The sequence below is a fragment of the Chanos chanos genome, chromosome 3 (assembly GCF_902362185.1).
Source record: "Chanos chanos chromosome 3, fChaCha1.1, whole genome shotgun sequence".
Lineage (NCBI taxonomy): Eukaryota > Metazoa > Chordata > Actinopteri > Gonorynchiformes > Chanidae > Chanos > Chanos chanos.
The window spans coordinates 30,296,076-30,368,164 of record NC_044497.1 but is presented as its reverse complement, the minus strand read 5'-3'; the positions used below and the strand labels follow the sequence as shown (position 1 = coordinate 30,368,164).

The 72,089-nt window shown below is 38.9% G+C and overlaps 2 protein-coding genes across 2 annotated transcripts; both read right to left on the bottom strand.

Annotated features, from left to right (window-relative positions):
• Positions 1-2,051: 2,051 nt before the first annotated feature.
• Positions 2,052-8,986, bottom strand: snphb (syntaphilin b). The gene is made up of 6 exons (XM_030769780.1): positions 8,943-8,986; positions 7,675-7,749; positions 5,442-5,558; positions 4,429-4,536; positions 3,982-4,131; positions 2,052-3,612 (listed from the first exon to the last, which is right to left on the bottom strand). Exons 1-6 carry the CDS (start codon positions 8,984-8,986, stop codon positions 2,052-2,054), a joined length of 2,055 nt encoding a protein of 684 aa, XP_030625640.1.
• Positions 8,987-42,837: 33,851 nt separating this feature from the next.
• Positions 42,838-65,943, bottom strand: ntsr1 (neurotensin receptor 1 (high affinity)). The gene is made up of 4 exons (XM_030770187.1): positions 65,275-65,943; positions 51,205-51,406; positions 46,137-46,221; positions 42,838-43,087 (listed from the first exon to the last, which is right to left on the bottom strand). The coding sequence occupies exons 1-4, from the start codon at positions 65,941-65,943 to the stop codon at positions 42,838-42,840; spliced, it is 1,206 nt and encodes a 401-aa protein (XP_030626047.1).
• Between the last annotated feature and the right edge of the window lie 6,146 nt (positions 65,944-72,089).

The window sequence follows — 72,089 nt, the reverse complement described above, 5'->3', positions numbered from 1 at the left end:
ATACAGTGTAAAAGAGCAATGCACTGGACAGGTACTGGACAAGAGCAGTTCATTAAACATTTAGTTTAAATACCACAAATGAGCATTTACTCCAGGTTTAAAGCATCCATATATTTTTTCATTACAGAACAAAAATAGGTCTATACCAGGCCAAAGAACCAAAACACACACACACACACACACACACAGAAAAGAAGTGAAATCACTCCCTTATTACTTTTGCCAATCTCAAGTGAGAGCACTTATAAGAGCTCACCAACCGTCAGTGGGGGCCAACAATAACCTGACAGAGCTACGCTGAGGAGAATGTAGATAGGGACTGCCACAACACTGACACACAGAAAAGATTGTCAAGAGTTGAAAACATTCAAATCAGGAAAACCCAATGGACCACACTGTCTCTGTACACTATAGACAGCAGTAAAATATTACACACACACATCAAGAGGACAAGATAACAAAGGCTACAACCTTGCCACACATTACGAAGAGGAAGGAAAACAGACCAAAAGGCAACTGTTAATTATGGTTGAAAGGGAACGAAAATGCTGCAGATTTTAACCACAAAAACTGCTTGTCACTGTACAAACATAGTAGATTATCCAGTGCATTAATGGCTCTACAACTTTAACCATAGTTAGTATTCGTTGATTTAGTTTCTACTGTGATTAAAGTATGATCATTCATGTGTATTCATATATTCATGTGTAAATATTTTGTGATTCTTGTGTTTCAAATTATGCTGATCCACATACCTTTGTGAATGCACTGGCTTCGAACACACGCTTTGAACTTCAAGTAACTGCCGACCTCATAAAGTGAATTATAGTGCAAATAAGTGTAAAAAAAAAAATACACAAGTGATAAGCCACTTCACATTTCCTACATAATGCCGTCTCAGTGAAGCTGAATTTAACACAGATGATAGTAATGAGAGCAAAGTTTTATTTTTTTTTTGAAAATTATGACTACAGTTATGAGAACTTTTCAATAAAAAGTGACAGCTAATGCAAACAGAGTAATCTGGCAGCTGTCTCTCCGGGATTTCATGTTTGAATTAGATGAATGAGTCCTCAAAGTGCAAACTCAACATAACACTTTGGCAGGTGTTAGTCATATCCATGGAGCAATCCTAACCCCAAGTTATCACATAATTTGTTAATTCTTATAAATTATGTGCTCTTAACAATTCTACCTCTTAACTGCAGATGAAAGAGAAAGACGATATTACATCACCAGTCATTCCTGGTCAGTGTTTCTCTTGATACAGACACTATAATCTGTATCAAGAGAGCAATTTTTTTCTATAGCAATAATTAACTAATTTCTAATGGACTTCCGATGGATTAAGTGCTAGGAGTGAGATTATGCAACTAGCAGCGAATGCAAAGCATACATATACTACAGCAGCAGGAGAAGCTAGTCCTGGAGCCTTAAAGGGGGAAAACGGCTGCCATGTATGAAGTGTCATTTACTTGTAATGAGAACACTAATTACTGTACCTACAGCTGCTACAGTCATAATTGCCCCAGTTATCCAGGTGCTTTGGCTATACTGTACAACAACGCAACACAAACACACACACACACAGACACAGACAAACAGAGAGAAAGAAGACAGAAAATATAACTTATAACTCTTACTTTCTCCAACCCTCATCTCAGGACTCGGAAGGTACAATCAGTGTCAATCAAAACAAGTCATTCATCGTCACTAACATACATCATTCAGTGTCAAACATACAAATGCTCTATTCCTCAATCTGTCCAGCAGTTCGAGAGGACAAGGTCAATGTATATTTCTTTCTCTGCCTCTAATTTTTGCCTTTGCTCCTTAACTACAGTCCCTTCTTGGTATGAATGGAGGGGTCTAAAGCAGAACCACCGCCAGGTTGAGCTCAAGGTGATAGGAGCATACCGAAAGAGTGTTTTGTCTTTTTCGGTTTGCTCTCTCTCCCTTCCCTCTTTCCTCTAAGTGCATACGTCTTGTTCTGAGTGTGCACCACTGCTGTCAGGAGCTCCATTGCATATGTGGGACTCAGGGAGCTGTTCTCATATGTATGTTCCTCCCGGACCTCCACCTCCTGCGGGGTAATGCCGAAGCCCTGCCCCCCGGCGTAGTGAGTGCAGGGCCACAGTACAGCAGCCTCGTAGCAAGGAGCCGATATGGTAAATGGGCTGCCCGTCACGCCTTGGACCGCGGCACAGCCACGCTACTGTAGGCACCACTGGTACTGCCACAGCGAGCAGGTCCACCAGAAAATGCCGACTCCAGTAGCTCTTTACTGGTGGCCCGCAGCTTGAGGACGCAGTTTCAAGTTCCTCCTCTACCTCTTCAGCTTTATCTTCCTCCTCTACTTCTACCACAGTCACTTCTGGCTGCTCTACAGCTGAAGGTGACCTCTTGGGCTGTGAGGTATGTGGAAGAGGTGTTTTATCCTCTAGGAGTGAAGATGCTTCAACAGAGCAGGAAGTGGAGACAGGGCTCAGTAATGGGGCAGTAGGTGGAGCCGAGTTAGCAGCAGTTGCAACAGGTTCGGGACTAGTCGCCATAGGGCTGACTGCGGTGGGTAGAGAGGTCGCAGCAGAGACAACCGGGTCGGCAGGCATTGCTGAGGAGTCGGTACCAACTGCCGCGGCTATGAGGGGTGCCGTGGTTGCAGATGTCGTGAGGATGGAAGCAGCAGTGACGGATGCAGTGGTGACAGAGTCCAGGTCCTCACCTTCATCTGAGACCCAGGTGGATGTGGGGCTACAGGCTTGCGAGCGAAACGTGCGCTCAGCAATGGTGTCCAGGTCAGAGTTGAAGGTGGTGGTTGGATGGACGGGAGCAGATGCAGGAGCGTAATCGGTCTGGATAGCCTGCTCACGGAGGTGGTGCAGATATAGATGATGGTGCGACAGGCAGGGGTGACTGATACTGCCTCCGCTTGCTCCACATCTTAGAGGAACCACCCTGTCTCCAGTGCATAGCTTCTCATATGTGGATGAGTGCGGCAGGCGGGAGTAGGTGCTGAGCAGAGAGGCAGTTTCCTCAGAAAGAAGGGCTGCCTCCAGCAGCAAATCAGCCCGGCTAGCTGCGCTCTCTCCACAACACACAAAGCCGCTGTCCTGCGTTCCATCTGCGGAGAGGCAGGGGTAGTCCGAAGGATTCCCATTCCCATTACGATCCACAGGCCCTTGGTCACTAAGTTTGGTGTAGGTAGAACTGCGGGTTAGCGAACGGGCCGGGGAGCCATCGCAGGACCCCGAAAGCCCCTGGCTGACCTCCAGCTCTGCCTCCACCACCCCTGCCCTGCCCCCAGACCCACCCCCCACCCTGCCTCCTGTTACCTCTCCCTCCCTTGGGGTACGGTTCTGAGCCAACTCCATGTTGTGTAGCAGTGTCTCCAGTTTGTGATTCTGAACACTGATATCCTGGAAACACTTCTGCACACCTGTGTCGGTCTCACCGAGGCTGGAATGCACCACATCTACGACCTGCTTCAGTTGCTGGATCTCCCTGCGGGCCTCCTTCAAAGCTAGCTCTGCCTCCACACGGTGGCACTCCTCCTCAATCCAATCCTCCTGCATTCGAGTCAGCTGAGTCCGCAATTCATCAATCTCAGAATCCCTGAGATGGTTCAGGGAGAGAGAGAGAGACAGAGGGAGAGAGAAAGAGAGAGAGTTGTAGAAATCATAAAGCAGCAGTAATTGAACTAGATATTTTATTTATTTACAAACATGCCGATTTGACATAATATTCAATGTTGCTCAGAATATTTTGAAGTGTTCTAAAAGCAATAAATGATATATACAACCAACTACACAACAGAATAGTGTGCACCCAGGAAAATAAAAAAGTAAACACAAACATAAATAATATATCTATAAGCATCATCAAGCAAAGTCATCACAACTGTGATGAATAAAAACAAGCGTACGGCGCCCCGTGCTTTCTGGGTAATGTAGTTTTAACATGGTATGAAACTGTGTGTCTTACCTATCCTGTAGCCTCTCGATGGTCTCCTTAAGCCGTGCTCGGAGGTGTCTGATACACACCTCCTTTTGCTGTAAGGGTGTCAGGTACTGTTCTGGGGGAGGAGGCTTAATTCCGTGGTTATCCGTGCAGGAGGTGTATTTTGTGGGGCGCCTGGGGGAGTGGGCGGGGGAGTGGGCAGGAGAGCGGGGTGGGGTTCTGTAATTCAGACAGGTGAGCACTTGAATAATACTTGGTCACAATGAGCACACTCTAACAAACACACGTCACTATCAGCAACAAACCCGCATAACAATCTTAAAAAGGACTCATTTTAATTAATTAAAGATTTCCATGTTGCAAGGTATTCATACATGTGGCTGACTACAGTGTTCTACAGACTTGATGAAATTCTGGGAGTCTACCAGTCCTAAGTATTCCTTTATGTAAGATAGAAGAGCTGTGTGTTACCTGGGGGTAGGGCTTCCATCGCTGCCCTTGCATGACCCAGAGTTGCTACCGCTGCTGAGAGAGGCATTGCCATAAGGATCCCGATTACTGACAGGTGCAGGAGATCGTCTGTGACACACCATAATGACACCATTAACACAGTGCCACGCACACTCAAGTGCCACAAAAAGTCAGTGTCATGGCTTGGAAAAATCCCCATGTTGACAACAAGTTACCCCTGACACATCATCACAGCACAGAACAAAAAAAGCCCCAGCAATCCTTCTAGGTAAGGAGATAAATCATGCCCACCAACAACTTCACAGACATGCTCACAAAACACACAGACAATGGTGAAACTCTAATGGGAACTGATACCTGCATTTAGCACAAAGCTAAAACCTCCATAATAGTTTATAAAGATTTAAGGAAACTGGCAAGGCACAGATAACAAAGAATGAAATGTAACTGCTTGACAATGCGCAGTGGGAGATGAAACAAAATTGGGATGGACGAAAATAAAAAGTAGACTTCACTCAGATGACTACAGTAAAAAATAAGTAAAAAATCATGAAACTTGCATAAAGCAAAACATATAAAAGATATGAGGGAGCTCCTCTAAGCAACAGTAGAGCCTGTGTTTGATGATCTGATAAATGCCTGGATTCACTCTACATGCTTTCCTCTCAGATCCTCTTTTGACTGATGTCAGGTTTAAGATCATGATCCATCAGAACAGTTCTTCTAATATTTATTTAATACTCATCCAAATTTAGAGAATGAAGAGAATGAATCCATGCCCAGAGAAACGTCCTTGGAACAGAGAGAGAAAGAGAGACAGAGAGAAAAGAGATGGGAGAGAGAGAGAGAGAGAGATAGAGAGGAAGACAGAGAGAAAGAGAGACAGAGAGAGAGAGAGAAAGAAAGAAAGAGACAGACAGCGAAAGAAAGAAAGAAAGAAAGAGAGACAGAAAGAGAGAGAGAGAGAGAGACAGACAGAGACAGAGAGGGAGAGGCAGGAATGGGGTGCTGACCGACAGTGGTGCTCCGGGGACTTGGGTGTCAGAAATCCTCGACTTTGCCTCATTGAAACCATAATGCCTGCCTCCATTGGGATGTAGTCTAGCTCTATAAACCTGCAATAGTCAAAACTGACCAAGACATACAAAGATGTTACAGTTTGGGGAATAGACATTTGCTTAGAATGATACTGTGTCTTGGCTTGTCATAGGGGTTACTCTCAAATTTAAACAAATCTTACTTTGGTTCAGGCATTTTACATGCCACCTCAATCTTCATGGAAATGCTTATATTTGAATTAACAAAACAAACTGGTCTAACAGAAGACAAAATGTATTTTTTTCCTAGATATTCTAGACACCTAATTAATTTAGTGATACTCCCTAACAGAGTAAGCTGATTGTACAGTTAGGCAGAGACAACTACAAATTTCCACATAGTTTCTGCTTTAGATCAGATTCATGTCTATTTAATATAGTGTAGATCTCTAATAGGTATCCCCCTGGCAGATTTTATTTTATTGACTCAAGATACAGAAAACATGAATGATCTCTGCCATATTCTTCCTATGTACCACTAAATCTAAATGCAATTCCATGTAATGCAATAATTTGGCAACTCTGAAAATTCCTGCAAGATATTTTCATACCTTTCCTGTAGAACTTTTGTTTTTCTGTTCAGAAATCAATCTTAAAGGTGAGTGTTTTTCTCCAACAAGATAATGAAAAGATTAAAATAACCCCGATATACCACGTTTCCTCAGCCAACAAAGCACAAACTAACAGCACACTGTTATACATAGCAGTATCTGGGAAACCATTCACCTTAAACAACATTCAATGACACGCAAATTAAATTTGGAAAAGCACAAGTCAAATTCAATGGATCTCCACGGAATGGATTAGAGAAAAAGCTTATAAGGATAAAATTTTAAATCTTTAATCTCCCAAAAACATCTTTCCTGGGGGAAATTAAATGTCAGCGTAAGAGTTGGATGAAATCAATAATCAATTCTAAGGTTCAAAATGGGGGATTGCAACAGATGATGGTAATGGTGGCGTAACACCAGTAATAGTTAAAAACACAATGGATTATTGATCGCTTTAAGATCTTCTCTAGTCACTTTGGAAAGCTTGTTTTTGCTGTGAGGAACGTAACTGAGTGATTGTTTAGCACTGAGGATAAATTCAATTCCATTAAGCTAATTAGAAACCTAACCCACATATTCAGTCATTCAGTAAATGCTGGAGGACTTCACTGAAAGCTCTCAGAACGTTCAGTGATCCAAAGTGTAATTCACTCCTACAATCCAGCTGAGAATCTGGTAAAAGCACATCCTGATACCAATAGAATCATGTTATTGTGAATGACAAGTGATTTTGTCCAAGCACTATCCACCAACAAACTGTGGTGGGTAATACCAAATGGAGTGCATCATCCAAGTTTACTGAGGCTATGAAGGACGCAAAAGAAGCAACAGAAAAACTGGGAAAGCTGGGATAAGGAGTTGAAGCATGCCTTTCACAGAAGAATAATGATCAGATCAATTGAAGTCAGGTATCATAATTGATCACTACAGTAGAGCCAGTCAGAGGGGTTTGACACAGACTAAGCCCATCTTACTGACTCCTTTGTGATGGACGGGGATCTTCTAAAGATCTGACAGTTAGGTGATCTACTATAGTGGTTCTACTGAATTCTACCAAGGTTACGAAAGACGAAAACGTCTAAGACCAAGCATACTTTAGAATCTGATGAGAGGCAGGAACATAAAAAAAAATCTCATATTAATAGACAGATGTTCTTTAAGGTCAAAATCAAGCCTTGTTTGAAAAAAGTTCATTATTTGCCAAAAGCTAACGAATATATAGGCCTGGCAAACGCCTCACAGATTCTAAATTTAAAAGCCACTCTTTGAGCACCAAAGTAGCAGGTGCAAGGTGAAATCTCCCACTGTTTGGTGTTTGGTGCCCTACATGGATTTGTGCGCCTACCACAGTACAAACTATATGCATGCCCCTAATGCAGTGTTTCTCAATTAGTTTCTCAGGGCCTGCCAAACTGTGCCCTGCTTTCTGTGCCCCACTTCTCCTGTACTGGCACACTTGATACAACTAGTTGGGTGATAATTGGTTACAGCATGTTAGCCACTGCTTAGTAATGACCTAAACTTTGTGAAGTTGGCGATCCTTGGGGAAAGGATTGAGAAACACTGACTTAAAAAAGGTTAGCGAAACACAGTCTCACGGTGGGGGCGTGGATGGGGAGGACAGTATTTGCTGCAAGCGCCACTTAGGCTGCAGGGCCTTCAGAGGGTTGAATCTGAGGAAAGAAACAAGACAGAACCAGAGCTCTGCTCCAGTGCTAACATAGCTAATACCACTACCAATAACAACTGTGAGCATATGACATATAACTATTAACCGTACAGCTAACATTACTATTATAATAAACTAATTATACTAGTCAACAAAAACCTGAACACCTGAAAACTGAAGCATCATAGCTGCTCTTCTGGTATTCTGTGGAAGTGTGAGCTATTTCACTATGGGATGAAGTCTTTGCATGGGCAGTTACTGAATTCCTGTTTAACCAAGTACTTAAAGCCATGTTTATCTATGTGGTGGAAAGAAAGTGTCTCCCATAAACTGCAATTTTTTTGCTTGTTATCCTCTTCATTCACAGCCAGGGTCAAACATTTTGCAATTGTTAGCTTACTGAAAGACCACCTCTCTGAATTCTTCCCTTGATTTAATATTACACAAAGATATTACTCCCTTACCAGATGTCAGGATTACTTTTCAAAACTTCATATTTGGTGTTCATAATGTTTAAGGATATATTTCACATACGTTATGTATATAGTTTCAGTGCTACGCTGAATCCCACCAAAGAAAAATTTGTGTTGACTCTGCTAATCAGGAATTAGCTTTTTTGATTCCATACGCAACTGGCTTTCTCGCTGGGGCGGCTTGAGTCAACTGGACACTTTTCGAGTGAAATTAATCTTCGGGAAAAAGAGAAGGGGATGGAGAGAGCAATAGAGCGCTGACGCAGTAATGACTGCAGAACAAATGAAGCATTAGTATTAGCAAAGCACTTGTGGAGCTAAAAAATCAATGAGGCTGAAGCAAATTCACACTCCTCTCTTCTAATGAGAACCTGAGGTCCCTCTCCAGGATAGACAAGCACATTTCCATCACAATCCAAGCATGTAATATGCATTAATGTTAGCAACAGTCAGAAATTATACAGTTTAATGTTATTTGACAGAGTGAGAAAAAGACAAGGATACATCTTGTACAAACTGGTCAGAAAGAAGTAAGGACAAACCAGATCAAAAGAAAAATTACAGAGACAGGGACACAGACCGAGCTGAGATCACACCCTAACCTCAGCCCCAGTTCTCCATCTCTCCAGAAAGCTGTGCACCATTCTTCCCTTTTCAGGGGAAAATCAAACAGATGGATGAGTGACATCATTAAGTTTGGACAGATGTATGAGAAAGTCTTTACCTGCGAGACCCTGCACCAGATTTCTTATTGGCAGAAGCAGACATGGAGTCAGATTGTCTTCTTCTTCCTTCTTGTTCTCTTTCACTGGATCTTTCTTTCACCGTTCCTCTTTCCTCTCTTTCAACAAGGCCCAAAGGCCTCTGCTACAGCCGGCCTGAGAGGAACAACAGACAAATGAATAGTCAGTGCAGCAGGGAGATGTAGACTTACTTAGAAACTCAAAAACAGGGATTTGACCAGACAGTCTGCAAAAAGGTCAAACTACACACAGGAGCAGAACATATGAAGTCTCATAGGACCATGATCAGTACCCTTAGCTCTCTCTTAGCCCTACCCACTGAGGCTTCTCACTGCAGGCTTAGGCAGAACTGTGAGTGTGTCAGCATTGTGCCAGCAGAAATGGGCAAGAGACAAGAACTGGATATGTTCCAATCCCCAGCCATGTCTGAGAGATGAAAGGGACCTGAATGGATCAACACAGTCCAGTATAGACTATTCACTCCACAGTGTTCTGGCCAACATCCACACCCAGACATGATAAAATACATTACACTCCCAGCCAAACAAATCAAGGTAAGTGCCCACAGATAAGAATTAGGTTGCAGGTCTCAGCAGGGTGAACATCTTTCATCTGACACTCAAAAGACTTCTTAGTCTCCTTAAGTTCAGTGTCTTTTAGAGAAACATTAAAAGAAAGCATTATCACCCACTGAAATAAAACACTGAGTTTGTTGCTGTGTTTAATTACCCCAGTACTTTATTGCATGATTATTGACATTCATGCTTATTCATGTTTTTAAATTTTTGCAGTTGTTACTGACAACATGACTTTTTAAAAGAAGAGGGAGAGAGAGAGAGAGAGAGAGAGTCTAATCAACAGGGTTCCCTGACAGACAGCACAGAGAGGGCAAGGAAAAGGGGATTAATGACTGAATAATTAAACATTGGAGTCAGCACAGATTTGCAAACACAGACACACACACACACACACACACTCACACACACACACACACACGCGCGCGCACGTACACAAACAAGTTACAGACCTTTGCTCATTCTGTTGCTACTGGCAACCCAAAATATCTAGCTCCATATCTAGACCACTCTGTTTTTTGCACAGCACTGATGCCTTTGTCTTCCCCCAATCCTCATCATCACTTTATCTCAATAAAAATCTCCTATTCTGCCTTTTCCTTCACTGATTTGACAATCCCTTTCCTTCATATCCCACTCCATCTGTCTGAGCATCATGCCACCCCCACTCACTCCACTTTACCTCTTTCACAGAACACTCCTTCCCTCAATCCTTTAATCTGTTTGCTGCTTGGGGACATTTTATGATAAACTCTGGTCTATGTCAGGACTTTATCTCTTTTTTTTATCATATATCTCTCAAATGACAATCCTCAGGCAATATTATCCATTATTTGGACTGAAAGCATCCGGAAAAATAAGCAGGTTTGTGCGCGTGCACACACACACACACACACACACACACACTGCCTGTTGTATTGTGCAGCTCAGAGATGAGTCTTGGCTGACACAGAGCCCATTCAGTCTATTGAGGCCTCTGCAGAGCTACAGACAAACATCTGCCTGTCACTCTATCACTAGCCATCTTCCTATAGAACATTTCCATAAACTTGCCAAAAATTCTGCTTTGCATTTGGAAGCGTAAAAGTGCAGACAGAGATATGGTCTGATCTCTCTACACTCTCCCTGCACTCTCTCAATGTGTCTCTGTCTGTCTCAGTCCTGACATACGCGTGCACACACACACACACACACACACTCAAAAACTTATCCCAAACCAAACACACACACATACACAGACACAAACACCTAGGCTTAAACATTCTTACACTTTCCCCCAAATCAAACACACACACACCCATATGCACACACACGCGCACACACACACACACACACACACACACACACACACGCACACACGCACACGCACACGCACACACGCACACACACAAGCCCACACGCATTTAGAAGCTTACTCCAAACCACTTTAAGTTCACTGCCATGCAAGCACCTAAGTTACTTGCTATTGGCTAAAAGCAACTGCCTCTTCCTACTTACAGAAATGACCTTTACTGATCTCATTAGCATAACAGAATATTATCAGTCTACAGTGTGTCTTCATGGACACTCTGCATTCTGCGTGTGTACGTGTGTGTGTGAGAGAGAGAGAGAGAGCTAGAGAGTGAATAGAGAGGAAGGAGAGAGAAAAGGCCAGAAAAAGGGAGACGCGCCATTTTTGCAGAGACTGTGAAGTGCAGAGAGGCTCACTGGGACTTCCTCACTCACGACTCAGAGCTTCAGGGCGAATGCATGAGTCACTCCATCTCTCGCAACACACACACACCTCCACACCACACAAACACACACACACACCCCTCACACACAGTACTGTCAGTCACAAAGACACAGTGAGTGAACCCTTACACATATGTAGACAGATCACACACTGACAGACCACCATGTATTATTCTCCTCTCTGCCTCTCTCACTCACTCTCTCTCTCTCTTGCTGCAATACTATTATCAAATATGTATGGGACAGCTCAGTGCTATACTGGTATACTGACTGTCCCTGAATCCACACATAGCCTAAGTGTTTTTTTATAATAATATAATACAATATAATAAAAAAAGAAGAATTATTATCCTTTCTTAATTTAGTCTTTAATTTTCAAGTATCAGGTTTACACATTTCAGTTATGAGCTCTTTCTGTCTTGGTGTCACATAATCATCAGCTTTATGATATTACTGTTGTCTTTAATGTGGTCTAACTCTTCCGTACTGTTATTTCCTTTAGACGTGTAGTATGCTTTGGTCCCAGTGCAGTTAAGTGGTGCTTCACTAAGTTAAATAATGGATGCAGCAGATTCCTGCCTTTCTTCACTGCTTCAGCGATGACTCACACTCTGCCATCAGGACAACCTGCCCTATCAGCTCAGCAGCTCACAATACGACAACCCTGCCTGTGCACAGGCCCCGCCGTGCTGGCGGATTTAGTGCCACATGAAAATGGGTATGTAGCTATACCAGCAGAGGTGGGAGTCTAAAGCAATGCTTTCATTTGAGAAACATAAGCACATAAGCACTGGTGCATGAGAAATGATTAAAAAAACAAAACAAAAACAAAACAAAACCAACCAACCAACCAACCAAACAAATAAACAAAAAAATGTGACTGTTAGAGGCATTTTAAGTTTTTTTTCTTTTACGAAGTTAATTCCTCCAAATTTTCTTACATCCCTGCAGCGAAGACTCTGACTTGATGTTTTTTCCTGATGCTCACACTCTTTACGGAATTGCTCTTTGTCACTATCCCCAAAGCCTAGGTTAAATATAGAGAACAGTGTGACGCAGCATTTTTAAATCAAGTTTCCCAAATGAAGCACACACGGTGTCCTCTGAAACCCCTCTGGAATATGTGTGTGCGCGCGTGTGTGTTTGTTTTCCAGGCAGTAAATGTGATGACAGGAAGCAACGCTATGATGGAAAAAAAAATAGGGGACACCCTGTATTTACATTGGAAAACATTTAATCTAAATTAATCCAGCACAACATCACCTTCACCAGCATCTCCATCCACAGTATCCAGGTATCCATCACTAATCCCTAATAAATGGAACTGACGCGTCACGGTATTCAGCATGAAAAAAAACCCAAAAACTGCTGTGTCATCCTCTCGAAAACAAGAACCACACCATGATTTCTAAGTAATCTGGATGATACTGAAGGTGAAGCAGTGGTAGAGCTGAAGAGGGCTGACAGCAGTGTGATCACTGGCCTTGAGCCAACCTGACTCTTCGTCACAAACTTGTGCATCACTAAAACTGACACATCACATTACAACAAGTGGCCTCAGTCAGACAGCAGGAGTTATACACACTGTTTTCCAAAAAGAGTTCTCAATGTCCATTAAGAGGGAATGTGTCTTCCCTCATTTGACTGATCTGATCCTGTTCTTTTAATTTCATCCTCTTTTCTAAGTCCTCTACAGTAACAGATAACAGAAAGTCTTTATTCCTTATTATGTCATAGTACAAGGTATGACCGGTGCAGAATACTGTAGTACCAATAATGATAATTCCATGGCTTAGAACAGGTACAGTGATAAACGAATCACATACAGGACCGTACCATAAGGAAAAGCCAAGGTAAATCAGCATGGCCAGGGTCACTGTGACCAGTCAGATATCATATTCCTCAATTTTTACCTCTCTTTTTTTAGGACTCCAAAGCCTGTCTGGTTTATGATCGCATGCTGATTTGATACTGGGATGACAGTCAGCATACACAAATATATCCATTTCAAATTCAAACTCACTGTTCTTCTCAAATTCCTCTAGCATCCCTGAGCAGCAAAACCCCATCATCCAATCAGGAGGCTCATGTGACCCATAATGCTCTTGTTAGATTAAGACCAATTTTCTGGTCTTGCCTGCTTGTCTTCACTATTATTTATAGTAAGGCAATGCATACTTAGAGTAAGACAGTGAAAGGAAAAAAAGCATGAAAAAAAATTTGAAAAGGTTTTTCCCAAAACTCTATATATAACTGCATCGACTGATAAAATGACAGATGTAAGAGAAAAAAAAAAATAGTAATTTTATTGGCATAGTGTTTTCCATCATGAAGATGTCATGTAACACCGCGTATACTGCAAACGAATGAATTAAAGCTACTCTGAATGTATGCAGGCAACAATACTGTGAACAAAACTAGTCATAAACACAGACACTGAGTCCAGCGACTGGAGCTACTCCTTAGTGTTGCCAGTTAGAGCAATAGAACTGGTGAGATCACTTTGTCCTGTGGTCATTAATATGTTTCTTAATGATCAGAAGAGAGTAGAAGTCAGATATTAATATTGCCAAATCAAGAAGGACTCTACAAAATGTTATGTCTGCACAAGCACTAGGAGTTTAGAAGCGATGGATGAATTCACTATGCGGATTTTAAATCAAGTACCGACCCAGTGATGCACTACACTCCAGTCACAGTGCTCCTGTTTTAATTGAATTTTGTTCTTATTAGAATTTCTAACTGTTTTAACCTTAACAGTTGAGATGAGTTTAATTTTGTGAATACCTCAAAAGTCAGTTATTGCTAGCACAGAGAGTTACTGATTTAGGATTTAGGGTGTATTTTTTTATTAACTGAGGGAATGCCAAATGGAGACGCACATGATGGTTGGCTTTGCATGCTGAGATCTTGACAGAGGAGTCTCCATGGAGACGGTCATGCAGACACCATATTCCTGAATGTGAACTACACAAGCAAAACTACTGGCTTACACAGGATTTGTTACAGGAAGCTAAAGAGGCCTGATAGCATAACTGAAGAATGCAGAGATTATGGTCTAATGCATCCTAACCTGTGGAACACTGAGGATAAATTTAGGAGAATGCAGCTCAGTTTAATGAATGTCTGTGGTTTGTGGAGGATGGAGTAACACAGAACATTCCTTTTACATGCACGTTTTCCATCAGTATAACTAGCATTGTTTACTGATGCAACAGTCTGTTATACAGCTATAACAAACAAACAAACAAACAAAATAGAATATAAGCAACAATTTACCACTGCATTCACTTTATCCTTTTTATGTCCACGATTTGTAAACAATACAAGATAGGATCTGCTGCTAGTTGGTAAATAGCCATTCAACCATAGGCCCATATAGCAATCTCATTTAACTTCATCAGCAGACACTGGGTCCTTTTTAAGTCTACACCCCAGAAATGGAAACACAAGGTCACACCAAATACCAGGCCTGACTGGCGTAAAATACTACACTTCCTGTCACGATCTGCGACCTTAAGTGTGCAAACAACAGTGTAGCAGTCATCCAGTCAATAACCCAATATTTGAAGGTAAGATTCAGTACTGACATACACATATGGTCAACGGAAGCTCTTGAAGGTGCAGTATCTGAGGCAATTAAAAAAAAAAAAATACACGCATGACACACTGCTGCAGGCAAACATCTGCTTTGCGCAGCCCTCGTATATTCAACTAATAACAAAAGTCGTGTGTATACCTGACAGTTCGTACGGCCATTATCTTAAAGGACGATTAGTTAAATTGCCCTCTTCAAAATGCTCACGTCTACACACTGAAAGCTATGCAGTTTCTACTTATGCCAGTTCATGATACGTCCTATGCAGCAGGATGTAAATACAGCATCCTTCGCAATAATGATGAATCATTCCATTGCAAATTATCGTAACGCTGTCATTGCACTAAGAAGAGATTTTACCTTGTTCCCCCTCCCTTTGAGATTCAGACTTCCCTCATCAATGCGCCTATTTCGTTTTATTTACCCCGTTACACTTGTCCTCGGCAAGGACTCCGCCACAGCGGCGCACCTCTGCTCGCGAGGACACGGTGATGGGGTGGGTAGCGAGAAAGGACGCTGGCGCGTGAGATTTGTTTGAGAGCCGCGTGAGGAAGGACTAGCGTGGGGATGAAAGCAGATGCGTAACGTTACGTTGAATCCTCTTAAAGGAACACCACCGTTAAGAAGACTCTCAGTAAACATGGCCAACAGGAAAAATCAGTATGTCATGCATCTAGGCTATCTGAGCGTCTAAAGCTTATGTCAGTGTAGCTGGAGCTCTCTGGCTGTATTTTAAGACATTTCCAGAAACTTGTCGTCAAAGAAATGACATATAAATGTATCTCTCTCTCTCACTCACTCACTCTTTCTCTCTCCCTCTCTCTGGAAGAACAGGACAGATACTATGCTAATATTACATTTCTAGTCACCATAGTCCATTGGGAATCCTGTCATTGATAAGCCAGTCATTCTGTAGTATCATAGGTGTACATCTCCTCTGTAATGTGATACAGCAATGAGTGTTCATTGTAACTGTATTAGAACAAAGCTGTCCAATTACTGATCTCATGACATGTAATCCTGATGTGTTTGTTTCAGTGGGCATATCTGATGAACTGATTCATTCAGTGAGAGAACAGTCACTAACACAATAGGGGATTAATCTTTATTTCAGAGTCTCCTTAAAGGTGATGTTGGACATATTTTCTGTAGTTAACAAAGAGGATTTTTGCTAAGAGACCAGTCACCTAGTTAGATGAGAATAAAGCTTGGAGAGACTGACTCATGAAATGAAATGAATGAATACAATCAATAGTGAATAAATGTCAAAAATGTGGACTGGGCACAGTGGTATATGTTACCAGTTGCTACATTTATAGTTTGATTTATGAAATACAAACTCTGTCATTCATCCTCCCATCCATGCATGTATGCATTCATCCATCCATTGTTCATTGATCTTTTGTGATCATCTTGTCTTGTCTGACTTTTGAAAACTTCCAAAATTCAAACAGAGACAACTATAACCATTCTGCAAATGTATTATGGTGTAGAGATGTAATAACAGTTGTGCAGTTAATGGTAGGGCTTTGGTGTCTGTTCAGCCACACTTGGGTGGGTGGTGGGATGGTGGGCATAGAACTGAGATTAGCACCATGGACAGCACCATTATACCACCTGCTGGGAGCTCTCAGTCTCATTGCTACAAGGGATCTGCAGTTAATGGGGCAACTTAAAGCGTATTATTTACAAAGCAGCTCATTAACCCTGGCTTTCAGATCTCTCAGGAGCAGTTGTGGAGCCTCTTAGTAAAAGGTTTCTTGCTTTGATCTTGGTTTCTTGCAGCTATGCTCCCCACGAACACTTGTAGATGTATATATTTTAACAGCAAACCCTTTGTCATCCTCAATGTGGATCCTTCTGATAGGAGAGTAAAAATTAACATGATTTTTTTTTAGTCATTTGTACTTTGCACAGTCCTTTGCAAGTGCTTGATTTACAATTTACAATTCAGCATTTGGCAGACGCTTTTAGCCAAAGCAACTTACAATCAGTGCATCGGTCGGATTCCTAATACTTCATAGGCAGACATCGCAATAAGACTGAGCGTCAATTTACTCCTTCGTATTGCGCCCCTGGAATTCTTTGACAAACATAGAAGCAAGACACGTTTTTTTTTTTTTTTTTGGATGTATACCAGCAGTGCAATCATTTGGTAAAAGTGTATCTTTTAGTAAAGCTCTGAAGTACAAAGAAAAAATGGGATAAGGAGAACATACTTTAATGTTTCTTTGTAATCACATAATCGCCATAATCACTGAAATCATATAACTTCATTTGGGGGGGGGGGGGGGGGGGGGGTTAGAACCTGAACCCTGAATCTATCCTTAGGTTGAGGGTAAACTACTTAGACTCAGACAACTGTCCTCATCATTAGAGTTGTTTTGTGATAGCACACACACTCATGAGACATTCAGTGATAAAAGATGGTCGATAGGTGGAGAGAAATTCAAAAGACAGTTAATAAACACCGGTTACCCTCTTCTTCTTACAGTAGTGCCATCTGCTGGGAAAGATTTTGAAATTTACTTATTACATTTACAGGTAAAGAAAATTCTTTAACATTTAAATTATGCTTTAAAAAAAAATCATTATTTATCATGCTGCAAAGTAATGAATTCTTGTGATGTTGACTTAAAAGGCTGCCTAAACAAAAACAGATTAACAAGAGCAACACAGCAGTAAACCCTGTGATAATACTTACCATGGTCCTAAGGACACACACTTTCGTCCCACCGTGCACTGTTTATACGGCTGGGATGACAATATCATTTCATTTCATTTCCTTTTTTCCTTTCATAAGCATGTCTAGAGGTGGAGATTATTTTGTAAATACAAAGATAGCAATCTAAATAAATACATGAATAAGGTTATAAAGTAATAAAGACATAAAGTAATAACAACAACACCAACACCACCAAGAAGAAGAAGAAGAAGAAGAGGAAGAAGAAGGAAAAGAAGAAGAAGAAGAAGTTTCTTAAGGCATGTGCTTGAAGAAGTCTTTCATGGCCAGCAGATGGGGCTAGATTACTGCATTGCGGATTATGGTATCACGTACAATGGTCTCCAAGTATGAATGAAGAAAAAGTTTAGAAACTTTTAAATTGTTCATTGCATCTGTCTCAGAGCAAAATGAGAATACACATCTTTGCATTGTAATGAGCTGAATTCGTTTAAGATCTACATAGTCGTGCATTCTCTTTCAGAGTATTCTAGATAGTAATACCATTTGAGAAGAAACCAAACATTCTTGTCCCATCTCAACAATGCTAAGATTTATTAATACATAACATCTAATCCCTTTTTCATCTGATTGTTCACAAAAGACTAATTTTTTTGGTCCACACGCCACATATTCCAGTCCATCATCTAAATCAGAGAGTGTCACTTTTCTAGTATGTCTGCTATGGTGACCTTGGGTAAGTGCTGTGCTTAATATTGAAGTAGCAGAAATCCACAGGTGACCAACAGACACTGTGTCCTTGTGCTCCTTCATCTCATTGTTTGATCCATTGTCTTTATTCCAAGTGATTTCTCAAGAGCTCCAAGTGCTTCCACGTATTTTGCAGTTGCCCTAAAACTGACCCTTCTGTTCCTACCATTAATAGTCTAATCTGACAGAATGATTTAGGTATTCTGTGAAGTGAATAAATCAAGGTATTCAGACATGTGGGGTTAACTGAGGGGAAGACTGGGAAACACTGTTCTAAATGCAAAATGAATGCAGCGTCTCCCATTTAAAGTGGATTTGGAGTTCTGTTATGTGCAGTGACAGGAGCCATATGTTGAATACAGAAGGCAACGAGGAGGTTCCCTTTTTTCTGAGCCAGGGAGGCAGAAGATCTCAGAGCATAAGCATTCAAAACAGCAGAACCGCTCATATGTCATTGTCATTCATGCAAAGAATCTGGACCTCAGCCTTTCCCCGAAGAGTTCCGCAAAGCTTTCAGAACTTTCAGATTCCAGGCAGAAATATAATAACCGGCCTGAAGGATCATAAAATAAGCAAAGATGTATGACAGAGACCATCATATATTTCTAAGGTCATATGTGAACACTCTCTTATGTTAGCTCTGCTGAGGAAAGGCATAGAAAGTTTTTAAATGAGCAGTGAAACCAACATGAGCGATTTTGGCCTGAACCCCCCCCCCCCCCCCCCCCCCCCCCAAGCCTTTGTAAGAGAGATAGAGTGCTATGCTTGGAGAAATATTGTTAGTTGCCTCAGTAGCACAATATGTGTCCATGAACTAACATAATTTCTCTTCTCTGGAAATGTTCTTGTCTGGAGTGACAATGTGCAGAGTAAAACAGCACTGAGGAATCTGGAGGCCATGTCTCTACAGAGCTTCTCCTGAATTTTGATTTCATAAGGATAAGCCAAGAAGAGGAACCTTGGTCAGAGAAAGGAACCAAATTGTTTGTTTGAAAAGACAAGTGAGATTGGAGAAAATGTAATCTTTTTTCTTCATGCTGTATCTCGATTCATCAACTATAGGGCTGACGTATTTACAGTAACTGTCCAACGCATGCCTCATCAATCTTATGGATTTATGTGGTTTCAGAGTGTTATACTAAAGGTAGGAAAGGAGTGTCTACCCATCTTTTCCTTTTCTTTCTCCACCTCTATATCCTTCTATCTGTCTGTCCTACTGTGTTTCTGTCATCAGTGTAGTAATACCTTTGTCTTTGGCTGCCCAAATGAGAAGACGTATAATGCGATGGTTTTCTATTTCATGCCTGATGTGCGCTGCTTTCAGAGCTGTGCTGTGAAGCCTGTGTTAGAATGTTCCAGAAAATACTCGTGTTTTACCATGACATAATGAAAGTCCCTCCATGCCTGTCTCGTGTGTAATGGAACAGAGCTTCATACCGAGACACATGGAGACACATGAAGACTGTGAGGCCTGGCAGTGTGATAGCTGACAGGTTCTTCTTAGTATTAATATTCTGTCTCTGGGTTATAATCAAAAGGTTTTTTTTTTCTTTTTCTTTCTTTTTTGGGTCTGTCTTTGTGAATAGTCAGGAAAACAATATCTAGGCCTTTCACAATTGCTTCATGATAACTTTTCCTGGTTGATTTTGTGCTGACTTTGACAGGCTTGTGCTGTGATAACGTTGAATTATCCTATGACAGTTAACCATTAAAGCTCGTCATTGTCAACTATGTGCAAGTGTTAACTTGGTGTTTATTACCAAACTGCACCTTTCAGAAAATATTTAATTGTCACCTGAAAATACCAGCTGATTGGCTGGTAATGAGCGATGAAATCAGCCGATGACATGTATTTATTAAGAAGTGGCAAGCCTCCAAGAGGACATTTGTCAGCTTGTCACATTTAAAGCCTTTCAGAGACAGGTAGATCTGAAACTTGTTGTAATATCTTATTTACAACGTTACATTAGGCTTCAAAACACAAACTCCTGTCGGCATTTGTCTTTCAAACACTCATAAATACACATGTGTTTGTCAGGAGCACCAAGCACCCATTTTTTTTTCTTTGAGGAGACACACAGAGAAGGTTCAAGCAAACTTCTGATCATTTGAGTGTCCTATAAAAACTTAACAGGAATGCTGAAATTTAAATTACAATTTTGGAGAGGAAACTGTTCACACTAATGACACTTGAAAATTTCAAGATTCCTCAGGCAGTTGTAAGGTGTGTGTGTGTGTGTGTGTGTGTGTGTGTGTGTGTGCATGCGCGGACTTAGTGATACCCTCTGGGCATTTGAGTCGTACGTACCTTTCAGGGTCTGCGCCTTGTCGTGTCCTCAGGCATATTCAGTCTGTCTGTCTCTTTCTCTCTCTCTCTCTCTCTCTCTCTCTCTCTCTCTGTCTTTTTCTCTCTCTCTCTTCGTCTCAACATCTGTCTTACTTTTCATTTCAAATTAGGTCTGTAAGAGACTTTACTCCTTCCCCTAAAAAAAGCCACAGAGTAGCCAGATGCTGGGATGCCTTTGAAATGGCATTGCTGAACTCTTAGATCAGCTAGCTTTGATGAATCTGAATGGAATATAATTGTGCTTTTGACACTTTGTGAGTGCTCAGGTCAGATGTCTGGCCATGGTAAGGTTTACACTCACAGTGCATGACCTTGTGTGTGACTCATTAGATTGCTTAACCCTGCTTTTTCTATCAAAGACCCTCTAACCTTTCTCTTCTCTTATTCTGTGGTAGTGTTATATACCATTGTGTGTGTGTGTGTGTGGGGGGGGGGGGGGTAGGTGGGTGAGTGAGCGTGCAGAAAGAGAAAGAGAGAGAGATAGAGAGATTCTTGGGGAATCTATCCTGACATCGGTTAAAAATGTAATTGTTCTCAGAGTCCACAAAACGCATGGGTGTCTCTTGGTGCATGTGTGAGTGGGTGTCTGGATGTGAGAGGGGTGTGAAAGGGAGGCTACTCATTTTTCATAATTGTGTTTGCAAATAAAAACAATCTATTATAAGACAACTAAATGGTCTATACACTTTATTGACTGTGTTCACTCTGTGCAGTATGTTCATTCATTTTGTGTGTGTCTGTGTTTTGTGGGAGACATAAATGCACTCAGACACTGTGCTCTGCCTTCAATGCTAGCTGAAATGCTGAGGGTGCAGGTTGATTTATCAGACCAACAAGCAACATAGGAAAAGCAAACTTTAATCACACTGCACAACTGGTAATGCCTCTAATCACTGGAAAAGCTGTTTTATGTCAGAGAAAAAAATAGAGAGAGAGAGAGAGAGAGAGAGACAGACAGAGAGAGAGAGAGAGAGAGAGAGAGAGAGAGAATAAATGAGGGTGGTGGAGGGCAAACAATAAACAACCAGTTTCTGGTAACTAACCAGAAGAGAAGGTTCTAGAGGAAAAGACTGCTCACATATTACAGCTAGTATATGTCTCCAAAGTCCCAAAATTAATATGGTTCATTAAAACACACAGTGCTATTTAAACCATACCATTGAATTAAATCTATAAGCTTGTGCTTGTTAAATGACCAACTGTAATCATCATTACATTTCTTCTTGCAGTGTCAGAAAAAGTACAAAGCAAATGTAACATTTTTCATGTTTCTAAGCTGTTGTCATGGTAATGCCTGAATGAAATCAGAGCAATTCATTGTCCAGAACATCAGAGTACATCATTTCTCTTGGCAAGTGGATTGTGAAGGAAGATTTATTTGTCCATTAAATCAACTATTGGGACAGAAAGACTATGCTGTATTTTGACACTTGTTGCCTTTTTGCAATCTTTACCCTTTAGAGACGTAAGCTTTCATTTGCAACTAGACTCATGCCTGTTTTGGTGATATACTAGCTCAGAGAGCAAACTCTAAGGTATTACAACCTGTGCCTGGTAATTTATCTCATATCTTGGGAACACAGCCATATATGCCCTTTGATGTCCTACAACCTGTCTGAGCTGACTGTGGAATTGTGGGAAGACCAGAACCTTGCAAGAGAGTTTCTGGATTTCTTTTTGTACTTCTGTCCTGGCTCTCAAGGTGTATAAAAGTTTCAGTTACACACTATGGATCTGTGAAGACGTGTTTGCCTGGGCATATAGAAATACCATATGCATCCTGGTGTTAAATAGCTATATCATATCTAGATTATAGCTTCAGTTTCATGCAGATGCCACTGGTGAATAGCAGACAGTGTCATTCAGAGTGAGTCATGCAAACATTCAGACAAAACGGGTGTATTTTTAAACAAGGCTGAATAGATGAATGCTCAAAACCCAAACCATGAGCACAAATGTCATCTGCTAAAAATATAACATCTATCCTTGAGTCCTTCTATGAAAATGATTCCTGCGGTACTGTTAAAAAAAAAAAATATTGGAACAGGAGTTGAAGGAAGGTCATTTCATAAACATACATTTCTATAGCCAAATTCTCCTGGTTTGAACCTGCAGATGTAGCTAATATAGGTGGTAAAACTTCTGCAATCAAATTCTAGAACTTACTGGAGGCTCTTGCAATAACTGCTTTGATCAGTCATGTTGACACACATTCTGTCTCAGTTCCAAAGTTAATTGTTGTGCCTCTAGAAGCTCTTGGTCCTTGTCATCATTTGCTCTCTTTTTCTCAGAAGACGGATTTGGTAGTATTGAAGTGCAAATGAAATAAAGCAGATAAAGACAGGAAACACTAATGAAGCCTAGGCAAGAAGTGAGCCTCACGTTTGATGGATAGCTGTGGAATGAAGGATGTGCCGAAACAATGAGGCACTTGGTGATAGGAAAAAAGTCCCAGGAGTCCACAGTAATCACTCACTCTGCTCTCTTCTCCATCCCACTCTTTCCCCCATTCCCTCTTTTGATGTCAATTGCTTAAGCCCCGTGGAAATTCAGTCATTTGGTTTTTCTTTTTCTTTTTTTTTTCTTTTTTGGTTATGCTTCCACTTCCTTTGTTTCATCTCCTGTGTTTTTAATATGATGTAGTGCTGAGCTGATCAAAATCTGAGCCTAACTATCAGATTATCGGTTCACATACAGGCTTATGTTTACCTTTTCTCAGAGAAGCCCCCTCTGCTTCTATCTGTTTATGTATTTACTAAACTCTGGGCTATTCCTATTATGAACACAAGTAGAGATAAATCACCTTCCCTGCTGAGTCTCTCTGATGTACAAGTCAGCTGAGTATCTGAATGTACTGAATGATCAGGTTATCCCATCAATTTTCTTCCTTGATGGCGTGGGCATATTCCAGCGCCAAGATTCATCGGGCTCAAATTGGGAAAGAATGGTTCAGAGAGCATGAGGAATCATTTTCACACATGAATTGGCCACCAAAGTCCTGACCTTAACCCAATTGAAAGTCTTTGGGATGTGCTGGAGAGGACCTTAGGGAATGGTTCCATTCCTATCGTCAACGAGATCTCGGCCAAAAATTAATGCAGCTCTAGATGGAAATAAATGTTGTGACATTGCATAAGGCTGTCTAAAAAATGCCTAGGCGATTGCATGCCGTAATCAAAGCTAGGCGGTCCAACAAAATATTAGTGTGCGACTTATATATATACACACACACACACACACACACACACACACACACATATGGGGCGCCGTTTGTAAAACATTGCACTTTCTGTTTTCCTGCTCAGTTTTTTCACATTTAGCACTGCCTTTTCCAAGAATAATGATCTGCATTAAGGTCAAATTATAAAATAATATATTATATAAATATAAATGTTAAATGTAAATGGCAAATGAAAATGCTAAATATAAATGTAAATGCTAAATATAAATGTAAATGTTAAATATGAATGTAAATGGGCTACCCTCCTCAGCCTGCTGCCACCGCGACCCGGTCCCGGATAAGCAGCAGAAAATGGATGGATGGATGGATGGATGGATGGATGGATATTATTTTGTAATTTTTTGCTTTAATGCAGGTCAGGTGCCCCCCTAATATATATATATATATTAGGGGTGTACCCGAATCCGAATACGTTTAATGTGATGGAAATGGATATTTCTTCTATCCTTGCTTGTTATCATCAGGAAAAAACATGTCTGTGCATCAGCCATGTTTCTTCAAATCTATTCATATCATTGTGGATGGCCACAAGATAAAAAAGCCCATTCCGTTTGCAACATAGGACTTCACTAACTAGTCGTTTCATTCACTACACATTGTTGAAAAAATACCCCTGCAACCTACACATCAAAATGAAGATTAGAACCTGCAGTTTTTTGCTGTATGTGTTAATTTCCTCCCTTAAAAACAGTGGAAAGTCATTTCATTTACTACACATTATTGAAAAGTGATCGCTAAATTCTGTAGTTGCCCCCACCGAGTCAGCGCATATTACCGTTGTAAAATAATTCATGTTTCCCTAGCGAACTGCAGTAACATTTAACACATCACGAACGCAGCATACTTACAATTTAAGATTATTCCCTTCAACTGAAGGATATTTTTTCTGTATATCTTCACTGTAAATAGTTTCTATTTCCAATGCAAAACAGAATCTTTATAAAACTTTTTTAAAGTTTCTGATTGTTCAGTGTCCCCCAGTTAAAGGGTTGGTGGTGGTGGCGGTGGTGAGGGTTCAGACAGTTCATAAAACTTAGTTTAGATAAAAATAAAAATACAAAAAAAAAAGAGAGAGAGAGAGAGCGAGAGATGAAAAGTATCAGGATGTGGAAATAGATGTGGAAAATGGAAATAGATTTCATAATCAATTATATGCCAATATTAAATGAACTTGATGCTTTTAAGGCACAGAAATTGCATTGCCAATCAATATTAGTCTATACAACAAAAAATACAACATTTGCCCAATATATTGCTGAGATATTTTAATCCACAAGATTAAGCGAGATTTTCATTAGTAAATACTATAGAATTAACAGAGGCGAGCACATTAATTAGAGTTAACTATGTGCACAGTGCTATACCAAACACTAATTGTGATTGGGGTACGGCTTTTTGGAGTCATGCAGCTGATCTGCAGTCAGTTTGATCAATGAAATTAAAATGTTGAGCCATGCTACGCATGGGCAAAGTCATGGCTATATATATAGAGAATTCATGTGTATAAAGATGAATTTTGATTTCGTAAGCATGCGGTTTCTAGGAAACAAGGATTATTCATTTCTAATGAATAAATTTGATCAATTTTACAGCTGTCCGTGATAGAGATCTAGTCCTGTGTGTGACAATGCATCGGTAAAATTGGTGAAAAAAAATCAGTACTTAAATTGCTGTCTGACTCTCTCCTCAGATGGTCTTGGCCGTATGGCTCTCACACAGAGATATTAAATTATAGCTTGTTTGATGTACTTTCCAGCTTGCCATGCTCACAAGGGAAGGTCATTTGTTGAAGAATGTTTGTGAAGTTTTTCGCATTTCGGAAACCAATCCACTTCAAGCATGAGGCGGTTGAAAAGAAAGGGGAGAGTAGAGAGAAAAAGAGAGAGTACAGAATGGAGAAAGTGAAAAGAGACAAAAGGAAAAAATTGGCAGACAGACAAAAGCATGTCTTGCAGGCAAAAAATAAAATTCCAAAACAAAACAAACAACAACAACAACAAAAAAACTCGTTTGAGTGGAGTGAAAGCATCCTTTAAAGCACTCTGGCTATGGGGCAAATACAGTTCATTTCACTCCTTCAGGTTTTCCTGTGTTCTTAACACACAGTCTCTCCATCACAAAATATTAGATAAGGTTTTCTTTTTTTTTCATTATTGTTACTTTTTTCAATCTTGAGGGTTTTTCCCCTCTTAATTACCCCATTTCGTCCGTTCAAAAGGCTTTAAAGCGGTAAACAGTACTAAAAAAAATGAAAATGCATAAAACACACCATACTGGCCAAAGACCTACATTCTTTGTATAAGTATATGGAGTGAATAACTATATGGATGTTGTCCATGACATGAGAAATACTGAGCTTGTCTGAGAACGATGAGTTTAAAGAGAAGACATGGACTGCGATACTGGCATGATTCCAGCTTGTATGTTTAAAGAATTACAGTGACTTTATCATGTTGATTTATATCAAGGAGAAGTTAGTGAACTTTTTACAGTGTTTTTACAGTGCCTTTTTATAGAATAAAAGGCACTTTAAATGTAGACAGTGAGAAGACAGGTTTTGGCCAAAAGGGACTTTTTTGGACCATGTGTTGTTCTCTGTCATTTGGTGCCAGTCTCCCTCTTCAGCTCACATGAACACACACACACACACACACACACACACACTGACAATCTACTTTCATGACCATGATTTCATCTTTTAGCTTGAGAAAAGATGGGAAAGTTGTGTTAGTATGTCTGTGTCCTCACACCCCATCTCCCACTGCTGAAAAATGTGATGGTTCTGCAAAGAGTCTCTGCAATATAAATGTAAAAGGTGACGCTCTGCTCTCTCCCCAAGTTGGTGAAGTCTTGAGCTGATACAACTGGAACAATGTGTTAAAGATGGAATATGAGGGCCAACCCCCACCCCCCCCAAAACCCCCCTCCCCCTCAAAAAAAACAAAGGGGAGAAACAGTAGAGCACTCATAGAACCATATCATTATTGATGACTGTATTATCAAAACAAAAAGTTAGGGATCAACACTTATGTAATTATATAAATTACTTATAAATAAATTATACAAAGATATACAAGGTCATAGTGCTTTATTTGAAAGAGCATGATTGCTCTAACAAATTAGTGAAAGTGAGAATGAAATGCTTGAAAGAGGACTATGAGGTTAATGACTGTGAGTTATGGATGATGTGATAAAAACATTTTCAAACCCTCTAAGATTTGATGGCTCTAATGCCTGAAAGCACTGTTTTCATTTGCTTTCTTGAGGGGATCATTTTACATCTCATTATTATCTAATTCACTCAGTGACTCAATTTAGTGATGATTTATTCCTGTGTGTCTTGCACTGGGATTGCCTTCTAATAAAAAAGTAAAAGGACTGGATGGTGCATGATGATCTTTTAAATTTTTTTTTAAACTTTTAAGCTAAAGAGTAGTGCGCGATGGTGATACTGAAGTTCTATTCTATTCTATTCTATTCTATTCTATTCTATTCTATTCTATTCTAATTTTCACATAATTATGTACCTACAAGATTTGTAGATGTAACAACAAAATATAGATATGAAAGACAAATATTTTCAAAATTTAAGGGTGATGTGAGAGATTATTGGACATAAGTGGACATATGCCTTAATCTTCAACATGTTCCACTTTTAGTCACACCTGAAAAAGCACAACATACACAGATAGCGTCAGTTTGTTTTACGTCACTACGCTGCCTCCTGTGAGTCATGACTGCTATGTGAACATCCTGCTTGATTCCTAAAAATGCCCTGTTGTATTACCAGTTTTATATTTGTATATAAACATAGCTTAAATAAAACTAAAAACAGTATGCTTGCTGTATTCTGAGTGATTCGGAGCCATCATAAAAGGAACTCTTGTGGAAATGCAGTCATGGGTCCAGATTCCTGCTCAGATGGACAATAGACAATCTCACCACAAGTGTAGGCTTTTCAGCTTTTAATTCTGTCTACAGCAAGTTTAACCAAATCTGCAGTTTCACAGGACAATTTGTTATAGAGGAGATCCCTGTCTTCATGTAATTGCTTTTATTAGAATTTGCAGGCGAGTTTGAAATGTTGTGATCATGTACTGGGTTTTGAAGTGTTCTCTCTCTATCTCTCTCTCTCTCTCTCTCTCTCTCTCAAGAGCCCTAGAAGATTCTGACAATAATGGTGTCATCAGGAAGACATTGAGAGCAGAGTGCAGGCGCACCGTGTTCTCCAGCTGTAGAGAGTGGAGCGTATGAGCGAAGGAAAAGACTTCCCGCCCAAACTGCATAGTCATATCTCTGATGGTCTCTGAGGTAATGAGCATTTACCTTTTCCTGCACAGCTCACAGCATGCGTTGACTGCTCCCTTCAGCCATCTTGACCTTTCAGTAACCTTCAAAGTGAACTGGATATTACATGCTCTGGACAGACATTAGTGTGTGAATAGAACAGGAGTAATAACGGAGCAGAACGCACTAGTGAACTAGGCTGGCATGATAATGTTATAAGCATTGATCTGCTTCTCTTTTATTTATGGGCACTATGTAATCTGTGCATGTAATGAAACTGTCCATGCGGAAAGAGAATTTTTTGTGTCAAATATAAAATGACATGATATATAATTCAGACTGAGGGACTACTCTCTCTCTCTCTCTTTCTCTGTATTTTTATTCTCTGCTTGTTTTTACCGAAGCTATCTTGTTTCATGATTTGATGTCAGTGGCTTACTGCTTACAGTTCCATTTTTTTTTTTTTTTCATATTCTCTTTCTGATTTTTGAGATACCTCAGCCTTGTGCCAGGTGTTGTTCTCTTCAACCTGTTGGTTTCTCTATGAAAACCGGGGGTTTAATTCACCTCAATGACATCCCAGGAGTACCAGCTTCTCTAATCTCCCTCTCCTCAGTCAAACAACAGAGGTATTTCTACTGCTTTTCATTCAGAATGACAGATCAAATTTCACCCCTTTGCTCCTACACTACACCTGAGAGAGCAAGGTTTGCCAGAACAAGAGAATTTATTCTAGTAAAATTAAATAAATAGTAATAAAATAAAACACATTAAAACTTTAATTGACTGAGCTCATGGTAACTCCGTTTACGCTGATGAGCTTTGATATGTTTCTCAAATACCACCTCATACATAAATTAATAAATGAATACATTTTCTTTTCCTCAGAGGGAGTGCGTGTTATGGCGGGCTTAATGTATTTGTGAATAAAATCTTAAATGATAAGCTACGTTTCAAACAACAATTTTGACTGCATTCAGTGCCCAGGGTAATCAAATATATTCATTAAAAAACTAATAGCAAAAAGCATGAACAATAATTCCTGCGGCTAAGTGACTCGTCTTTCATGTGCAGGGATTCTTCTCCTTTTCACTTAGCTCCAATGAGATCTATCAATTTAATTTCCTTCTTGAGTTTTATCTGTTTAATTTGCGGTTTTTCACCCTTACCCACATGCTAGCTGTTCTGAGAAGTACAGCTTAGATTACTAATGAGCTTTTTCTGTTCTTACCTTCTTCTTCTTCTTTTTTTTTTGTCTCAGATTTGGTGAGCTTCAGTGTGTTTGCTTTGTTTAGACCATCTCAGTGGGGTTCTTTTATAACAATATTGCAACATAGCCTTTCCAATCTAAAGAAATACTCTACATCAATCAATCAATCTTGTGAAAAAACCCCAAAAACAAAACAATAAAAAATAAATGTCTTTGGGGTTTTAAAATTCAAATTGATGTTGCTCCCTGAGATTCTGTTTTTCCATTTCTCCTATTTCTGTCCTTCTAGTTCCTGAACAATTACCACAGGTTGTGTGGAATAAATATCACATTACCATGTGTGTGTGTGGTTTTCCAATCTTTTCTCAAGCTAGAAGATGAAATCATGGTCATAAAAGTAGATTGTGTGTGTGTGTGTGTGTGTGTGTGTAAGCAGAGTATAAGTGCAGCCAAAGATTAGTGCATTTCTGACAGATAAGTGACCATGCAGTCAAACTGTGCTATCTTTTAGCAGATATTTGCTCAAGTTGCCCTTGTAATATGACTTTACCATGCTTTTAATCATGAGAATATATGGAAATTTGACTTCAAAGCAATACAGCTATAAAATCATTTAAAATTTGAGTAATTGTTTATCTGTGCGTGGAGTAAATGAAATAACGTTATTGATTATTTAGCTAATATAATGGCCTCTTAAACCATATTTAAAATATACCGGAATTTTAAATAATATTCACAGATTTTAATACACGGATACGTATTTTCAATACGCCACATCATAATGATAAAAATATCAGCACAAGTCAAAAATATCTTTAAATGATACTTGGGGTTTGGTTTGCCCAGTATCCTATTAACAAAAGAGAGAAGAACAGAGCCAGGACAAATCAAGCTTCATTACTCCCAGAATAAGGGAAGTTTTGTTTTGCAGGCAGGGTGTTAAGAAATAAAAACATACGACATAAGACCAAGACACCTAAACAAATCAAACATTACTAAAATATGTATACAGAGCACACACTTGATGTTTTCAAGACAGCAATGCGAAGGCTGAAACAATCTTAGCGAGAATTCTGTAAGCGTCATCATAAGCGTCATGATATTACGTTAAAAAAGAAACAGAGCAAGTTTTCTAAAAGATGAAATGTATCTGTTTCCTTTGTACTTGTGTCCTTTCTTTCAGACTGGATGTGCTCTGACTGAAATTTGATTCTGAGTCAATAACTGCTCCAGCAAATTATAGATCTTAACAATATTTACCCTCCAATTATTAATGCCAATTTGCCAAATGAAAAGGAAGAGAAAAGGAAGAGAATTTTTTACTGATTGTTCTGTCTTTCTGATTTTACCTCGTCCTGTTTTATGACAATGGTGAATTAACTTTATATCCTCTGACTGCATTACATGCTGTGTGATTGTATGTTTAGATTCTGAGCAGTACTCCAAAGGTTATCAAATGTAGATCGTGGATTTTCTTTTGGAAATTCAGACAAGAAAAGAACATCTATGTTATAAGTGTTGTTTCCAGCCCATGGAAACTGTGCATGCAGTAGGCCTCTGGTACTACATGTTCAAAAGGAATGTCATTAATATTATCTTAAATGTGCAGCCCATCTACTGTATATATATATGTGTGTGGTGTGTGTGTGTGTGTGTGTGTGTGTGTGTGTGTGTATATATATATATGTATATATATATGCTGTGTCATCAGGAGATGGTATCAGAGTTCCTTTTGGTTTCTGTCAAGTCTTATCTTACCCTCCCTTTTGTCTGAGTGATCTTGCTCTGAGCTCTCTCTCTCGCTCTCTCTCTCTCTCTCTCTCTCACTCTCTCTTTCTCTCCCTCCCTCTCTCTCTCATTATCTTTATACCCTGCCCTTCCCCAACAAATAAAAAAACTTTTAACTCAAAAAGTTTTTGCAGTTTAGCAGAGTCCCATTTCATCAACAGCGGTCTATGAGTGGGACTGACTCTGTGAGAAATGGATGGAGATACAGAGAGGAGAAGAAAAAGCGGTAAGGAGAGGGAGAACTGATATGGAGGGAAGATAATGAAGTGTGTTGTGTCAGCAGAACTACATGGAAGCCATCAGTCTGCCCTCCTCCACTCAGTGGCTCCTCACTCCTTCCATCCCTGCACTTTTCCTTCTGTCAGTTGGTTGACTCAATAATTGTTCCCCTCTCTCTGTGACTAAGTTGGTGTGTGGGTGTGTAAGAGGGAGCTGTGGGAAGGAGAGGGGTAAATACTTGAGCCTTGTGGCACCTCAGAGATATGATGCAGAAACACACCCATTTATTAGAGTTGGCGCTGACGCCCATGGTCTAATGCTGCTCAGTTCCCTTCGGACCTCTCTGAATTTCACACACACACACACACACACACACACTGCAGGAAGAATCAGAGTCATTTTAATGTAAACCACAAACAAACATTTTCTTGGAAGAAATACTGATAGAAATCATGAATTATTTGATCTACAGTGTACCTTGGCATAGTGGTCTATCCTATATATAGATTTATATATATGCAAGATTATAATATATTGCATAGATCATCATACAAGAATATAATATATTACGTATGTTAGATTTTCCAATACAATAGAGGTTCCGTAACACTTGCTAAATTTATGCATGTAATACTATGTTGTATTGACAGGCAGGTAGAGAGTTAAGATGACTTGACTGGTCATGTGACGACATCATGATGTTTCATAATGGTTAGTGTTGCTGTTGTGGTTACTCAGAATGTTAGTTGTATATTGATTCTTTCCAGTTTCTTCTGATGAGATATGACAAAAAAGAACAACAGAGAAGGCAAAAGAAAAGAAAAGATGTAAAGGGTGTAATTATGATATTCAAAACTCGCCAATAGGTATGAATAAAGCGAAGCATAAGATTGTCAGGCATATAATCTTAGAGGAAGAAAAGGACTAGAATCTTACATCAAATCTGAGCTTCTATCAAAAGAATCGTTGCTGTCAGCACTGTTCAGCATGGCAGAACTCCAGAACTTTTATGAAGTTTTCACCTAAACTTCAATTCAACCCAACCCCCGTTATTCTCATATTCTAGTCACTCATTCAGTCACAACACCATCACATAATATGCAAGACAAGTAACCAGTTTCTCCTAGCTTCTGGGATGAACAGTTAATGATAATAGTATTGGTAACTGTTCCAAGAGAACAGACCACAATAGTGAAAAAATGGTGAAAGGTATCCTTGACCATGCTATAAAGATTTACCATCTGTACCAAAACAAACTGATTTCAAGAAATGCCCCCCCACCACCCCCCACCACCACACACACACACACACACGCACACACACACACACACACACACACACACACACACACACGCCTTCCCATGCCCCACTAAGGTCAATTCTGGAGTCAGTTTAGCAAATGCATTAATTTTCTTTCTGTATTCTGTCTCATTAAACAGATGTACAAGTTTGCACAGGGCATGTTTAGTGCTACCTGATTAATAGACAAACAGTTTAATCTCTCTTTGTTCAAAAACAAAACACAGGAAATGAAATCCATGGGGGCAGAGACATGAAGACAAGCTCCCTGCCTCATCTCACAAATGTAATGAAGACTGATGTATGTTCCGTTCTTTTTCCTGCACCATTTCTCTTCCCTTCCGGGAAATGCTAACAACATTTTCCATTTGGGGAAGGAATATTGATTTTGGCATGTACACGTACTTTGTAACACTGGGGCTAGTGAGATGCTTGATGAATCAAGACCGTATTGAATCATTGCTGACAGAGTTTCTATGGCAACAGTGTCAAACAGTAAACAATTTGAGGTTTTCATTCATTTCATCAATGGTGCACAGCAGTGCAGTTCTCAAATTCTTTATGATAGCAAAATCATGAAAATATGGTGTAAACACATTCAGTTTGTCATGTTATTAAACAATTTTACTCACCTGTGGCAAATTGCTGTGCCAACCTCTTACACCTACAGCATGAGTAAAAAAGCATGTCCAAAATGAATAATAACTATGTATAGGGTTAGGGTAGAGGTAGGTGCCACTTTTGTATTTTTGTTACTAGTTAGTTAGTGTCATCAGGATTCCTTTTTGTTTTGTTGTTCAGTGTGTTCTTCGGTGTAAACATTTAGGGTGGTTTTTGTTTTACTAGTTTCATTTCTTTGGCAACGTCTGGCGTCCTCTCCCACCTTCGTGTGTTTTCTGTGTGTCCTTGTAAATATCCCTGTAAATATTTTGTATATATCACTCTGTAAATATTCCCAAATATATCGCGCACTTTCTTTTACACCGATTCCCTGTGTCCGTGTTTTCCTCCCCCATCACACCGTCCCAAAACCAGCACAGGTGGTGGGTTCCTTTATGCTACGCCCCCCCCCCCCCCCCCCCCCCACCACATACCCCTTGATGCCACACTACACCGGAGATGCAACAAAATGTACTGTTAGCAGTGTTATTTTCTAAATACATACAAGTTCTAAATTCTGACTTAATGGAATTTTTGTACATTAAACGAGCAGTGGAGAAGCACAAAGTGTAATCATAAGGATAGTATTTGTCTGTCTTCCATAAATACATGCTAGTCTGAGTTTAAAAGGGGCAACAGTTTCATCAAAAATGCAATGATAAAATCTCTGTTTTTCCTGTCTGACACAATGTAACAACTCATTAGGCTACACATGCTGAGAATAGTTTTAGAGTGGTTTTTTTATGTTATAGTGATTTTTTACGTATGTCTGTCATCATTTATTGTAATCCAGTACTGACTTCTCAGATTCTGTTCTTTTAATGGGTTTCAAGGGATTCAGCAGCGAGTTCCCTGATCTCTGACTCAATCCACAACAAACTGAAATGGTGCTGTGCAGGATCCTTGTACATTCTTTGAATCATCTCCATTCCTGTCTTTAATTCACTCTTACAAGTGATTTATTTTTGGACTGCAAGACTAACTGTAATTTCCATCTCAGCAGACAGCACAGTTTCTCCTGAATGTAAGCAGTATACTGCATTACAATACCCGTAATTCAATCCTTACCATAATTTTAACATTCAGAAATAACCTCTCGATTTAGACAAACCAAATGAATTTGGAAAAAACTAACGCACTTATTTCTTTGATTCCTTCTCTTTTTTTTCACTGCAGAAGATGTAATCTTATGTGTATGTGCCATTGTACAAAACAATTCAATGAAGCTAGGTTTTTATTTTTTTTTCCTCTTGAATTTTATTGAGGTACCTTAATTAAGACCTTGATTAAGGTCAGTGATGTGTGCTTATCACATTAATCACTTAAGACAAAAAAAATAAACGATTTGTTACATTTGCTGTCAGTTTAGCAGACAGTCACAATGCCATAAGACTCACAACCAAAACATGGAGGAAACAATTTGGCCTTTTTAGTTTTTAAATTCCGTGTCAACTGCAATTTTATGTGGACACCTTAATCCCTAGCTGCTGACAATATAGTTCATAAGGAAATATTCTGGACTTGCACACAAAAATCCTACCATGGTAATAACTTTCAAAGCAATGGAGAAAGAAAATAATAGTAATCCATAACTTTTTGAAATAGGTGTCACCAGGTGCCTTGTGAAAATCAATTCATGAATTTGGTTGGTTTTAACAGAAGTGACTATAGTGACACACTGGGATGTTTGTACACAATGGTCAAAGACTGTAAACTTAATGTAATGCCTGAGAGAATTCATTACAGAGGTAAAGGTGACTGTGATTTCTTGTAGTAGATGTGCATGCTGAGGTTGGCCTCATTATTCTGAATCAAATGTATTGTCCTCTCATTGCAAATGTCAAATTTAAGCTGGGTAAATGCCACTTCAAATGTTTGAGGTTGTTCAATACCCAAAAGGGCATTAATTCTAAACCAGACAAAATCACCCAAAGTTTTTCTATGTTAAGAAGACCAAATGTAAACAATCAGTCAACAAAACAGATAAAACATGTAACGCAGTGCACATAATTATCTGCTGTGACTATTTGTGACTATTTGTGTTTTCAGAACCCAGAAATAAGCTGCAACAATGAAAAGATCTGTCTGATCTAATTATGAGAGTAAGGATCAATAAACATCTTAGAAAATTCTGGAGTATTGTGGGTTCAGTGAAAAAGCATAGAAAAACATGCCAGAATGATTGGATGGTCTATCAGCAGGCTAATAAGGAGAACTAGCATTAAAATGAGAGAGCACTGAAGCAGAAGAGGGAGGAAGAGTTAAGAATGGTATTCAGACAGGCTCATTTCTCAGCTGTAAGAATTAAACTAAGACAATTCATTGGGTCATAATTCTTCATTGGTAACATTGTTGTGAGTTTAATGAAGATGATTATTGATCTACGGTTGATGAACTGGTGTCCAGTGGCGTCTCAGCAGACGCCTCTTTCCACAGGGTGGGATCAAATTTCAGCATTACCACTGCTTCTCCCAAACAAGCATCATAGAAAAAATGAAAAGTGGGAAAACCATGAAAAAATGCTTTATTTTACTAGATGCCCCTCACCACATGTGCCTTATGTTCATCTTCATGGCAAGTTTCCTTTTTAATTAAGAGTTGCACTCCTGTGGGAGAAAGTGTTTTATGCGTCAAAATGTTTTTGTTTATGCTATATTTTCTTGTCTTAGAGGTAGATAATAATATATTCCCATTTTTTCCCTTTATAGAATCCTTACTTTGTGGAACACATAGTTTTCTTCATTCTCCTTATGCTTGACAAGTTTGTTGGAGAGCATTTTCTGTTTCTCATGTCTAAGCTCCAGGGGGATCTGTGGTCTGATGAGATGGAAACTGGAGCTCTATGGCTACGTTAACCATGCAGAAAATGCCTGAGAGAGTCTGGTTCAATTTCAAATGCACCAAGTCAGAGAAAGATGTGAAGCAAAACTCTCCGAAGCACTTCCAAAGCTGCTAAATCGGAAACATGTAGTGCTTCCAGCAGTGCTGGAACTGACCCGTAAAAAAGTGCTGATTCATCGCCCCCTCCATTGGTCGGGTCTGTATTCTGTTTCACTGACCAAATCAGTCAATGATTCAGTCATTTGCGACACCTGGCTTCTGTTTATTGATCTTGTTTTCCATTGTGTATAAATACTCTTTGGTTTGTTCTGTTCAAAATCTATTCATTGTCAGGGTGTTCTGAGCCTTGCTTCTGAGCAAGTATCCCTTGTTAAATATTGTCTCATGTGGACAAATATTAATAATTAATGCCTACATACTCTCAGCTACATATTTATGTCCATTTAGAAATTTTCTCCATTTCTCCTTTCTCAGTTCTCATTTTCATTTTTAGCCTAATTTCTCAGATGCCATGATACTCCAAAAGAGGTCATAAGAACAAACTTGATGAGATGACACTTAGGCAGGTTAGGTTCTGAGTAGATTCTGAAATTAAAGTGACCTCTGAGAGTATTGGAAATATGGTAAGAAATATTTGATATATTCAACTTGATATATTCAGTTTCATAAACAGAAACAGTTCTAATACATTTCCAGACTGTTTATAATTGGAGAATGCATGTATTCACAAATGAACACAAATGAAAGCTCCTCTTTGAACTGAAAGTTAATCTGACGCTTCTGTTTTAAACAACCACAGTGCCTGAAAGCTAAGGTGGAAATTTGAAACATTTAGAATAGTTTAATTTCACCCACTGATGAAATTTTATTAGAATTTCCTTTAACCAGAGCAATTATCAGATTCCATTCATATTTAATCAGTTCTTCATGAGAAATTGAAGATCTCTTGTACAGACAGTTCTTTTCTTTATTCTTTCCTTTAGTGGAAATATGAAATTGTGTTTATGTAGTTATTGTGACTCATCCAGGAAATCTTTCTTACGATTCTCCACAGAGGGAGAATAAAGAATGCACATCATTCTTTCTAAAGCGTGAGTAGCAGAGCGAGCAACTCAGCATATGTACAAATGAATGAGGATTATCATTCTTCTAGTGAGCAGGAATAGGAAACCCACTGTTGCGTGGATTCATGGGTGTTTGTTCTTGTGCTCCATCTGGACAGTGGTGAGAAATAATGCAATATGCAGTTCTCTCTCTCTCTCTCTCTCTCCCTCTCTCTCTCTCTCTCTCTCTCTCTCTCTCTTCCTTTTTTGGATATACATGTGTTCCAGTGTTCAAATCTTGTTTAATCAAGAACAACGTCAGTACGTCAAGATTTTAAAGCTGAAGGCAACACACTCACATTGAGTATAGTTTTAAAGTAAATGTTGTTATAAACACATGCCTTTTCATTAATTCCCATGTTCCTTGCAGCAAAGATGAAGGTTAAAACTGAATAAATGACAAAAAACATCATTGATACAGAATGTGCTCTCTATTGGCCTTAAAGCTGTTTTAAACATATCGCAGGGATCCCTCCTGAATTCTACAGTAACCAAAGAGGAAATGTCTCTATACAAAGAACTCTAGATTGGCCCTCCTCATCCTTTTAAGATACACTACTTGAACTCTAACAAGGCCCGATGGGAGAGAGATGATAACAACATTATGATGGAGTGGACTGCAGAGAGAAAGAGAGGGAGCGCAAGAGAGAGAGAGAGAGAGAGAGAGAGAGAGAGAGAGAGAGAGAGAGAAGGCGTAGCTGTTCTATTCCTGTAAAAAAAAAAAACAGGATACGGTTTGGAAAAAGTGCTTAGAGGCTTTTAGCTTGCTGACCTGATGACTTGTGTGTCTCTTGGGGTTCGCCTTATTTTGCTTTTGTTTGATTCCTTTTAATGAATTGTTATAGATAACATGTAGAAGATGAAGAAGGATGTTTGGTTGAGCCTAAGGAGTATTTGAGTGTATGATGATGGCAGTGCCCTTTTTTGTTTTACTTAAATTAACTTAGCACTAAGACATAATTCATCTTAACTAGGCTAAATGTTCGTGCCAGAATGGTGTCAGGAGGTAGAATGATGATATTTGTCACGTATTCTAAAATTAAGCTACTGTTCACATTTTTAAACTGACTACAGACTACACACTTTAGACAAACTAGCTCTAAATAGTAGAGCAGCCTGCTTATTATTGACAGAGAAACTGCTAAAGGCTTTCCTACAATTTGATTGTTTAAAGGAATATCTTACTATTTACTGATAGTTTAAGGCGGTTTCTTTTGACCTTTTTCACCTGTTTGACTGTAGTAGCACCTTCCTCCTAGCCTGGTTTAACAACTGCTGTGTTGTTTCATTTTTTCGCCTTAAAACTCCGATAACCATAAAGATCTGGGAGGAAGCTCATTGGCAGGTTAAAAAAAATCCACCCAGGTCTCCAAAGACTGAAACTTATCAATCAAACATGGATCCTCTGGGGTGCCCTGAGTTTGAGATAGACTCTGCATTGAATTGTATGTCTGATATAGATTCTAACTGGTTGTGAAGTAAATTGGATTAAATGAATTAAAATGGAATGGAATTATAATGGATTCAAGATTTCTGAGAGAATAGAAGACATTTGTCTTTCACTGAAGGAAATGTAAATGCTAAGGAGTGGCTGACTGCCCCATTGTATCTGACTGCACAACAGTATAGGTTGCTGGAGTAACGGTTCTCAAAGAAACCCATCACATGACCATTCTGAATGACAGCCCTTTAACAGTGTGTGAATGCTAATCCTCTCGTAACCATGCTGGTAAAGGTCAAACAGGCATGTGAGTGCGATCCTCTATATGTGTGTTTCGTCTACAATAGCCTCATATAAATGCGTGATTTGATTACATTCTAAGACAAACAGTGACAAAGCAACACTTATATTCTGTATACTAGGGTAAACTGTTAATGATGTCTGCCTCATCATAAATAATATAAATGATAAATGTATGATTATTTGACAAATGCAACTCTGTGTGACATCTTTTATTCTGGATGAAACAAAACAAAGACACAAAATTGACTTTTTTTTTTTCTCTCATAAATGAATTCTTTAATTTACTTGTCGGAGTCCAAACAAGTTGAAAGGCAAAGTAACTCATAACTCATGTTTTTCTTCTTAAAATAGATGCTCAATTTTGCACATTACATGAAATGCTGAGGAATACAACAGAAAACATTAAGATTTGAGTACAATTATTACAGACTACCTGCATATACACAAACATCTCAATAGATTACAATTATACATGTAATTACATTGTTATTAGTGCTCAGATTAACATATGATTTGCTGAGTGTGTTGCACTGATCAATAGCTACAATCATACTAATAATATAATAATATTTAATTACTTACTTTTCAGGTCAACAGAAATGTATTTAACATCAAACACAAGCCATTAAAAAACACACAGAACAGTGCCACAGTTCAAAGCTATACTGAATGATTGCATTTCTCCGCATTTGTTTTCTCTGCACAAAAAAAAAATCTGCGTGGTTTAGCTGGGTCCTAATCCAGGTAGATTTAGATGAAGCTGAAGCATAAGCATTATCATCGTCATAAGCATAGTTGCACACTTATTTAGAACAGAGAAATACTGAAATAACTTCATTTTTTGTCTCTATTTTTAAAAATATATAAATAATATACCAATCCTTCTTGTTTTCTTTTGAATTCTATACAGTTCTTTCTTGTTTTATTCAATAATTTCTTTAACAATGTATAAGTGATTTTCATTATTTGTTAAATTTCAATAATAGTTTCAGAGCAGTCATTGAGATGCTAATAACAAATAAAATATTGATCATTCATTCTAAAGCTGAGCAAATACTCCAAATTCTCGGTGTAGACAAGCAAAAAAAACAAAAACAAAAACAAAAACAAAAACAAACAAACAAAAAAACCACACACACACACAAAAACATACACAAAAAACAAAAACAAAACAAACAACCACCCCCTCAAAGGAACCCCTAAATCGCAGCGTAGATAAGTAATGAAAATCAAGTGATTCACAAACACGTATCACAAACTCACACTCATTCAAGTGTTTATCAATATCAGTTTTAGAGTTCATAACATCATGGAAAAAACAAACAAACAAACAAACAAACAAACAAACAAAAACAAAAAAACTGAATACCATCGTGCACTTGTATCTGGTTTCACAGCGTACTGTTTTGTTTGTCACATCTCAGGAAGTCTGTACGCATAGCAGTGTTTGGTGTGAGAAGTTATGACTTCTTTCTGGCTATGTTCTTATCACTCTGTAGCAAAGTAGGTGTGCTCTAGGGGTTTGCCAAATCCCTGCCCTACAAGTGCATGCTACATTAGAGGCCTGCTTTCTTCCAGAACTCTTCAAATATATTTGAAACACTTCAGCATGAGGCTACATTCAAATACTACCTCTTATTCTCTCCTCCTAAAGGCGCATTTCACCTCATAAACTGAACTTTTGAAAAATATGACATTCTCAATTCTACAAGCAAGTAACCACTGTAAAAGGAGATGAAACTTTGATTTTAATGAAAATCTCTCCCATGTCATCCTCATTGCATTCTCCATGATATCACTGTCCTCCTCTTCATTCTGTTCTTTCTTTAGTCTCCACCACCTACAGTGCTCCGTATTTATATAATATATGAATATAATTTAGGGGTGCTGTTAAATCTAGGGAACAAATCATATTTTGAGCCAAGTCAGGAGCTTCTGCTTGCCTAGATGTAACATTATAAATGGGCGTACAGACGGCTAGTGAAACTTTAATGCAGGAAAGAATTAAAAAAAAAAAAAGATTCAAGTCCTTTTCAACACTGATGACTGATATGTGGTGTCCATTCCCCGACTACTGAAGACCTCTACTTGTGTTCCTCTAATCATAGCTTCAGAATGCTGATGGCTATGTCCTTCTTCTCTTCTCATGACTTAGAGAGACTACAGAAAGATGTGGTTCTGAAAAATGTGGTGCCCCATTCTGCTGGCTGAATCATAAATCAAGTTCTGCTTTTGCGATTCATCCTCACTTGCCTGGTTGCCTCTTTTGCTTTCTTGAGATGATTCCTGCCTTTTTATCCTTTCACTCAGCCCCTTCCACCACATTATCCTTGTCAAAGTTTCTCAATCCACAATGTTTCAAATCAAATTTGAAATAAGTTCTCACTCTTACACTCACAAATAGTCTCTTATATGGGAAATTTTTTTTCTCCTGAGGGTGTCATCTGGTCCACTGGTTTAGATCATCTTTATGAGTCAACAGTCACAATGAGAGTGTGATGCTAACTTTCTGAGTCTATTTTCTCTGTTTTATTCTGCTCTGAGGGGCGATCTTTGTACCTTTGCAGCCATAAGTTTGCTTACTTAAGGTCCAGGACTATGTACCATTGCTTTTACCTTTTATGAAATATGCTAAACACATATACTGAAATTATTCATCTCTACTGGAAAACAAAAGACAATGGTAAATAATAATCCAAATAGCCTGGAACATTGCATCCTTTGTGTTTTCCCCTTGATCAGCATCACAGACTCCCTCTTACATCTCATCAATATACTCACTCTTTTATTTCACACTCCTCTCATCTTCTTGAGTGGCTCCTTGTGAATGATGAGGATTTGCACTTGTAATAAGAGCCTGGCGATTCTCTCTTTGCCTGCGTCAGCCTGATGTCATATCACGGGAGTCATAGTTTTGACAGAGGCTGTCATAGTGTAGCTGTTGTTTACTCTTTTTCTGTTGTCTCCTTTGCTTTGTGCCTTCACATGTCTACATGCCATAGAGTTTTGTTTTTGTGGATATTGTTTGAATGTGGCATTCACGAGGCAGAAAACTGCTAGGACAGCAGAGTAAAGATAATATAACAAGTTTTCACAACAAATGTGCAATACAGATGATAACTGAAATTTTCTTTAAATGTCCTTGATGTATATCTGGTTATTTTTTTCAGGATAAAATTTGTAATTGTCTATTTCCTCGTATTCACATTAATCCAGTCGTGGCATATTTCAAAGAAAGAGAATAGTAAATATTTCTATCTTGATACATCAACAACTGCTATTGTACCATAGCTCTTCTTTTTGCTTTAGCTTTTGGACATATTTTCAAATTTTTCCAGAATAAAGAAAATATATAGCTCCCCTACTCTCTATAAAATTATATTTTTATTATCAACAACATCTTTTGTCTTTAAATTTGTATAGATTTCCCTCCCCTCAATTTAGTCGTTTTTAAAAACCTCTCCTCTTGAGGAACCCTTCATTTACACGCATCACTGTTTCCTTACAGTTGGACGCATCTGATATATATTCACACAAATTTCATCCTAAAATAGCTGTATAAAATATACTGTGTGTGTAGGGTGGCTCAGAGATGCTGGGTCTTGGCAATATCTATCTATACAGAGAAGACAGAAAAAATATCTCTCACACTCCACAACCCTCTTAGCTGAGAAACAAAACTTGAAAAACTTGTCTGAAATGAAGACTTGTGTCTGCACACATTCTTTTCTCAGTTAAATCTTTATCACTGACGCCAGGTGACATGGATTGGAAATGCCACTGTGTGTGATGAGCCCTCAGTAGACAGTCTCCTTCACAACATTGGTGGAGAAGGTTTGGTTGCTGCAGATGCTGATGGAGTGCCTCGTGAGGACGCGTCTCTGTTTCTTACGTCGACATGGCAGGCAGAAATACCGAAGCGTGGAGAAGAAGATTTGACGGTAGTTGGCGGAGACTAGGTTGTATAAAACTGGGTTGATGGCAGAACTTACATAAAATAGGACATTTGTGACCATGTAGAAATAATGGTAGAAATCATACAGATCACTAAAAAAGAAACAAAGGGAAAAAGAGAGGGAGAAAAGGATGAGGGGGAGTAAGGTGAACACAAATTAAGCAATTATTTCTCATTTTGCCTCATCAAGAGTACTTATTTAGTATACTTTTATAAACTAGAAGATAATTAAATATACAAAAAAAATCTTCTTTTCTCTTTAAACAGATCATGTGGCTAATCATTAACTTTAGTTTTTCTGTGAAAGTGTTCTTTCTGACAGAAAGACATGTGTGTTTTAATGGTACATTTAAGCATGGGTATACATTGCACTGATCCCACCTGTCAATCAAATTCTTAAAAACAGGAATTTAAAGACAGACATGTAGGTAATGCACTTAATATGATTTTAACTTACAATTAATTGTACTATTTGTAAATTGTACATTGTACAATTGTATGCCATTTCTTTTAATCTGTGACAACTGGTTCAGGAACATCAGAAAATGTAAATGCTTGCAGAATGACAAATGATTTCTCAAGTTATTTGTGGATTAAAAAAAAAATAAAATCAGTAACAGCAAATAACTACATTTGGTTCTTGCTTCTGTATTTTGCTCAGTTTTCTTAACCTTTGCTTCTGTCTATCTTAGAGTGTTAGACTCTGAATGCACAGTATCAAATGTCTGCTATGGCTCAAACTATTGGAAATGCAACTCAGAATTCAAAGCCTGATACACTACAGCAAAGATCAGACACTAGAGTAAAGATCAGTGTGAATGCTAAAAGGTTAGAACATAATAAAATGGCCAATTCTGCTCCCTCAGCAGCGTGTGCAGTTACATCACAAATTGAAATGCTACAGACAGCCCTGATTCATTGCTATAACTGCTTTGCAAAGGGCTTAAATTCACCAGATATTTGGAGGGGGCTCTAATATCTCTTGGTCTTTAGCCAAGGTACCGTCTGATGGATTGAGAGTGACTCATTCCGTCTTATTAATTGGAAGAAAATGAAATCCTCTTCCCTTTTTCAGTACTGATACCTATCATCTACCAGTCTTTTTTTGAGTAAGGTGGATGGGACATGAGCTTTTGTTTTTTTCCCCTTAAATAAGCTATTAGAGAGGTGTTTCTATATTACCTTTAGACATTTGGTCTAGAAACTGCACAAATATGCTCGAAGCTCTGGATTAAAAGTAGGCTTAGGCTTTTTTTCTACTATTGCTGTGATTTTATAGGTAAACATACGATAGACAATAAACGGGCATAGAAAAAAATTGACAAGATAAAAAGAAACAAGGTGAAAAAACAAAGGAATTAGCTTGAAATAAATAGGTAAATAGGTCTATAAACAATTAACCACTTTTCAAATTTGTCAAGTGGCTCTCCCTTAGCTTGTGGCAGGGTGCTACGTATCTGCCTGCTATCATCATTATCCTTGGGAGGTCTCTTAACATATAACTCAATTTTGTTTTCTCTCTTTCTCTCATCTCAGTTGAAGACATGACAGCAGGGAGGTTGTTCTTTAGTTCATTTGTGTGTCTCTTCATTTCCTAGAAATTTGTATTTGAAATCTTTACATTTTTGTATTTCTATCACCATCCCTTGATCCTCCCATTTCATGTTCTGTTTCTTGGCTGCTCTCTGTCAGCTGCTCTCTCTCATCTGCAGACATGACTTTCATGTTTCTTTATTAAAACATCAAAAGCTCTACCTCTCTCTTGTACAGATACATACCAGAATACTTCCCTTGAAAATACACAGCTTAAGACATATTCAGTTCCACTTCAGTCATATTCCTGACACCCCTTAATGAAAAAAAATCCGTCCTATATTACTAACCTTCGACCATGACCACTGTCCTTGTTTTCACACATGCACGCACACACGCACGCACATTTAACACACACACACAGACACACACACACACACACACACACACACGCACTGTGACAAACCACAGTGCAACACCCTGTTCATATCATTCATCAGTTTTTATTGTTAACAATCACGCTCAACTTTAATGCACGGTTGATGAAATCAGTTAACGTAACATAGCATCAGCCAGCTCGTGATTAAATATGCTAGATTTTCGCCACGGTCTGTAATTAAGTTTTCTTGGGCCAAGCAAGAAATCTCTTCCAGTCTCCAGCTCCTCTAAAATATACGAGACAGTTTTGTGCCAATTTTAGATTTGATGCAGAGCTTTGCCATGAAGGATGGGCTGAAAGCAACAAACAGCAAAGGGAGTTATGGCTGGGCTCCTAAATACTGAGTGTATAACTCCCTGACAACCCATGTCACAGTCCTCATTAACCCACTTCCCATCATCCTTCTCTCCCTCCACCAATCCAAGAGTAATTGAAAGGAAATCTGTCAACTTCTACTGCATTCTGACTCATTAATCTAATTAATCTAGTGGTGATTACATCATTCTGATTTCATATCTCTAACATTTATCATTCACTGATATGAATAGTATTAACCTTATCCATACTCTAATTATTTAGTTCCAGTCACATACACAGGAGATGTAAGGAGGGATCTCCAACCAGTGCAAACCGAGGACATGTAAGCCCACACCCAGAGATAAAGTGTAAATTAAAAAAAAATAAAATAAAATAAAAGATTTTTAAAAAACAAACCTTTTGGGCACTTCTGAACAATACCGGAAAAATACCTTACCTTACGGTAAGACTTTGTTGAAAATCTAATCAACAGTGAAAGATAAAAAGTATAAAACATGTTCAGAAAAATACACCGTGTACCAGGTAAGTCCCCTGTGCCAAAGCAAAATCAACTGTATGAAAACGTGGTTGATGAGCAGAGCTGTTCAGTGAGCTAGCTACGGACAAGAGCCAGCCTGTTTGTTCTCGTGCATTGATCTGTTTGGGTAAGCAATTGAAGTGTCTCTGGGCATTTGAAAATGTTGCTTTGAAAAGAAATGTTTTTTGGGAAGTTGGGTGGTAAGGTTGATATCATTCACTTTTTTTCCATTTTAGTTCTGGTTTGTGCTTACAAAAAACAATTCACTTTGATCAGACTAGTAATCATTTGTGCTAAGTGTTCATGCGTTCGTTAATGATGGAGAGCTACTCACTCTGTCCATTCGGTGACGTAGCAGTACATGAGCCGACGTGCATGGTAGGGTAGCCAACAAACCACAAAGGCAATGACCACAGCACCTGTCCAAGAGAAGCAGTAAATCTCTGTCAGTTTAGGAAAGAAAATGCAGAGTCTTTGTCAGGAGCAGAGTTTACCCCTGTAAATGTGGACCAGTTCAGCTCATAGAAAATTAATGACCATGGGAAGACTAAAGACAATATTTGCTTAATATACAGTGCTGGTTCAGTGTCAAGAAAAACTAAATTAAAAATTAATAACACAGAATAGCTGTAAAACTGAGAGAATACAGGTGAGAAAGAAAAATCTATCAAATCTACAGAAAAAACATGTGTGACCCACACAGGGCTGGTTTATTCTGAGTCTGTGGTTTTAGATGCAATGAGAGTCAATCATCTGTCTCTGATCTCTCTTCCTCTCCAGGGAAGGCCCTTGGACATGTCAGGATTGATTCCTTTGCTCTGTTTTGTATTGCTATTGCTAAAATTGCCCCTCCTTGACACCATGGTCTGTTACACTGGCATTGATTGTAGCCTCAAAAATTGAATGCTGGCTTTCACTGAGGGCCAACGCAGTCGCTATCTATCTTTCTGTCTTCCATCCGTGACAGGGGATAGATATCTCCCTCTTAAACTCTGGTTTTACTTTCCCCTCGTTCTGTTAATGATTGGACTGTAACAAAGTTTATGGAGTGTACCCATTTGCTTGCCTCAGACACAAAAGAAAGGACCGAGAACAAAGAGGACAGAACATGTGAGACAAAGCCAATAGAATATTTGATAATGAGGAGAACTCAAGAATAATGAGAAAAGCATTTTTCTAATTAAGGGAGACATAATGAAATGAGAAATCAGGGGCATATTTTTGGGTAGTATAGAAATAGCTGAGAAGCTTGATAGTGATAGCAGGTTTTAACTTGAGGGAGACATTCTATTTGCCACACTCCAGGGAGTCTTTGCCTTTGAGACCCCATGTGTGCTTGAGATGGACTGTTCTTGATTTGAGATACGCATAGTGTCATGTACTGATTACGTGGCTTTCATTCAACACCATGCCCACCGTGACCTTTTAAAATAAGCAACACTCTATGTTACAAAATCTTCAGTTTGTCTTATTACTGCCTTCCAATGTGTAATACATCCCCAGGTAATTCATTCAATCACCCCTCATCCCTCAACTCACTTTAGGTGAGTCTCCTGGGGTAAACATCATTTCCATTACTTAAAGTTCCATTAGAACTTTTTTTTAGTGCCTCTACAGATCTTGGACAGTCAGAAGCATATGAAAAGGAAAGGAAAGCTCTGGAGGACTATCTGGTCACATGAAACAAACGTCAAAATATTGATGGGTGGGTAAAGTTTAACATTCAATTTTTGTTGTTGTTGTTGTTGTTGTTTTTGTAGGAAAATGTCAATATTTGACATGGTCACAATTCTGAAGATGCTATTTCTTCTTTCTCAGTTCAGATTCTCATCTCTTTTTTTTTTATTTCGAACCATTACTAATGGTTATGTTTTAGGATTTGGTTGTGTTTGGGTATAATGCATTTACATCTTTTCATATATCCATAAAAGTTCATGCAATTATGAAATGAGCACTTACATATACTGACATTTTCAATATGTCTATATTAGACTTCTTTTTCCTGAGATCTAGACTGTTATGGAATAGTAATATGGGGGGTGGGGGTGAGTCTTGTTACTCCCCATTTTAATAAGAAACTTTTCAATACAGAGGCTCTAAATTTTGAGCCCCTTGATTTTTTTTCTTTTTTTGGGGTTTTGATTAATGATTGTGGGTTAGCTTCTCACTGGCTCACCTATGCTTTACGTAAAGGGAGGAAATAATGACAGAACTTCTAAGAACACCAAGATTATTCACAAATGTTTTCTAAATGCAACCTCATACAAAATAAGTATGATTGTCAAAGTTGTCCCAGTGGTTAATTTTGCACTAAGTTCTGTCCTTGTTGCAGATTTGTGACCTTTAGCACTCTAAGTGATACATCTAAACATAAGTGTAAGTCACTGAATAGGGAACTGTGTATGTGTGTGTGTGTGTGTGTGTGTGTGTGTGTGTGCGCGTGCGTGCGTGTGTGTATATGTGTATTATTCTCTAAGCTTTTCCTGATAAAAGCATTCTTTCACTATGAATATCGTAATACTTGCTATGAAAGAACATTTTGTGAAAACCCCACAGCTCTGGACAACAGTCCCATTGAGACCACTGTATTTGTCAGTGTGGTTAAAATAACACTCACTGTCTCTGACACTAACACTTGCTCTGTTTCACTGCTGACAGAGATCTTTATCAAACCCAAGGTACAGGGCAGAAGGTGTAAGTGCTGCACACAGATGTCATTTCTCTCACATCTGTTACCCTCTCTCAAATATTATCGCATTCGCACTCTAATTTCTAAAATCTGCATGAAAAATATTCTGAAAATGTTTCTATTCAAATTGTGACAGGAAATTTAATGACACCCTTATCAGGATAAGCGGCTTAGATAGTGAGTGAGTGTGTCTTCCAGGCTGTGGCCATTGTCACCACTTCTTTGTTTCATTCTTCGAGTGATCTGCCACAGTGACAGTGTTAAGGTAAGAGGTGCTCAGGGTTCAGTTCCAAAATATGCTAGTTCATTGCCAAAGTACATCTGAGCCAGGTATTTAACCTCAAGGTGATTCAGAAGTGTGTCATCTCAAACATGGGAAGTGATAACTGTCCGTTGCTCTGAATGAGAGTACCACTTGAAAGAATGGATTCAAATGTTTCACTCAAAGAGCATGTTCAATGAATTTACATGTACCTCCACTTCATGAATATTTCATTCGATACTTTGAAACGAGGTTTGTGAGAGTTAAAAAACAAACAAAAAAAAAATACAAAAAAGAAATAAAAATTAAAAATCCCTGAATTCAATTTAAAAAGCCAAATTATATACTCCTCCTGGACGACTAATGAGCATTTAAATGGGACACAAAGTACTAAAGATAGTCCATAGTTCAACAGTTTCTTTCTCTCTCTCTCTCTCTCTCTCTCTCTGTCTCTCTCTGCTACACCTATCAGACACACACATGTACACACAGCAATCTTTATTGTCCTTCAAGTTCTGTGACTCTGATATTATGAGGGTTTTTTGCTGATTTAGAGATGTGAACTTTAAACTGTTAGCCAGTGTTCACTTACACTAGGTACAGTTCAAGTATGTGAGAAAATAATTTCATCAAAGCGGTTCTGAAAGTCAAGTCAGCCAGCAAGCCAAGGTGTGTATGCCGCTTATTGTAAATCAAATAAAACTGAAGAGATGAGGAAACAGACAAGGCATTAAATAAATGGAAAAGACAGAGAGAACAAAACTCCAACAGGGTTCTATGATCTAGTTTGGATGGGCTTTGGCACAGTCGCTCTGTGGATTTACTTTAATTAGAATCTGTCAGACAATGATTACACATCCTGAGATCTATATTACTGCTGGACCATTTCATCTGGGCACTGACAGGCACTAAAACAGAGAATTCTCCTAGCTAGTATGAACTCTGACCCGTCCCTAAGTACTTTGTGGGGCTTTGACTGATCAGGGAGCATTTTTGGGGAAAATTGCTCAACACTTAGTTAATATATTTTCTTTGACCCTATGGATACGAGAGCCCTGAAGAGGTGATTTAGAGTACATTTAAAAGGAATCTTAAAATAACCAAAAGAATTGAGTGCGCACTCATACAACCATGTGAAGGCCTCTGTTCAAATACTTTCACACGTAGTTGATCTCAGTGGAGACACACACACACACACACACACACACACACACAAACACACACAGTGTGTGTGTAAAGTTACATCATCTTCAGTTAGTTCCGCTTTCTGACTACCATTAGCAGTGGGTTTAAACAAACACTAATCCCCCGCTGTGGTGAAAGCCTGTGCAGAAGGGAAGAGCAGAGACAGAGAAACAGACTCAGACCGCTCTTTTAAATGGAGATAAACGCCCGCTGGAAAAACAAACCCCAGCAGCGCGCTATGTGAGGGGTTCAGTACTTAAATAGCCCCCGGCAGTGCCAGGAATGATGTGAGTCTTTAGAGCACATTAAAGTCAAAAAAGTACCTTGATGAGCACAGAGTTATGAATATGTGATGCCTGACGCATTGTAACTCCATTGTTTGAAAAGGGAATTTCAAATATTCTCCTCTCGTAGTTACATGGGTTGTATTATTGTGAAATGTTAAACATTCTTTGATTCTACTTTTATCTGTCCTAAAAGGACAGTTACTTTATGTATTTTCAATTATATTTCAATGGGTGGGGGTCAGTAAGCTCCATGTCCAAGGAAATAATGATGCAAATCAGCAGGGCACCAGGTCAGTACACCAATATAAATAATCATAATACAACTAGCCATAATAGACTTAATTCTTTACACATGCCTGCACACTTGCACTGTCAAACAACATTGGCCAATGTGTGTCAGTACAACCATTATGTGAGGACAGCTGTGATAAATACATAATGCGATTCCCCAAGGAATAAGGGAAAGATTTATTTGACAAATTACAGCAAAGCAGTGAAGGGTAAACATTTATTATTGTTCTCTCCAGCTGGAGTGTTAATGGAATTGGTGGCTCTTGCAGGCCAAAGAATGGTTCTGATAGTCAATTGGTCTGACCTTTATGCAGGGAACATAGAAGGCACCTTGCCCTCCAATGACAAATGTTACCCTGATTGTGGTTCCAAAGCCTTCCAAGTTCTACTTGTTCCAAAAAAGGGAGAAAGGATGTGTTTTGTTGTTGTTGTTGTTGTTGTCGTTGTTGTTGAATGTTTAGTTATGTTTGATCTGTATAACTGAGATGAAATTCAGGGCTTTAGGATAAACAGCACGGAGATGCATTGGAACTGCACGTTGAGATATGAACTTACAACCATCAATAAGTGCCATGTTAAAATTGTCTGTGTGTGTGTGTGTGTGTGTGTGTGTGTGTCCATAAACATACTGGTAATTCTCAAAGATATACTGATAGAACATATTTACACTGATAGATTTGACACTTACGTAACACCATAACACCATGGCGCAGAGACTGGGTGCGATTGGGCTCCACGGCAACGCTTAGCATGGTGGTGTTGCCCCCAGAGATACAGACACGGTTGTCCTGTGCAGCCTCCTTAAACATGCGCAGCAGCTGACTTGCAATGACCCCATTCAATACCGAGATCAACGCCATGGGAACCATGAAGGACAAAAAAGCATTCACCTGAGTAGGAGATTGAAAATCAGAGAATGAGAAGAGAGTGAATAAAACAGTTCTCATATCTCATAACATATCATAACACCAAACATTCAGATCCAACAAATATCAGCTTATTACCGTTTAAAGATCAACATCAGGGTCTCTGAAAATGATGAGAAGTTCTAGCCATTCAAAATCAAAGCAATAAATGTGAGAGAGGGAGAAGGAGAGGGAGAGGGAGAGTGGGAGAGATAGAGAGAGGGAGAGAGACAGAGAGAGCAAGAAGAAGTGACAGAGACAGATAGTTATATGTATATGTGAAATGTGAAATGAACAGGATAAGGAAGCAGTTCAAGCACTGGCACTAAAGAAGAAAGCAGTGGAGGATTTGTGAATTGTTATCTGTAGGCAAACTCAAAATGATTAATCAGCTTCCAGCTTTAATTAGCTGCCACCCCTTCATATCAGTTCCAGAGCCCAAGCGATTTGTTTTTTCATCCGAGCTGATTCACTTCATTTGCTTTTGTTTCTCTTGCCATTCCCTCCAACATTCCCTGTCCTCCTCTTCTTCTCTTCTCCATCCCCTCTCTCTCTTTTCTGTCACATTTATGCACAGAGATAATCGAATAAATCAACAGACAGACAGTCTACTGTTTCCCTCTTCCTGTCCCCTGATTGGATACAAAGGCATTCTGATTGGGAACAAAGGCACCGTGATTGGTTATAAAGTCTGGAAAAGAAGAGCAGCTGTGAATCCATCTGGAATTTTACCACCTGATACAAAGTCATTTTTGCAACCACTGATCTACAAATCAACTCATTCTGTGCATTGCATCTGCAAAAACATAGTTTTGCTTATCCAGAATTACAATGGATTTATTTCAACACAGGCAAAAGACAGATTGAATGAAACAGATTTGCACATAATGAATTACAGTGTGTGTCTTGTAATAATAGTGAATCAAATGTGGCATTATCAGTGTCATCAGCCAATTTGTTAAATGCTTAAAAGTGAGAGATAATAGAGGGAGAGAAAGAGTGGGTGAGAGACCAAGGGAAATATTATGCTTAACTACCCTCTATGATAACTGTTAGCATTCTTATAGGTAGTGTGGGAGGCATTGTTTAGAGAGAAGCTAAATAAAATGCTAATGCCATCGCACTAACCTGAACTAACCACTCATGGAGACACATGCAGAAGCGCTTGGAGTACACAGGATGGCCATAATGGACCCAATAGGTGTACCTAGAATACTGAGAATTCTGATAATACTTTCAACAAACAGTGGTACCAAATGAATCAAATAAGTGAAAACGAAGGAAATCATATACCTCACTACTGATCAAAGATATTTTTATGAAAAAAAAAAAAAAAATCTAATTCAAAACAAACATGTTATCCCTTATCGTGCATTACACATTGCTGATGGCGAGGAACAGGATGAGGTGGGGCAATATGGAGATGGGAACAGTTGCGTTACAGATGAACTATGAACTATGAACTATACAACACAATGACCTCAGAGGAGCCAGACGATCACACTTTCATCATTAGCGTCATCAGCATAATCAGCGGCCAGGCAGACAACCTCAGGCGTGGAGGCAGAGTGGAAGCATGTCAACTCCCTCATTTCAGAGAAGTCATGAAGAAACTCTTCAGGCACCGAGTAAAACCACTGTGGGGTCATGCCTGTACTCTAAGCCCAGCACAGTAAGTATTGCATTATTGCATTGTTCTGTCTTTAGGATGACACAAGAGCACACTGAAATTTCGGAGGAAGTTTCACCAGCACTTATGAAAGCATAAAACTTGTTGTGTCCTCTGTGATATCATATTCAGTCATGATATATTCATAGCCTGGTGCATAAGATAGAAACATTTCAGTTTCATCTTTCGTTACAGCTGTTACCTTAGATAATTTATTTCTACGTATGCTAATATAAACTGTTATGGAAAATACAATACCTATAATTATGATATACAACATTTATTTTATTGTTCTAGTTGTCATCTTGTTAATGTGTCCTCTGCTTTCTGCCTTACCAACACTCTTTAAACCAGTGAAGCTATGCTGTGTTATAGCCTGCAGAAGGGAAAAATAATGCAGTCTTTGTAATGTGTAAGAAGTATAGCCTACTTTATATTTCTTTTTTTAATATCCATAATATATCATCATCTGAAGTATTACAGATTTTCACAACCTCCACCGACCACAGGTATCCTCCTAGTTCAGTCACCAGAATATTTTCTAGTTGTCAAGACAGGATAAAAATGTTTCTTTTTCTGTTCCTCTCAGAGGAGAGCAGAATCTGAGCAGAACGCATCTGAGCAGTTGGTTTTATTGGACAGAAGATTTAATATTAGTAATTTCAAAGAAAAGATACTGAGGCTATGTCATAAACTCCAATATTTAATAAACAGGGGGAAAAAAAAGTGTCAAATGAGGTCCGGCGTTAAAGCTTGTGTCTTTTAATCCTGGGAAAGCCAAAGGGAGCACAAAAAGTCAGGGCTTAATTTGTTTAATGAAGGAGGTCAAAGATGTCTGAGCTCAACATGTGCTTGCTGAACATATCCTCTTTGATTGGCCATTCCCTTACGAAGAGAAGCCAGGATGTGCAATTAAAGCCAAAACACACAGCTAACGAGCTCCTGGTATGGCTTAGCAGCTCATCACTACAGCTTTCTCTCTGAAGAGCTTATTTATAGTTATGCTAAAACCTAAGCCTGTTGCATTAATGGTGGTGGTGATGGTGGTGTGTGTGTGTGTGTGTGTGTGTGTGTGTGTGCGTTTGTGTTGTTTATTGTTTGTGTGTGTGTGTGTGTGTGTCTGCGGGGGGGGGGGGGGGGGGGGGGGCGTTGTCTGCTGGTTAAAGGAGTGCTCACATGCATTGTATGACAAAAACCCATTTTGGATGTTCTTCAAAGAACTTTCTCATCCTGTCAAGGCTGAAACCATTTTCTTCAGGATGGACATTACATTGACTGCACATCTAAACATGCATAATCATACTTGCTCCTCTGTTTAATGCTTTGTGTGTGTGTGTGTGTGTGTGTGTGTGTGTGTGTGTGTGTGTGTGCTGAGTGTTTGTTGTTGTCGATTATTTAAAAAAATAATTTACCATTCTTCCAAAATTTAGTCTTACTTATATAAGACTAAATTCTTTCTTTCTCTACTTTGCTCTCCATTAAAATTCAGAAGATGGACATAGTTTTGGTGGTTCTGTGCAGGAGAGATGCTTTAATCTCAGTATGAATGCTTCCTGCATGCATTCATACTGAGCCAATCTAACAGCGCCAACCAATTACGCAGGAAATCAAAATCACCTTCTTTTTTCTGATCATCCTGCTGATATAGAATCAAGTTATTTCCTAATGTGAATAATTCTCACCAATACAAAAGTGTGTACTTCTGCCCACACAATGGGACCACCTATTAGTTCACTCCCAATTTTTATGATTCTCATATTACAATTTATGAGGACAGAGGCAATATTTCCTAAGACTGATGATGTTGTGAGATTAACTTCTTAATATTGTGTCAACACAAAAGTTACTCTGCAAACTGAGCTGTTTTTATTAATGCAGGGGCCCTTTTATTATTTTTTTCCCTAAATCTTTGTGTTTTCCTGAGGGCTTCCAACCACTCATGTTGAAGAGCTTACACTCTCCTGTTGTTCTTTGATTTCTCTATCACTGGCTCAAAGACTTCCCTAACACTTAAACATTAAAGCTCCCTTCTTGCCTTTCATCACTGCTTTTATGACTAAGGTAAACACATGTTGTTTTTATGCCATATTTGAACAAGTAACAACTGTTTTACTTATGGACAGACCTGATCCGTTTATCAACACCCATCAGGACCAATACTGGTGTGTGTCAGCAGTAACAAACAAATTGATAAGGGCATTCTAATGAGGTGTTTCTGTTTTGTGTTGTGTTGTTTGTTTTTTCATTTCAGTGTTTTTAACATGACACACTTATGTCTGTATCAGTCGGTAAAATAATAAATGCCAGTACAAGACCTGGGCTGAAAGATTGTCAGGTTTCCATGGTTATGAGATGCAAACTCTTTGTTCAGTTCACTTGGTGTCCTTCACACTCTGCTATGCTTGCTCTCTCTCTCTCTCTTTCTTCTCAGTCGGTCCTCCCGTCCTCCATTTGTTTTTGTGTTTGTATGCACATGTGTGGGTGTATCAGTAAGGCGGTGTATATATATATTTAGGGTGGTCTGGCTAGTATAAAAAAAACTAGGGGGTGGGGGGGGGGGGTACTTTAAACCAAAATATCAAACTTCCTATTCTCTTCTTTAGCAACAGATTATTTGACTTCTCCCTATGGCAGGATTCAGGCAAAATAGTCATGATGCCTTTCTGCTCTGTGGCATTCTGTTTCCCACCTTGCACAAAAGCATTTCAGTGAACAGTTAAAGGGAAAGGGAGATGAGCCAAAGCTATGGCAAGCAAATCCATTTCTGTTTGAAGAATTTCTCTCTTCATCTATCTGTTCTCACTCTCCATTCATGGCAGGAATTAAGGCTGGGAGAGATGAGACAACATAAACACCAGCAAATTGCCCTCACAGACTTCCATGACTGTCAGAAGTGAAGGTATTTTAACTCATGCATGGCCAGAGAAAAAGCTTAAGTAACGAGTCTACTCACCCTTTTTAATATAAAATGTCTGAATTTAATGTCAGATTACACTGTGCTCTTGGCTCTGTAACCCATACTTGCATCTAGCGACCACTCTTTTTGATTGATACTTTGTCATTCAGAGTTTGAATTTGGAAAACATAGAGAGAGAGAGAGAGAGAGAGAGAGAGAGAGGGAGAGAGAGAGAGAGAAAGTAAGGATCATGTTACACATGGAATTTCCCTCCAAAAAACTGAAACTCTTCATCCTGAAGCAGTATGAACTAAATTTTAGATCATCTCAGTATGTGAACAAAATCTATTTCTCAAGTGTGTGCATTTTTCAGTTTTTTCAGTCTTTGCTCAGAGGGGGGTTGATCCTTGTTCAGAGCTCTTCAAAAATTTCATAAGAGGATTCATATGAACTGGTGTGCATTGTGATAATAATGCAGATTGTTGTATTATATGAGAGAGTCGTACAGGAGAAGAATCTCCCCTAGACTTACCACACACTCACACCATTCCTCACAAGTGTTCATGGTAACAGAATCACTCAGTCTTTCAGTCAGTGTGTTTCACTGCTAGGTGACTGTCATAGCTCATAACATGAGGTGTTGTGATTCATGGTGCGTTGTGAAAATCGACGTGGATTGGTGTGACATGACTTAGAGTTTTATGAGATTTGACCAATGGGGTGTGAGAATTCACAGTATAGGCTGAGGGACTGAATGTATGACATCTATGTCCTAAAATGTACATCATATCCATCTGTGAAATACGCTGCTGCTACGGAGTTGCTCACCATGGAAACACATTTAATTTCACCTAATGATCTTTCATTTCATATACTGCAGTGACTAATGTCAACTTATTGCTTTTTTTAATGAATACCTTAGAAGTTCATGGTTAGGTTCATATTTTTGAATAGTAAACATACATACATTTGCAACCAGCGCACATTTTTATCTTCATTTATTTGGGTTGTTCAAAATTAAGCCACTACTTGTGCTCATGGAATCAAGTTTGATTAACTGTGGGATAAATATCACACTGGCTGGGATTGACTTAAAACTCCATGCAAACAAAATTAATTTGAACAAAGTGTATGATGCAAAAATTGTACAATGCAGAGTTATATGTATTTTTATGAGTTATAAACAGACCTGCTATGCTTACTGCATTGGTGACAATTAGAAGTTTAAATACGTAAACACCATTAAACATCCATCTCAAAGTGAATGAGTTACCATTAATCAAAACACTGCCTTTCTTCACTACACATTCTCATCAATCGATTTGCAAGGCAAGTAGCCCCCTCTTTTTTAATTACATTTGTTCGATATATGTGTTAATTAACCTGTATTAAGCTTTTCACACAAACAGTGTCAGGTTTCTTTTAAAACAGACATTGATTACACATTTTGCTGCTTGCCAAATAAATTCACTTGACTTATTGAATAATGAAAGCCATGCATCAAACATGAGTAAATTTATTTTCTGATAGACTGATAGAAGGTGACATGACAGACGTCAAAGCTCCTGGCTACATTCCCCCTATCCCTGATTTCAAGGCTGCCATTGTCACCCACTTATCTATTATTCTCTCTCTCTCTCTCTCTCTCTCTCTCTCTCTCTGTTTCTCATTTTGTGAATACAAAACAAGAAAAGGTGCTATTTGTCTTTTTTGTCTTTGTTGTTTTCTGCATGTCAGCTGTAACACTGTGTTATTCTGTAGAGGAACACTTTTCAAATGCCAGCATGGCATTTAAAAAGCTACAATATCTATTAACCACCAGAAAAGTAAACAAACAACCAAATATTTGGTTTGCATGACATACAAACACAACAGAGTAATTAGAAAACACTTCAGTTAATGATATTGTCTGAGGTGTTGATAAGACATGTTTTTGTCCAGAAATAATTTTTGACATGCTTACAATAAATATTTAAATAGTCCCATAATCTGTAGTGAGCAGAGACAACACACACACACACACACACACACACACACACACTAGCCATATGTGATTCTTTCCCCCCATTTTTTGTGTTTAGTTTAAAAACTGAAACCTGGAAATTTATGGTTTAATACACAATGTTAAGGGTACATCAGCTGTTTCTCCTAGTCCCCCTCAGAGGAGCGGCACCTTGCGGCTGATGAAATCAATAGTCCACCAGATGAGACAAAGGGCAAGGCTGTAAATCTGAGTGATCTCTCTTTGGATCTGGATAAATTTCTACAGCTTGTAATGAGGTGTCAAAAGTTTGTGGGTTATGACACACTCTCAGAAACAGGAGAGTTTGAAGAGGTATGTTACTGCTATATGTGGGACCTGGTGAATACAGAATGTGATTTTTGTTTTATGCATCTCATTCATTTTTTTCTCCTCTCTCTCTCTCTCTCTCTCTGCTTTTCATTCCTGTTGTGTTAGTGCTGCATGTAGAGCCTTTAGGAATGGGAGAACAACGAAGAGTGGTTTCTGGTTACTTGAATACACAAAACAGCACACACAACACATCGATCCGATTAATGAAATCGACTGGGGGTCATGGACAGAAAGAAAACACATTCTTAGTCATAGGTCCAAAATAAGTGCAGGAGTAGCTGTTCAATTTTCTCTGTTCAATGGTTAATGTTACTTCAAAACATTGAGCGGATGGAACAAGGCCATTTGTCAATCGTAAAAGCAGAGATTGAGAGAGTTCTTCTTTTTTGCTGCATGTGCTCCTCAAAGTGATCCAGAGATAATTCATGTTTTTTTTTTTTTTTAATTGATTGATTGATTTATTTACGCCCAGTTTTATAGGACATGGATGGTGTGTGGGGGGGGGGGGGGGGGGTGTAATTGTCCCTGGGGTGGAACTGAATTGAACTTTGGATTTTACATCACATGGAGATGGAGAGAAGCCACATCCTTGTTCTGATGCACAGAGGGGGTGAAATTACAATGAGAGCAGCAGTAGAGATGCTGTCAAGTACTTGAGCTCCTTAGACTGATGAACTCAGTTTTTATGAACTCACTTTTTATGAAATGTTTAAGAGGACTCCTGCTCCAGATATTTTCAAAAACTATCAGGACTGCATGAGGACAAAGTCTCTCTCAATTAGTAACGGGTGAACTTTTCTTCTTTTGCTTGCCACCCAAGAAAGCGGATCTCCTAAAAGAAGTAGGGCCTGTAAACTGCTTGTGAACAGGTCTTAAAATTGTTTATAAGAACTATGCCAAAAGATATAAGGAAATGATCTTATTGCTCCCAAGGAGCAGTCATAATGTGTGACAGGTATAATGGAGAAAAGTTGATTTTGATGGTTGATATGTTTAAATACAACATTCTTGATGATACTATAGTAGAATCAATATCTTTAGACCAAAAAACCTGACAGAGGGATCCATTTTTCTTTAGCCATCTTTCAGAAATGGGCAGGCTTTTCCTACGTGGCTGTGCTATATTTGGGGGTACAGTATTTTTAGGGGGTTCTTTTTAGGGGGTTAATATGTGCACTGCTGAGTTTTTAAAAACAGACGGCAGGATAGTTCAGAAGATATGGGCCAGGCTGTCCGATAGGCAATAGTTGCTACCACATGTGTTCTGCAGGAGAGGGGTCCCTCATAATTAATAACCTTGTGACCTCTGTATTGTGGCCCAAAGTGGAGGTACTTGATCCTCAAGGGGACCTGGTGAGAGGCATCCAACAATACATGGCTGAGTATTTCTGTATGAGGAAGCCTTGTGTGAGGGCAGTTGTTTTCTAATTGCCAGTTCATGAAGGCAGACAAGGTATTGAGTTTTGAGTGTAAGGTTCTGGCCTCTAAGCTGTAAGCTTCTCAGAGACTAGTATAGGCCAAAGATCTCAAGTGGACAGATTGTGCTCATGCTCTGTTTAGGAGAGCAGGATGGCTGAGATGAAGTTTAATGAGTTTACGGAATATAGACTCAACTGGATTAGAATGTTTTCATGATGTGATGCCAGATACTGTGTGATTATTTTATTTTTTACTTTAGGCTTACAACACTGTCAGTGACATAAGACTTCTCCATGACATTTTGTGATGCTAATCTAAGAACACTGATAATCTTTATTACAATGCAACAGAGAAATTATCACTGTGTTTACAGTAACTAAGCAAGTTCCACAATCTTAACATGACCGTTGCCAATCTTAGCACCACAGATGGTCACCAAATGGTTACATACCTACTGCATATGGATAAATTTGTCAAATATCCAGTAAATTAAAATGTTGGCGGTCAAAATGCCAGGTGCCAAATGTATGGTATATTCAGCTGCTCTGAAAAAGTGAAAGTTTTGTTTAAGTCTCAGCTAATCCAAAGCTGATCCAAAGCAAACTGGCTACATTATTGAGTCTATACTCAGTATATTAGAAACTGATTAATGATATTGCCTTATTTGTCTATGTTACCGAGCACAGTTAACAGTAAGCAAGAGATAATACTGTTTGCTGTGTTTTCGTTGCTGTCAGCTTTCTCTACTTCTATCACATTTAAATATTTTATCTATATACTGGAGCTCTCGCTTACATTTTTAAACTTTTAAGTCTCTCTCTCCGTCTTGCATGTGTGTGCGCACAGACACACACACACACACACACACACACAGTAGAGTGGTTTAGTTACGCATTATGATTGCATTATGGTTATCCCTCAGGTAAAATGAGATTGTGTTCAGCTGGCAGGAGAGACCAGATGACAGGCAATGAATTGTGATTGGGTAAAGAGAGAGAGGGCATTCTTTGTAATTATTTCTTAATTTCTCCATTACATTTCAGGCAAGATCAGATCAATAAAAGGTTTCGACTACTGAGCCCAAAACCAGGCCATTCAAAGATCACAGCCTTGATCTTCTGTCACTTTGTCAAATAAATGACATACAGTTGAACACTGCAATATAATGTATGAAGACTGAAGGTTGTAGCTTTGTGTTAAGTTTCGTCATCTATTACAAGGTTCAGATTGTTCCCTTTACAGTCTGGTTTTGATTCATACATTTAAGACGCTACAAAATTTTTGGGAACTTCACACTTGGTTTGTACATCAAGACTGAACTCTGTAGAGCAGCCATTGATCTGCTTCAAAGCAACGGCCCTAGAGCTGGTTCTCCACGCCAGCCCTGCGGAAGATCCGAAAAACATACTCACCAATCAAGGTCTCCGTTCATCTCCAAAGCAAAAGGCAACATGTGTAAACTGTTTAACATCCACCATCTATGGACTTTGAAGAGGATGTTGGATAAAAACAGATCGCCAGTTGGATCAACCTCTCCCCATTTCCTTTTTCTTATACACAATGGGCCTTTGGGCATCTATGATATTCTTCCCTTTTGAGCTATTCAGTGGGAGGCGTGGGCCGTGGACTCCTGGCCATTTCCGAGAAAGCCTCAATACAGCAGCCCATGTCCTGCCCGGTGAAGGGAGGCCTGCGCACATAAACCTCCTAAGAGACATCAGGGGCTCCAAGAACACCCTGTACAGTCCTATATTCATGATACTGGTCCCCATTTTTGCTGCTTAATTCTTAAACAACCTCCAGTGCAGTTTGGCTCATCCCCAGGTGGATGAGCTTGTTGAACAATTTGGTAGGTTGTAATTTCCATTTCTTCAGAATAGAGCACCTGCTGTGATACATTGTTGCACTACGCAGCAACTTACAGTGATGACATGATTATTCACTCCATAGTTCACAAAAAAACCCCCAAACAAACAAACAAAAAAACACTGGGTTGCGCTGAACAAAATGTAGAATGGCAGAATGTAGAGTGGGGAAACATCCAAGTTGTGGTCCAATTTGGAGGTTCTGGAGCTTAGGTAACGTGCTGATCTTTCCCCCGGCTGCTTTTAAATGGACAGCATACGTGATGGACATTATTCACAGGATGACCTTTTGTTCCCTTGCTCTTCAGGACTAGGTTTCTGCATTGGCAGCAGTCTTTCCTGAGCTCCATCCAATCTGGTCTCCACATACTCAGTGGACTAATGGTAAGGAAATGGGTTTGAAGTGGTGGCTAACAAAGGTAAACAAGCACTCATTTCCTGTGTTTCTGAGCTCAACACAATGACACAACAGGTGGGAGTTCAGTACCATGGACATTGGCAGACTGTCAAATTTAAGCACCGTTTACAGGACAACAAAGGAATATGTGGACAAACTGTCAGGAAAGAGTAACAATGCACAGCTGCACACCACTTACCACACACAATGGTAGGCAATCTTGGCAATTTTAGAGGGTTACCATCCTGGAAGAAGGAGGACCAGTTGCAAATATCGAAATGTTCTGTATTCACATCTACCTGCTGCCATACTCTAAGTTTGACACATTGTTCAGGTGGCCACTTAACCACATGACTGCCTGTCATGCTCCATTCACCATCACAGGAGAAAGCACAAAAGTAACAGAGATTCCGCGACCACTGAGACACTTTGACACAACCGTCTCTCTCCCTCATCAAACAATTTAGAGCCACTAAAACTGCAGATGTGTTCTTTCTCCACTTTCTCTTTATTGTGAAGCAAAACATGACACTAAGGGTGCAACAAAGCAGTGACCACTAGCAATACCACATTGTGAATTAGTGAGCAGTGAACAATTTTACAAGGCAGTGTTTTATATTTTTTTAAAAAATGAAATGCATACACATAAACAAAGACAGAAGAAAAATATGATTTCTTCAAGCTTCTCCAAACCTCCTCTGTACCTTGGCTTGTGTTTCCTTTCATAATGAAACAAACCTTGATTCTACAGAGAGCATTCTTCATCCAATTCTGCATGTCTATCAGAGTAAAACAGAAACTGGGTAATGAAAAACTGAAACTAAGAATTGAAATTGGATGACTGAACTCTCCTCTCCCACTAGTCTGGTCACCTCACACTCACCTAACATGGCTTACCTGCTGCTTTCCAAACCTTTTCTCACTATGTCAGTTTGTCAGCCAAAGCCAGGATCTCCCTGACTGTCAGAATGTTCTGGCATTTTCTCCTCCTCAGCTGCACTCAAAACATTCAAACTAGTTGAGGCACAGCAACTGGTGTGCACTGCCAGAGTCTTGCCTGAGTCCCCGTAGATTTTCTCTGCATATTGTTAGTTTTGTTTGGTATAGAGTCACCCTCCTTACTATTGCAGCTACTTTTGCAATGTTAGTTCAGAGATAATGGTGGGGAAAAAACATGTTTACAGAGGGGAACTGGAGTGGTTGGATGTGATGTTTGGGTCTTCATTGTGTTCCGATGTATTTGTACGTGTGCCAAACGCCAAGGCTATTCAGCCGATAATACGCACTACGAAGTTGATATACACAAAGCAGATTTTCCACAGAGTGAAAAACCTGATGTTTTCAGACATTTTTGCATATTTCTCCACATACATAGGATAACAAAAGCAGCGTCGACTGTTATTTTTGCTGTTAAATTATTTTGTTTAAATGAAACTACTTACCATTAAATAGTGATGAAGTTCGTGGACTCATCGAGTCAGAGGAGCATTTAATTTATACTGAAACTGAAAATATTAAAAAGATATTTTGCTTTAAACAGACAGCTTTTCTCTCCAGGGGAAGATGAGGACTGAACACCTGCCTCAGCCTAAATAATCAGTCAGTTGCTGCTGCCTGACCTGTGGGGCTCTCATCATACCCTAACATCCAGCTGTGCGCACTCTGTCAGGGGGTCATAAAATGTAAATAGTGCGTGCGTGTGTATGTGTGTGTGTGAGGTGTACAGAAAGTTTTTTTAAAGAAGGAGGGAACACACACGATCACATTAGAATATCTGACTCATTATAATGGGAAGCTCTAGTGATCCCCATCAATAGAGAGCTGAATGCTCTTTTAAAAAAAAAGAAACTAACAATGATCACTCTGAAATAAACAATGAAAGGACATTTTCCCTAATTATTCCTCTTTCTTGTTATCTCTTTCCTTTCCTTTCAATACTCTGAATGGAGTTTAAGATTAATCTCTTTTTTTGTCAGAGTATTCCTATTTTAATCATGATGTTCATGTATGATGTAATTAACAACAGCTGTGTAAAGAGGTTTTGAAAAGCTAATGGAGTTTTGTCACTACTCATGCAGTTCATTGATTCAGTACTGAAACAGACATTGACATCCATGCTCATGGATTCCCAGAGTTAAAGAAGGGAAACTCTTGTATGAAAAATCAAGAGTTGCCATTATGCTCAGTGGAAATGGAGCTCACTGAATCAACACCACAGTAATGCTCTTCCTATTTGTTTTTTTTTTTAAATAGAAGATAGCAAATATTTACGGACTAATCACCCTTATCCATTCTCTTCTTGTTTTGATGAATGTATTACACTTGTCATCTGGATGAAAATTAGAGCCTGTACATTTGTCTGAATGCATTAATAGATATAATGTCTTTTTCTCGCAGGTAGTAGCTTAGATCTTTAAAAAGTTTGTGGTGCAGAATGAACTATTTTATTCAAGACAAAGGATGTATGATTTTTTAATTAACTGTTTCCAAGAGGAATAACATATAGAACAATTTTTCTCTTCACCACTCAAGGAAGGTGAGTTAATATAAAGACAAAAACAGAATTCAAATATTTCAGTTACACAGACACATAGTGGATGGTATGGGGAATGATGGCAGCATACATGAGCAGGATGACTGATGATGCAAAAGCACAGCATCAATGAAGGCTGAGCAGAAACCAATGCCTTAATGAATGGTGTCTCAAAGCTTCCAGACAGGAGAGAGAGAGAGAGAGAGAGAGAGAGAGAGAGAGAGAGAGAAGCATTCCAGTTTCAGGTTTCAGATAAAACACACCTCTAATGTTATTTTGGATTTTATTTTTCTCTGACAGACATTGTGAAAGCTATGAAGCAGTCCAGCTGTGGAGGCCGAGGTTAATGGAAGTTAAAATTACGGATCCAACATTAACAATATTCATGTATTGTTATTATTATTATTATTATTATTATTATTATTATTATCGTTATTATTATTATTATTATTGTTGTTGTTGTTGTTGTTGTAGTATCAGTAGTAGGTAGTAAAAGCGTTGGTACAAAAAGAACGTGTTTCACTATGTATGAGGACGCCCACAATACTGAACATAGGGAACAACCCGTGAGAACTACTTATCACAAAAGGTGCTTTGCTTTTTTGTGTTTCCCTTTTTCCTGAAACCTCAACAATTTCATATGGAGCTTTGGTACAGACACTCTGCAAAACGCACCACAAAGCCGAACTCTGCCGGAGACAGCGCGGTGCGCTTTACTCACCTGTAGGACTGACTTAGCCGTCGCTGTGGACACGGTGGTTGTGCATATGATCTCGCTCTCGACTTGCCTCTGACCCATTGTGAAGAGCATCGGCGTCGCTAGCAGAAAAGAAGCCACCCACATCCCACTGATAAGTTTCTTAGTGCGGCTGCGAGACATGATGCTCTTGGCCTTGAAAGGATGGCAAATCGCCATGTAACGCTCCACACTAAGACTCGCGATGTTGAAAGCCGTGGCATACGAGCAACCGTCTCGAAGAAAGTAGTAACCTTTGCAAACTGCCTCGCCGAAAGCCCACGGGTGATGAACCCAGATAAAGTTGTACAGCTCAATAGGCATGCTGAGTATCAAGATGAGCAGGTCGGACACAGCAAGACTCGCCAAGTGATAATGTACTGTACTTTGAAGATTCTGGAGAGATTTCTTCGTTAGGAGTGTGTACAATGTAATCGAGTTTCCCAAGCACCCAACAACGAAAAGGGCTACATAAATCACTGTAACCAGCACTTTCGAATAGATGTCAGTGTTAACGTCAAGATCCTTCTGAGAGAGAGAGTCCGTGTCATTACCGAGGGCAGGCAAAGAATTATTTCCAGGCGCGAGAAGTCTTTGCGTTACGACACGTAAGTTTAAGAAGTTAATTCCTGTCAAATTGTTGTTGATTTCCATGTTGTGCTGCTCTCTAGGATATCTCAATATTTAAGGTGTATTTCGAAATTATGAGAAAATTCACAGAGTATGCGGACACGTGTTTAATAAACATTTGTCTTTGTTCTGTTGGGAGACACAGCGTGCGTAAAGGCAACAGCGTAATCTGCGGCGTTTTCTTGCAGTGATGTGAAGGCGCACACAGCGAAATTCTGTTTTATATCTAGCGTACGAGGAGGCGTGTTAAATCCAAAACCTTGAGCTATGACGCAGAGCAACTCAGTGATTGGCTTATTTTTGTTGATGCGATTTTTTTATTCAATCATGACCACGTACTAAGAGGGTGCTCTTGGGATTGTGAACATCTCTTCGAGATTTTGTGCTTAGAGCTGCTCATCTTTATATTGTTGCCTGTAAATGGAGCATTTTAACGTATCCAATAACAACAGAACATCATCTGAGCTAATAAACATTATAGTATGGTACAAAGAACTTGAGGATACATGTATGTCCTATAATTAAATATATTACTTGATAAATATTCATCTCAAAATCATACTGACAACCACCTCTGAGTCCTCTTTACATCCATAGAATAACTGCACCTCAGTCTTGTGATGTTGTGTGCTGGGAACACTAGCTCAATTGTTGTTATCATGCAGAGTACAGAAAATATGTTTGGGGTTTTAAACAAAACTCGAAATTATTGGTCATATTACTGATTCTGCTCCAACAAGACATTAGTCAATATCTGAAATATCAATTCATAGAAAATGTACAATAAAGGTGTCATTCAATTATGCTGTGATTTTGAAATTAAAACTGAAATGAAATCTATAATTATTTTGTCAATCTATATATATTTTTGCTGTAATCCCTACTTTTATTGATTTATATTTTTCATTAAGAACACCTCCTTTACATATTAACCCTAACTACTTGAAGGGCCGGCAGTGAGAGTGGTACACTGTCACAACATGGGGAAGTTTTTAAAATCCAATAGGTAACTAAGACAACGATTTAAGAACTGATGTCAGTGATCTCTTGTGTGTCCCTTGAAGAGACAGTGGGGACTAATAAAGTCTCTGGAAACTTCTATGATGACATATCACAATGTTATTGTAAAGTATACTGCCCAGAGCTGTCCAAGCAAGAGTGGAATCAAGTGTCTGACTGAGCAGAAATGATTTCGCTCTCTTGGTATGTCTAACAGCTGAGGAGGGTGTGCGCCAAGTAGAGAGCCATTTGAAATAAATAACATTTTAAATTGCTGATGGAATCAAAGAGTGTAAAATTGCTGTATTTTGAGGTGGGGTTTAACAGACACTTCCATAGACCTTTCCAAACCTTTCACTATGTAATGTAAGAATTATAGGATTTAAGGATTTTTTTAATATGGAGCAAGGGAAAAAAACAGAGGCACTCATTTAGCAAGATTGGCTGAAAACAGAAATGTGCAGATGAATATTCACACACACACACACACACACACACACACACACACACACACACACACACACCCATGTGTCACCAATGATAACAGCCATAAAAATAATACATCTGAAATAATTAGACCAATGATGCTTCAGAGGGACTGACTTCACTAATGTTTCCTCATTAATTTAGAGCCAGCACTTAAGATCCAATCTCCACAAGGCATGGGTAATTTAACTGTAGAGTTTAACTATTCTGAGACAATGGACTTTTAATAGTTTAGCCACAATTCTGCTAATCTAATTGCAAGCCAGATCATTGCTGATGGACCTGTAGCCATAAGAGACGTGTGAGATTTGTAGGGAGTCTGTGAGAAACACTGCTTCAAAATTTTAAAGTATTATTTCATCATTCTGTGTTGCTTCAGGAAATGAAGAATACTGTGTTGATCTCAGTAGGTTTACCACTCTTGATCATTCTGTGGAATTTTGTTTTATTATTTGTTATTTGAAAAGAAAATCTCCCCAGGTCATTTTTCAAACAAAATAAATGACAGCATAATTTTCGACTGTGTCTGTAAAAAGCAGGCAGTGATCATGTTGGTCAGAAGTGTCAAACTAGGGATATATCCCGAATCTTTACAGTTGCACTCCAGATACTCCAGCTCAGAAATAGCCCATTGTTTGTCTCCAATTACTTCAAATAATCTGTATTGCTGACTGCTATCGGTTTCAAAGAAGCAACTATTGTGTAACCCATGAAGTGAAAATAGACGTGAATTCATCCTTTCTTCTCGCTCACAAAAAAGACCATAACCCCAAATCAAAGCATGTATATACTAAAAGCATTTTTATGGAACACTGGAGTTTTTATTGACTTTTTATTGACTGAAGTGTGGCTATATGTGTCCAACTCAAGTAGCTGTAGATTAAGGGGGAGATATGCAACAGTTCTGTACAGTAATAAAATGCTGTGGTAATATGAAAAAGCTGCTCCACCTTTCAGTTTTTGAGTGACAATCTCTTGTTCCCGGGGTGACCAGATAATTAACATATTGGCATGAGTGTAGCCTAATATATTGTCATACCATCACAGTTACATAGAATAATTACATACACGTAGGTCAGAAGAATCTATTAGTGCCCCTTTATGTATGACATTAAATAATGGAATTTTAAGTAATTTCATTGCATTAATATCACAGACATTGGCAATGCTAATGGAATGTATGAGATGCAGTATTATCTATATTACATTACAGCTCATTTCTGAAGGTTTTCCATCCATGGCTATCAAATTAATTGCCAAATTCTAAAATGTTTGAGGTGGTAAGAAAATGATTAATTTCATAAATGGCTTCTTCTTAAGCAATTCTGAGCACAGATGATAAATTTGATTAACAGATAGTCTTCATTACCTTTATTAACGTGTGGTAGGTTACCGTGAATGTATTTCCAGAGCATTTTTCACAGGTTGTCTTGCTGTTTTCTGAGTGTAACATATTACTTTATGCACTGGTTGTTGTACAAAGTGCCATGTATTTGTTTTTGTAGATAAACAATTTGGTGATGCAATCAGTCTCAGGCAGAAAGGCTGTCACTCCAACATAGAAAAGAGGGTTGTCTGAAATACAGACAATTCCTTCTCCCTCAGCGGCTGAACTCTGATCTGATATTGAAATTGTGAAACCTAAGGGAGTGTTCTTTTAGTAGCTAAGCTTCAGTTTACACCAACTTACACTTGTCTTCTGTCAGCCCTCTTTTGAATTTCTCAGCACTTAACATTGTGCTTCTTTTATTTTGTGGTAATTGATTTCTTTCCCCTCTTTACACCTTGGAGTCTTTCTTTTAAAACATCTCCTCAGTAATATGAAAAAAAAACCCACAATGGTATAGTAGCTACTGTTAGTCACCTTTTCAGGTAAACATTCTGCTTCAATGAATATTCTTCTGCAAAATAGAACTCTCTCTCAAAGTAGGCTTCATTTGAGAAACATCACAGGGTGCTGGCTTTTCACTCTATGGGTCTGTGCCAATGTTTCTCCTCTGCTGTTTATCAAATTAATGAGATTAGCCTGAGAATCCTATGAGATCCAAAGTGCTAAGATACCGCAGGCACTTTCCTATCTCTCCGGTTATCCTTTCAGCTCAATTCCAGATCCAAAAGCTGCCAACCGTTGGTTTTCAGATATACATCAGGAAACTCAATTAGATGTTACACACATACACATTTGTGCAGATTCAGAAATAAGATATTCATTCTTAAACTTCTCATTGGGTGAGACTTTTGCTCTGACTTGATGAGCAACATGTAATAGATATGTCAAAATTATGCTTAAATTATAACACACCAGCTGATGTACAGTGTGATTATTTCTCAAAGAAAGAGTGAGTTTTATAAAGACATATTCTTAAAATAGCCCCTTATTCATCACACTTTGATTTCACAGGGTTGCGGCTTACCGCTAATTTCACCTGCAATTGCTTTTAGTATGGTAATAATCATTTCAGGGGCATTATGAGTTGAGTTGACAGAGCAGTGATGTTGTTTGCTGCTGATGAAATCAAAAGAATGAATTATGACTTAACCTGAGTCACCTCCACACTGTCAAACCCACTGCCATTAGCCCAGGCATTTTCGTCAAAAGGTGACCTCACTGCATTCTGCCAGCTGTATCAAGGTATTCTTTGTCAAATGCCACATAATAAAAGACTATAAATAAGTTCTATTCACGTCTGTTTTCATAGGCATTTTGGTTGTTAGTACACCCCCCCACCCCCGTCCTGAAAACGCCAACAGGAGAGACAAAGTACGTTTTGACTTTCTTTGTCTGATTGCTTCCAAAATGTCACATGATCTTTCCCTCTCCCAGAGGCTTAAGGGTTGAATGAATAATTAAAGAATACTTTGGCAGGGGGAAATGACGTCTTTTATGCTCCCTCAAGTGGAAACTGAACAGGTCGAAACCCCAGGGCTTTTTTGTGACCGGCCTGCGGTAGGTGCACTGGAGTGAATGAAGTGGGTATATAAATTTTAATTTCACACTGTTCTATTAAAAACTCAGAGGGTCAAGTGTTTTAGCTCTCTCAGAGGGGGAAAAAGTATAAGAACCTGACAGATCTGACAGATGGTAAGCTTAGAACACAGATGCGAGAGAGTTTCTTTTCCAAACTGTGGACTCAAGACACCATTTTATCCGGTGTTTAAGAGTAATCAATAAAGTTTTATGGGTTTTCAGCCTTCACATTTGAGCAGGAATGTGTAGTGGTAGTTTGACGTCAGTTAAAGAATGGTTAATGATGCTCTGTCCTTGCTGCACATTTGTCTACTTTAACACTCCGAGTGATACATTTAAACACAAGTGTAAGTCACTGAATGGGTAAGTAAGCTTCACCTGTTCATCATGGCAGAATTATCACTGAAACATAAATACATGCTAATGAATGAGGCTTGATTAAATGGCAGCTCTAAATGGTTTATAGATTAGCATGTGTGTGTGTGTGTGTGTGTGTGTGTGTGTGTTTAGACTGTTGTGTGTTTAGGCTGTTTTGAACTTTTTTAAATGAGATCATTTTCAGAGTAAAAATGACTGAATCTTGCGTATCAAAGTTGTAAAGGTAAGTAAAGGTTTTGCTGTCCGTAGCAATAACTTGTAATAGGTTATATTTAACAGTCTTGTGGGTGGCCTTTGATGTGGTGGAGCTGAAGTAACTGAACTTGGAATTGTTTTTATTAATATATTATCATAAACAGGGTTTTTTGTACATTTTTTTTTCAGTAGAACACTCGTGTATTACTTTGCATAGCTAGTTTGTCATAATGCTAATAACAAAGCCGCAGGTGGTTATGATGACTAGCCTCATCAGCATGACTGAATCCATGTTCTGTTAAGGAATTAATCACCTCTACAGTAATACAGAACACACACACACACAGAGTTTTTCAAAATCAATAAAACCCATACAAGATGGGTACATGCAATTTACCTTGCCGTACTACTCATTAAGTGAAAGAGAAAAATGTGAAAAAAAGAAAATCAACCTGATTCTGAAAAGCTTGCCTTGGATTTCATTTACACACAGAGTGCCATGAGATGATGAGGATGATGAACTCACGCATGTTGATATTAGGACATTTCACTCACAAACACTTTTATTTGCCTGAAGACACGAGAGGTCCAAGTCCATCAGAATTGGTGGTTATTCAAAGTAAGTAATCCATGTGTCACAGTTGGTTAAAGAGACTGGATGCATGCGCAAGTTAGTGTCAGTTTATTTACATGGAACACAGAACAAAAGACTTCAGGAACTTACAGGAACAGAGATTTAGGCTTCAGGAGGACAGATAAACCAACGCAACATCAGACAAACAATTCCACACAAAAACCAAGGACAAAATTAGGAGCATTTATACTGAACTTAACAAGACTAAACTAACAACACACAGGTGGTACTCATTATTAAACTGACAGGTTGAACTAAGGAAACCAAGAAGTAACACAGATCTTAATCAACTAGCCACTAGAATGGGAAAGAGAGGACCAGGGAGTGACGCCATTACAGATTACTAATTACCTCTCTCAAACGGTTCACTCATAAGTTCATAGAGAAAATAATCACACTCATCAGTTCACTCCTAAATTACTCTCCGAAGCCCATACAAATCTACAAAATGGAAACTACATGGATGATACCCAGTAGTCTTTGAAGTACTTTACGTGTAGTTCAACAGCA

Coding starts and splice junctions, on each gene's coding strand:
- snphb (XM_030769780.1), bottom strand. CDS start 8,986: ATGTCTGCTTCTGCCAATAAGAAATCTGGTGCAGGGTCTCGCAG. Junction 5,559..7,674: donor TCCCCATCCACGCCCCCACC/GTGAGACTGTGT, acceptor TGTCTTGGTCAG/TTTTGACTATTGCAGGTTTA. Junction 3,613..3,981: donor ATCGAGAGGCTACAGGATAG/GTAAGACACACA, acceptor GAACCATCTCAG/GGATTCTGAGATTGATGAAT.
- ntsr1 (XM_030770187.1), bottom strand. CDS start 65,943: ATGGAAATCAACAACAATTTGACAGGAATTAACTTCTTAAACTTACGT. Junction 46,222..51,204: donor CCATGGTGTTATGGTGTTAC/GTAAGTGTCAAA, acceptor TCTCTTGGACAG/GTGCTGTGGTCATTGCCTTT. Junction 43,088..46,136: donor TACGTCACCGAATGGACAGA/GTGAGTAGCTCT, acceptor TTTCTTTTTTAG/TGATCTGTATGATTTCTACC.